The 58,140-nt window shown below is 43.9% G+C and overlaps 1 long non-coding RNA gene and 1 pseudogene across 1 annotated transcript; both read right to left on the bottom strand.

Moving 5' to 3' along the window:
- Positions 1–4,982: 4,982 nt before the first annotated feature.
- LOC123574627 (uncharacterized) lies at positions 4,983–31,956 on the bottom strand. The gene is made up of 3 exons (XR_006699658.2): positions 31,729–31,956; positions 31,149–31,202; positions 4,983–5,193 (listed from the first exon to the last, which is right to left on the bottom strand). It is a non-coding gene; the product is annotated as an uncharacterized lncRNA (long non-coding RNA).
- Positions 23,810–25,227, bottom strand: LOC102123582 (metallophosphoesterase 1-like; annotated as a pseudogene).
- Positions 31,957–58,140: the final 26,184 nt, after the last annotated feature.

Genomic DNA, 58,140 nt, shown 5'->3' on the forward strand with positions numbered 1-58,140 from the left:
CCCTCCCTCCCTCCCTCCCTCCCTCCCTCCCTCCCTCTCTCTCTCTCTCTCTCTCTTTCTTTCTTTCTTTCTTTCTTTCTTTCTTTCTTTCTTTCTCTTTCTCAGGGTCTCACTCTGTCACCAAGGCTGAGTGCAGTAGCATGATCACAGCTTACTGCAGCCTCAACCTTCCGGGCTCATCTACATGATCCTGCCACCTCAGCCTCTCAAGTAGCTGGGACTACAGGTGTGCAACACCATGCTCTGCCAATTTTTTGTATTTTTTGTAGAGGTGAGGTTTTGTCATGTTGGCCAGGCTGGCCTTGAACTCCTGGACTCAGGTGATCTGTCTGCCTTTGCTCGGCCTCCCAAACTGCTGAGATTACAGGAATGAGCCACCCTCCCTGGCCCTTTTATTCTTATAATCTCACCTTTTAACTAAAAGAGAGCAGACTGGGCTCAGCATTTTTCAGCAGGCAATAATACCTGGTATATTGGTTTGTTAAGTCTACCATAATAAAATACAACGGAGTGGCTCGTTTAAACAACAAAAATTTATTTTCTCATAGCTCTGGAGGCTAGAAGTCTGAGATCGAGGTGTCAGCAGGTGTTTTCTGAGTCATCTTTCCTTGGCTTGCAGATGGCTGCCTTCTCTGTGTCCTCACGGGGTCTTTCCTCTGTGCACGTGCATGTCTAGCCTCTCTCTCCTCTCTCTTTCTCCCTATCTGTCCTAATCTCGTTTTCCTATAAGGACACCAGTCTTACTGCATTGGGGCCCACCCACCATATTTTAACATAATTACCTCTTTAAAGCCTTTACATCCAAATACCGTCACCTTCTGAGGTTCTAGGCTTTGGGACTTCAACATATGAATTTTGAGGGAACATAATTCAGCCCATGACACCCAGCTAGAGTTTTAGGACATTATCTTTCACTTGTTTTTGGAGATATAAATGTTGCTTTCTATTAATGCAAGACATGCCAGTTTTCCGTTTATAAATTTGATGCAAATTTTTCATAAATATACATGTATTTAAATAGTAGGAAGCTTGATTTAAAGTAAAACATAAGAATTAATAGTATACCAAAAATTGTGAAGGGAGACGCAAATGGCTGAATTTGGGGAAACATTGCCTGGATGATTTCTAAAGCCTGTTCCAACTCTTAGTTTCTTTCTTATATTATTTTAATTTTATTGCTTATGCATCCATTTAATTGAGTGCCTGCTATGGTTTGAATATGTCCCTCAAAGTTTCTGTGTTGGAAAATTGTCATTGTCACAGTATTCAGAGGTGGGACCTTTAAGAGGTGATTAATAGATTAATGCCATTGTGGAGGGAATAGGTTAGTTATCTGTGGAGTGAGTTCCTGATAAAAGGATGAGTTTGGCCTGATTTTCTCTGTGTCTCCCATACTCACTCTTCCACCACATTATGATGAAGCAAGAAGGTCCTCACCAGATGCTGACACCATCTTTGTGGATTTCTGAACCTCCAAAACTGTAAGAAATACATTTCTTTTATTTATAAATTACCTGGTCTGTAGTATTCTGTTACAGCAACAGAAAATGGACAAAGAGGGTGCATACGAAGTTTCACATTAGTGTTGGACATTAGAGTGATCATAGAGTCAAATGAATGATACCATCAGACCAAAGAAAGAAAGAATTCAATTCTACCTGGGAGAATCAGAAAAGGCTTCCCAGAGGTGGTGACAAGCAGTATATTTTGGACTTTTCAGCCACACACAAACATGGTCTCCTCATTCTTGACTCAATGTTTCCTGAATTTTGAATGTGTACAAAACACTGTGACGATGCACCAAGAAGACACTGTGACTTTAAGAGGAGAAAAGAAGCTAATTAGTAGCAGAGAAGACCAGACATAAAATCATGACTTGCATTTAGGGTTGTACTTCTTCCAGAGATGATTTTAAACATGTTTGGTTTTTTTCCCCTTGATTAGAAACTTTACATTTTCCTAGAATCTAGTTGTCTGATGTGAAATACATATTGGAAAAATTCAGGCATAATTGTGAAAACATATTTCTTAATCAAATGTAACCACAGGAGGAAAACTATTTCATTGAATGAACTCCTCTGAGGAGACAGAGTTTGTTTTCGGAGTAATTCATTAAATGTTTTAACCATTGGTCCCTGTCTTGGTCATTCAGCAAAGCACAAATATTTTTGGAGCTCCTACTAGATGCAGGAACTGTTCTAGATGCTGCAGATACTGTGGAGAGTAAGACCAACAAGGTTCCTTCTCCTGGGGCTTACACTTACACTCTGGCAGGGAAATTGACAATAAGCAAACAAATAGATGAGAGAGGATCAGACAGAAAGCACTCCAACAGAATGAACATAATGTGATGAGATAGGGATGATGGGAGAGCATACCTTGGACTAGGGGAGTTGGGAAAACCTCTCTAAGAGGCTGATCTTAAGATGAGATCTAAGTGATGAGAAGCAGCCAGTGAGAAGAATATTACAGATTAGGGAGGAGCTGGGCATGGGCCTCAAGGTAAGGAGGAGTATGTGAATTTCAGAAACAGAAAGCGGGCCTGATTCTGCAGCCTGTTGGGCAGAGGAGACTGGCAGGAGGCAAGGTCAAGGTCAAGGAGGAAGGTCGGGGTGAGATCACCTAGAACCTCGTAGGCCATGGTGAGGAACTGGGATTTGCTCAGGTGCAAGGAGAGCCACTGGAAGTTTCTGAACAGGAAATGGCATGATCTTGTTCAGCATAACATCTGCCTGTGTGAACATAGAGGCTAAAGAGTCCAACTGCCCAGCTCCAAAGCTTAGCATCCCCACCTATCAGCAGCCAGACAACCTCTCCAAGTTCAATTTCTGTACCTTGGGGTCAAACCCAGCTCAGAAGATGAGAAACAATGCTGTACAATTTCTCCACAGCAGGAGTTGGCAAACTTTTTTCTGTAAAGGATCTGTTGTGGGTTGAGTTGTAGCCCTCTAAAATTCATATGTTGAAGTCCTAACCCTCAGTACCTCAGAATATGACTTAATTTGGGAACAAGGTCATGCTACACTTAACTTGTTAAAATGAGGTCATTCTGGAGTAAGGAGGGTCCCTAAGCCTATATGACTGGTGTCCTGATAAAAGGGGAAATTTGGACAGACAGCACACAGGGAAAACGTCACGTGAAGATGAAGGCAGAGGTCAGGGCCACACTTTTATAAGCCAAGGAATGCCAAAAATTACCAGGAAACCACCAGCAGCTGGGACAGAGGCTTGACGTAGGTTCTCCCTCACAGCCCTCAGAAGGAAGCAACCCTGCCAACACCTTCATCTTGGACTTCCAGCCTCCAGAACTGTGAGAAGATAAATTTCTGTTATTTAACCCACTCAGTCTGTGAGACTTTGTTATGACAGTCCTAGCAAACTAATGCAGTGCTTCCTTAGTAAATATTTCGGGCTTTGCAGGCCAGATGATCTCTGTCATACTACTCAACTCTGCCGTTTTAGCACAAAAGCAGACACAGATAATACAAACAAAGGAATGCAACTGTGTTCTAATAAAGCTATTTACAAATATAGGCAGTGGGCAGGCTGGACTTGGCCTGTGGGTTGCAGTTTGATAACCCCTGTCCTACAAAAATGTCTACTTCATTTTGCCCACCAAAGGCCGGCTATTGGGTAACTTCACTTTTTTTTTCATGGAGACCTTGCCTCTGTTTGCAATTTAGTAATAATAAGAAGAACTAATATTTACAGAGTAATTAATTTGTACCTGGCTCCATGGTAAGTGCTTTATTGAATTTCCTTACTTAATACTCCCAACAACCTAATGGCATAGGAATTGCTGTTTCCAACTCCATTTTACAGATGAGCAAATTGAACACAAGTGAGTTAATTGAGTTGCCTAAAATCCCACAGCAGGATTCAACCCCGGCAGCCCGACCATTACTCTAGCAAAACATACATAGAAGTAACTTTCCACTGCCTCAAAAAAAAAAAAAAACCATTTTCTGGCTCTTTCCTCTCGTGCTCATCTCCTAGCCTTTGGCATTTTTTTCTTTTTCCAGCATAAAAATGTGTTTAAGTCATTTCCCCTCCAATTAAGATGTGCAATCCTTTCCTTCCTAGGGAGCAGTCAGCTACTGCAGATGATTTTGGAAAAATTATTCATTTGTCTTATTTCTGCATGTTGGAGCAATTATTCCTTTTTACTTATGATCATTCTTTTAAAAACAATACCATACCTTTAATAGTCCCATCAGTATTGTTACTTTTGCAAGGATGATGAGCTGATAGAGCCATATGAATAAACTAGTACATGGAAACTCTGAGGTTTGATAAGAGCAGTTGGTGAGCTGTGAACAGTGGTCAAGTTTTGCTGTTTCATTTCTTCAGCCTCGTTTATTCACCTGTTTCTCTTCATTTCTACTGGCGCCATCCCAGACCAGTCCTCTTTATTTCATGGCTGGATTGTTGCAAGTTTGTCCCTATGTCCCTGAGCTATTTTCTTTCTCATTTTTTCCTGTCTGGTATATCAGATTCATCTTCCTAAAATATCTCTTTAGTCCTATCACTGTCCTTCTGGAGAACTCCCAATGGCTCCCCACTGCCTCCCAAATCAGGCTCCTCCACGTGACCCCCCACCCTCACAAACATGGCCTTTTAGATTTATGTGAGTATGGTATTACTTTCAAGCCAAATGTGTTTTGAGTTGCAACAGAGCATGTCTGATTTGTATAAAACATTTCTCATGCCAAAAATGTCAGCATCACCCATAAGAATTCATGAACTTAAAGAAGCAAACAAAATTAAGGGTATATAAAAACAATCCATTCCACCAAATTCACCAATCAGTAGTGATATGTGGCATCCACACAATAAGCATCCTTCCTACCAGATGGGGAGAAAGAAAATTGAACCCAAAATTCAATCCACACAAAGGAAATATTCCACCCAGTTAGAAGGCTTTTGTCCACGTGTGAGCCAAGAAAGCACTGAATCCATTTTTGAAATATATGTTCTATTAATCAGGATAACACAGCTGCCATAACAAATAGGTCTCCAGATTTCAGTAGCTTGACATGCTAGTTTATTTCTTGCCCCCACAGCAATGAATGGGTGTTCCAAGGCAGGCATTTTTGGTTGGTGGACAGCTTTCCTCCACGTGGTCATTCAGGGTTCCGGCCCTCTTCCCTCTCTGGCTCCACAAGAAGAACTCATTGTTGTCAGTTTCACCTGCTGATGGAAGGGAAAACGGTCTGTGTGGAGCAGGCATGCCTGCTTCTTAACAAACCTATCCCAGAAATAATACCCATGACTGGGGCTTGACCCTATTGGCAAGAACAATGGCACCTGGACATAAGGGGGTCTGGGAAATGAGTCCCTGGTTGGACAGCCACTTCTGAACAATGGTCTCATACTATGGGAGGGCAACTGTGGATTGAGGTGGACAGCTAGGTGTTCCAGCTATATAGAGAGGCCGTTAATATCAAGTTCAATGGTAACTTGATCCTCAGGCTAAATATAACTTGTCCAGGTTATGACAGGCAGGCAAAACCTGAAAAATAAAAACAAAGCTATTATTCCTAAAAATTACTTTTTATTACACAATTTTACCTGGTTAACTCCCATTCATTCTCCAATCTCAGCCCAGTCATTACATTCTCAGTAGAGCCTTTCCAGATATTTCTGCCTAAGCTGCATTTCTGTTTTCTATACACTTCTAGCCCCACAAACTCCCCATCTGTAACACAACATGTGTGCAGTTTTACATTTGTGTGTACATGAAAGCCTCTCTGCCTCGTTAGACTCTATGTTTCATGAGAGCAGGTATATAAATTGTTTTTCTGACTACCTTGTTCCCAATGTCTAGCACAGGAGCAGGCACACAGTAGGTTCTCACCACATAATTATTGATTGAATAAATTAAATAACATTTGTTCATTGTAGAAAAAATGGAAATACAAATACACACACAAAAAATGGACCTTTAAAATCATCTATAAGCTCTTATATGGGTCAGCTATTGCTGAGTTAATGCTGTGTAACAAACATCCCCCCAAATCTTGATGACTTGCAACAACAATGTTTATTTCTCACTCAAAGTTTTGTGAGTTGGCTGTGGTGGCTTGACTTTGGGCTTCAGGTCTGGTCCAGACCTGACATAGATCTTTTGCCATGACCTAGGCTAAGAGATCAGTAACTACCTGGGGTGGATTCTTCTCATGGTGCTGGACAGTAGTGCAAATGATCAAGCCAATCCATGTACACGGTTAAAATCTCTATTTGGATTTGGTATATGTTTTCACTGTCCATATTCAATTGGCCAAAAGCAACATGGCCTTGGGAGACAAAAGAAGGACTCTCCTTCAGTGAACCTTGACAAAAATGGAAAGGGGTGGAAGAAAACAGGGCAATCTATTGTGTTCCCATCCTAACTTTGTGCTCCATATGTTTAAATATTGTGTGTGTAGCTGTATACATAGATATATTTTTAATGCTAATCATACTGTCTTCTAATCTTCTAAAGGCAGAATATTTAAAGTTAGAGAGATCCTGAGGAGGAGACACAATGGGAGGCATTATCAATATATGAGCTCGAGTGTATACAGAGTATTTTATTAATTCCTGCAGTGACTTACAAAAAACAAACCTGCAAAAAATCTTTCAATCTAAACTGTGTTGGAACTATGCCCTGGCTTTATTTATAGCTCCTTTTAAAAAATGAATGAATCATGACTCATTAATAAGTGTAGCAGGAATAACAAAACTGGGACTTACTTCTTGTCTTCAAATATTGCCATGCCTAAACCATTCTAGAAAACATACACATATGCAAAAGCATTTCATCACTGCTCAGGCTGGTTCTGGTGCTTAACAATTCTCAGAGACTAGAAGTCCTTTCATCTCTCAGCACTTTAAGTCTTTCTCAGTAGACAAGGAAAACAACAGGTCATCCCTTATGAACATTTCCTTCGAATCACCTTTATGTACCTCATGAGTGACAGGAGCTGATTTCTTCTGTAAACCAACAATAACCAAGTACTTAAAAGTCACTCTCTCTTTCTCTCTCTCTCTCTGCTGTCTCTCTGCAAGCTTTTGGTGTATTCAAATACAACTGATGCCTTAAATCCTGACTTATTAAATAAGAAGGGAACGGTTTACTGTGATCTTATGTGGAAGCTGCTCAGATGTCAGGTGAAATGTGAATGAGAAAATCAAGGAGAAAAGACCTTTTAAGTGCCTCTTGGTGCGTTCATATTTGAAGGGGGAAAATGTACTTGTTCAAACATTTATGTTGCTGTATTTCCATTTCTACCACAAGTAGATTCTTCCACCCTAAGATGTCCTCATATTATTTTTGACATATTTTTTTTGGTCTTGAACTGAAAAGTATTGAAGTTGAAATAAAGTTGAAAAAATGAAATTAAAAAAATCACATATTTCTAATTAAAATGGATATAAAACCAGACTCAAGGCTCAAGCTGATGACTTGAACTAGAACTTAAGGATTTCAAGCAACCAAGAGCCAGCCCAGGTGGTCCAGCCTCTCCCCCGTAGACATGTGCAGGACAGCACCTGGCCCCATGCTCTCCCTCAGTCCCCGCTCCAAAAACTTTAGCCTCCTTCCCTCAGAGGAGGAACTGATGTTAAGGTTGCACAATTCTGTTTTGAGACATCAGACAGCAAAATGATGTTGTAAAGCCGGTAAAACAATCACCCATCTTCCCAGACTCTCCTTGGGTCTATTTGCTTGGAATCTGGCATTTTCATTTCGCCTGCTTGACAGAGTTCAACTCTCACCTTCTTTCCCAGGACTCATCTGTTTCTGCTCTGCCTGCCCACCCCCTGCATTTGACCACCCACCCACACAGGTGGTCTGCAGTCGTTTGGGGGATACGCCACCCAGTTAATCCAAAAAGCCAGCAGTTTTGAAAAAGATGCCCCTCCTCCTGGGCCTTGACTCCTCTTTCACGGCTGCTAATTCCATTACCTGAGAAAAGGCAACACCTGGAAAACCAAGGTGGGTGTGGTCAATATCAGAGCATGCAGCGGGCTGGACAGGGGTTGGAAACCAGCTCTTAGAAAGTGGTATGATTTGGATCTATGTCCCCACCCAAATCTCATGCTGAATTGTAATCCCCAGTGCTGGAGGTGGGGCCTGGTGGGAGGTGATTGGATCATGGGTGTGGTTTCTCACGGTTTAACACTATCTCCCTTGGTGCTGTTGTAGTGATCGTGAGTTCTCATAAGATCTGGTTGTTTAAAAGTGTGTGGCACCAACCCTGCCTCTCTGTCTTCCTCCTGCTGTGGCCATGTGAAGTGCCAGCTCCCCCTTCACCTTCTGCCATGATTGTAAGTTTCCTGAGACCACCTCAAAAGCCAAGCAGATGCCGGCACCCTGTTTCCTATGCAGCCTGCGGAACCATGAGCCAAACAAACATCTTTTCTTTATAAATGACCCAGTTTCAGGTATTTCTTTATATTAGGTTGCTGCAAAAGTAGTTGTGGTTTTTGCCATTGCTTTTAATAGACTTGTGAGAAGAGATTAATACAGAAATTGTGCCCTGTTTCTGCTTGAGCAGTGTTTTGTTTATTTCTTTCTGCATAACAGACCAGCCCAACATTTAGCAGCTTAAAACAATAACACTCATGTTTAGCCCTCTCCATTCTGGAGGTTGACCAGACAGCTTTTCCGCTGGTTGTATTTATAATCTCTTATGTGTTTCTAGCCAGATGGCAGCTGGGGGTAGGGTCGTCTGGGGGCTCAGCACTGAAATGCTGGGAGCCCCTCCCTCTCTACAGAGTGTTGAGTCCTCTCCTTCCCACTGGGCCTCTCCAGCAGGAAAGCTGGACTTTCTACCTGGCATTCAGGGCTCCCAAAAAGCAGAAAGGAGAGCTGCCTGTATGGTCTGAATGTTTGTGTCTCCCCAAAATTCCTATTTTGAAACCTAATCCCCAGTGTGACAGTACTAGGAGACATGGTCCTTGGCAGATGATTAGGGCTGAGTGCGGAACCCTCATGAATGTGATTAGCGTCTTTGTAAAAGAGGCCAGAGGGAACTTGTCTGTAGTTTCCACCATGCGAGGACACAGCAAGAAGGTGTCATCTAGAGCCGGGCACAGTGGCTCATGCCTGTAATCCCAGCACCTTGGGAGGCCAAGGTGGGCAGATCATGAGGTCAGGAGATTGAGACCATCCTGGCTAACACGGTGAAACCCCATCTCTACTAAAAATACACAAAATTAGCCAGGCGTGGTGGCAGGCACCTGTAGTCCCAGCTACTCAGGAGGCTGAAGCAGGAGAATGGCGTGAACCCGGGAGGCGGAGCTTTCAGGGAGCCAAGATGGCACCACTGCACTCCAGCCTGGGCGACAGAGCGAGACTCCGTCTCAAGAAAAAAAAAAGAAAAGAAAAGAAGGTGTCATCTAGGAACTGGAAAGTTCCCACCAGATACCAAATCTGCTGGTGCCTTGATCTTGGATACTAAGCCCCCATAACTATGAGTGATACATTTCTGTTGTTTAAAAGCCACCCAGTTCATAGCATTTTGTTGTAGCATCTGGAACTAAGACACTGCCAGACCCACTGAAGTCTCAGGCTCAGGGTCAGCAATGGTGCACTGCCACTTTACTTGGCTAATGCTATGCCAGGGCCAGTCAGAAGAGGGTCAATAAACTCCATCTCTTTTTTTATGAGACGGAGTCTAGCTCTGTCGCCCAGGCTGGAGTACAGAGGCACCATCTCGGCTCGCTGCAGCCTCCACCTCCCAGGTTCAAACAATTCTCACGCCTCAGACTCCTGGGTATCTGGGATTACAGGTGAATGCCATCATGCCCGGTTAATTTTTATATTTTTAGTAGAGATGGGGTTTCACCATGTTGGCCAGGCTGGTCTTGAACTCCTGACCTCAAGTAATCTTCCTGCTTTGGCCTCCCAAAGTGTTGGGATTACAGGCATGAGCCACTACGCCTGGTCTAAACTCCATCTCTTGTTGGAGGGATGGGAAGAGAGAGACAGACGAAAAATTTCTGGCCCTCTTTGATTTGGAAGGACTTGTTTTCAATGCTCTTCTGCAGTGGATTTCACCTAGTCCTGGTCCTTTGTGCTTGAGCACATTTTTCTTGGGTTGCGTTCTTATTCTTGGCTTTCAGTATGTTATATCACTGAGTCCTTGGCCTGGTAACTGGCTTCACTACTCCATGCTTTCAGTTCATTTGCTGCCATTTCTTTTGCTTGGAAGATGGCACAACATGTACATGGTGTGCATGTGTGTGCTTGCATGTGTGTACATATGTATGCAGGTAGTCACTGGGGAACAAAACAAATGATACAATACATCAGGAAAGAAACGATTCGAGTGCTAGGTGACATTTAGTCTCATCTGACACTGAAAATTCTGGGACTTCAAGCAGTTTTCAGAGTTAATGTTTATTAGATCCATAAGAAAACGTAAACAAAGTGAGAGATATTGGAGCATTTTTAGTCAGTAATTACTGCGTCCTACTGGTTTCAGGGATTGCTTTGAGTGGAGAACATATTGCAAAAGGAAATTCCCATCTCACTATCCTTTTCATCAAGCCTATTAAGCTAATGATTTTATTTTAACAATGCCTTTCCCCACAGCCAGTCTGCCTTGGCTATAGACTGCCAGGCATGGTTACTAAACACCCAGAGACTCAAGCGATTTTAGCAAATTCTATTTTTAAGTTCTCTTGCATAGTCTCCAGGGCCATGAGGTGGCTAACATCAGCTCCATAGATTCCAGAATCTTCTGCTCCCACTAGTCTGAGTCTTGATTTCCTTCAGGTGCCTCTGGAAGTTTCTGCCCAGGACTTCGATCTCTGAGAGCTGGATACCAAGGGGGAGCTGTCCTTCAAGGGGAGAAGAGAGCACTCCTAACCCAAGATGGGACCCTCAGGGAGCTGTGCCAACGTGGGCAGAGTCCTGAGTGCTTCCAAGTGGCCCTGCTTCTCTTTTCCTGGCAGCTGACAGGCTATTTGCCACCATGCCTTTGCCGGCTCGGCTTGTGGTCACAGATACATGTGTACCAGGTTTCTGAGTGTAAAGGTTCCACCTGAGCCAGGTGAAGGCTGATGCCCTCGGGCAAAATTTCAAAATAGTCAAGCTTATTTATTGGTGGAATTATCTCCCTTTGGGGGATCATTTTTCCTCTGAACCTTCTCTCCCAGTGCCCCACTTGTTACTCTCAAAGTCCCCACCTGGCCCACCCTCACTTTCCAAGCCTTTCCTTTTAGTACGAGGTTGCATGGCTCTCAAATGCTCCCTGGTCCATTCCATTACAGCCCCCACCCCATTCCTCTTCCACCCTAAAGCTTTGCTTGCGATTCCTACTTCCATTTGATATTTCAGCTGGGGTTCAAGGCAATGACCGGTGATTGGCAGGCTAAAGAGCTCCAGGGGCAGACATATACGGTGAAAATTCCAAAGGGGTCAACATGGGTGGGAAGGAAGGATGATTCCCCTCTGCTCCCCTACCCTAAGACAGCCCACCTGGCAGCCACTCAGGAAACAATAACCATCATTCCAATGGAGGTAATTACCCCAATCAGCTCCATCTCAGCGACATGTGTGAGAGAAATTCCCCTTAGGAAGAAGCCAGATCTGTCTTCTCTCAGTCCACTGGACTTACAATCAGGAAGAAAACACACAGATACATTCCTGGAATTTATTTCTTACAGAATTTGAACTCTCCACTCTGCCTTGCTCCCACCACCAAACAGGGTGTGTGTCAGGGCAGCTGCTGGTCCAGAAGGTTGTCTTTCTTCCAGCTAGAGGCGTGAGCTTTTCTTTTGGGCAGACCCAGCCCCATGCCCAGGTGCGCGATTGGACCTTAGTGCCCCCACCTCCCCTGAAGTGTCTGTCCGCCTTCCGAGAATATTCTCCCCAGCTGAAATCACATAGCTCCAGTCTGACTGTCATGTGGTTTAAATAAAAGTTTATCATTTTTGCCTACATCAGACCTCATTTCAGAGAGGACTTGAAGCAATTTACAAAAATACACAACATCAAATTGAAAAATTACACATAAGTAAAAATCAGATTCAAGGAAAATGTAAATAAAGTGATATTTTGTTTTATGAACAAGGGAAAGTCAGAATTCAGATATAGTCTGGAGAAGTGGTTCTCAGTCACAGCTGCATATTGGAATTACTCGGGGATCTTTTAAAATGGACATCTCGGTCCCAGTCCTCAGAGATCCTGACTTAGGATGGGGTGTGGCCTGGGCATTGGGATTTTTAAAAAGCTAAGTGATTCTAACTTGCAGCCAAGGATGAGAAACACTGGCCTAAGTGGAGCCTGCTGTTATTACAATGAAAATACAGATTTAGTTGTGAACTTCTCAGCAGGGAAAGCTAAAAGGGAAACTTGATCAGTTTCATAATACACATTGTCCCAAAGACAGGAAAGCTTTCTCTGCCTCTGAAGTCTGCAGGAAATCGCTGAAACATTTTCTGGACAGTTGTGTGTGCATGCACGTATTTCCTGGGTCGTTTATATGCATTTGTATATCCCTTTTATGCAAATGGACTCATACTGTATTTGCTCTTCTGCAACTTGCTTTTTTCTCTTTTTTTTTTAAATTATACTTTTAAGTTCTGGGATATGTGTGCAGAATGTGCAGTTTGTTACATAGGTATACATATGCCATGGTGGTTTGCTGCACCCATCAACCTGTCATCTACATTAGGTATTTCTCCTAATGCTATCCCTCCCCTAGCCACTCCCTGCAACAGGCCCCAGTGTGTGATGTTCCCCTCCCTGTATCCATGTGTTCTCATTGTTCAACTCCCACTTATGAGTGAGAACATGTGGTGTTTGGTTTTCTGTTTCTGTGTTAGTTTGCTGAGAATGATGGTTTCCAGCTTCATCCATGTCCCTGCAAAGGACATACACTCATCCTTTTTTATGGCTGCATAGTATTCTAAGGTGTATATGTGCCACATTTTCTTTATCCAGTCGATCATTTATAGGCATTTGGGTTCGTTCTAATTCTTTGCTATTCTGAACAGTACTGAAATAAACATATGTGTTCGTGTGTCTTTATAGTAGAATGATTTATAATCCTTTGGGTATATATCCAGTAATGGGATTGCTGAGTCAAATGGTATTTCTAGTTCTAGATCCTTGAGGAATGGCCACACTGTCTTTCGCAATGGTTAAACTCATTTACACTCCCACCAACAGTGTAAAAGTGTTCTTATTTCTCCACATCCTATCCAGCATCTGTTGTTTCCCGATTTTTTAATGATTGCCATGCTAACTGGCATGAGATAGTATCTCATTGTGGTTTTGATTTGCATTTCTCTAATGACCAGTGATGATGAGCTTTTTTTCATATGTTTGTTGGCTGCATAAGTGTCTTCTTTTGAGAAGTGTCTGTTCATATCTTTAACCCACTTTTTGATGGGATTGTTTTTTCTTGTAAATTTGTTTAAGTTCTTTGTAGATTCTGGATATTAGCCCTTTGTCAGATGGATAGATTGCAAAAATTTTCTCCCATTCTGTAGGTTGCCTGTTCACTCTGATGATACTTTCTTTTGCTATGCAGAAGCTTTTTAGTTTAATTAGATCGCATTTCTCAATTTTGGCTTTTGTTGCCATTGCTTTTGGTGTTTTATTCATGAAGTCTTTGCCCATGCCTGTGTCCTGAATGGTATTGCCTAGGTTTTCTTCTAGGGTTTTTATGGTTTTAGGTCTTACATTTAAGTCTTTAATCCATCTTGAGTTAATTTTTGTATAAGGTGTAAGAATGGGGTCCAGTTTCAGTTTTCTGCATATGGCTAGCCAGTTTTCCCAACATCATTTATTAAATAGGGAATTCTTTCCCCATTGCTTGTTTTCGTCAGGTTTGTCAAAGATCAGATGATTGTAGATGTGTGATGTTATTTCTGAGGCCTCTGTTCTGTTCCATTGGTCTATATATCTGTTTTGGTACCAGTGCCATGCTGTTTTGGTTACTGTAGCCTTGTACTATAGTTTGAAGTCAGGTAGCATGATGCCTCCAGCTTTGTTCTTTTTGCTTAGGGTTGTCTTGGCTATACAGGCGCTTTTTGGTTACATACGAAATTTAAAGTAGTTTGTTCTAATTCTGTGAAGAAAGTCAATGGTAGCTTTATGAGGATAGCATTGAATCTGTAAATTACTTTGGGCAGTATGACCATTTTAATCATATTGATTCTTCCTATCCGTGAGCATGGAATGTTTTTTCATTTGTTTGTGTCCTCTCTTATTTCCTTGAGCAGTGGTTTGTAGTTCTCCTTGAAAAGGTCCTTCACATCCCTTGTAAGTTGTATTCCTAGGTATTTTATCCTCTTTGTAGAAAATGTGAATGGGAATTCACTCATGATTTGGCTCTCTATTATTGGTATATAGGAATGCTTGTGATTTTTGCACATTAATTTTTTATCCTGAGACTTTGCTGAAGTTGCTTATCAGCTTAAGGAGATTTTGGGCTGAGAAAATGGGGTTTTCTAACTATACAATAATGTCATCTGCAAACAGGGACAATTTGACTTCCTCTCTTCCTATTTGAATACCCTTTATTTCTTTCTCTTGCCTGATTGCCCTGGCCAGAATTTCCAATAATATGTTGAATAGGAGTGGTGAGAGAGGGCATCCTTGTATTGTGCTGGTTTTCAAAGAGAATGCTTCCAGCTTTTGCCCATTCAGTATGATATCAGCTGTGAGTTTGTCATAAATAGCTCTTATTATTTTGAGATACGTTCCATCAATACCTAGTTTATTGAGTGTTTTTAGCATGAAGGGGTATTTAATTTTATTGAAGGCCTTTTCTGTGTCTGTTGAGATAATCATGTTGTTTTTGTCATTGGTTCTGTTTATGTGATGGATTATGATTATTAATTTGGTATGTTGAACCAGCCTTGCATCCCAGGGATGAATCCCACTTGATTGTGGTGGATAAGCTTTTTGATGTGCTGCTGGGTTTGGTTTGCCAGTATTTTATTGAGGATTTTTGCATCGATGTTCATCAGGATATTGGCCTGAAATTTTCTTTTCTTTTTTTGCTATGTCTCTGCCAGATTTTAGTATCAGGATGATGCTGGCCTCATAAAATGAGTTAGGGAAGAGTACCTCTTTTCTATTGTTTGGAATACTTTCAGAAGGAATGGTACCAGCTCCTCTTTGTACCTCTCAGAGAATTCAACTGTGAATCTGTCCAGTCCTGGACTTTTTTTGGTTGCTAGGCTATTAATTGCTGCCTCGACTTCAGAACTTGTTATTGGTCTATTCAGGGATTCTACTTCTTCCTGGTTTAGTCTTGGGAGAGTGTATGTATCCAAGAATTTATCCAGTTCTTCTAGATTTTCTAGTTTATTTGCCTAGAGGTGTTTATAGTATTCTCTGATGGTAGTTTGTATTTCTGTGGGATCAGTGGTGATATTCTCTTTATCTTTTTTTTATTGTATCTATTTTATTCTTCTCTATTTTCTTCTTTATTATTCTGGCTAGTGGTCTATCTATTTTGTTAATCTTTTCAAAACACCAGCCCCCCCAGATTCATTGATTTTTTTGAAGGGTTTTGGGTTTTTCATGTCTCTATCTCCTTCAGTTCTGCTCTGATCTTAGTTATTTCTTGTTCTGTTAGCTTTTGAATTTGTTTGCTCTTGCTTCTCTAGTTCTTTTAATTGTGATGTCAGGGTGTCGATTTTAGATCTTTCCTGCTTTCTCCTGTGGGAACTTAGTGCTATAAACTTCCCTCGAAGCACTGCTTTAGCTGTGTCTCAGAGATTCTGGTACATCGTGTCTTTGTTTTCATTGGTTTCAAAGAACTTATTTATTTCTGCCTTAATTTCTTTATTTACCCAGTAGTCACTCAGGAGCAGGTTGTTCAGTTTTCATGTAGTTGTGTGGTTTTGAGTGAGTTTCTTAATCCTGAGTTCTAATTTGATTGCCCTGTGGTCAGAGAGACTGTTTGTTATGATTTCCATTCTTTTGCATTTGCTGAGGAGTATTTTACTTCCAATTGTATGGTCAATTTTAGAGTAAGTGTTATGTGGTGCTGAGAAGAATGTATATTCTGTTGATTTTGGGTGGAGAGTTCTGTAGATGTCTATTAAGTCTGCTTGGTCCAGAGCTGAGTTCAAGTCCTGAATATCCTTGTTAATTTTCTGTCTCATTCATCTGTCTAATATTGACAGTGAGGTGTTAAAGTCTCCCACTATTATTGTGGGGAAGTCTAAGTCTCTTTATAGGTCTCTAAGAACTTGCTTTATGAATCTGGGTGCTCCTGTTTTGGGTGCATATATATTTAGAATAGTTAGCTCTTCTTGTTGCATGGATCCCTTTACCATTATGTAATGCCCTTCTTTGTCTTTTTTTAATCTTTTTTGGTTTTAAGTCTGTTTTAGAGACTAGGATTGCAACCCCTGCTTTTTTTTTTTTTTCCCCTTCCATTTGCTTGGAAAATATTCCTCCATCCCTTTATTTTGAGCCTATGTGTGTCTTTGCACATGAGATTGGTCTCCTGAATACAGCACACCAATGGATCTTGGCTCTTTATCCAATTTGCCAGCCTGTGTCTTTCAATGGGGACATTTAGCCCATTTACACTTAAGGTTAATATTGTTATGTGTGAATTTGATCTTGTCATTATGATGCTAGCTGGTTATTTTGCCCATTAGTTGATGCAGTTTCTTCATAGTATTGAGGGTCTTTACAAGTTGGTGTGTTTTTGCAGCGACTGGTACTGGTTTTTCCTTTCCATATTTAGTACTTTCTTTTTTTTTTTTTTTTTTTTTTGAGACGGAGTCTCGCTCTGTAGCCCAGGCTGGAGTGCAGTGGCCGGATCTCAGCTCACTGCAAGCTCCGCCTCCCGGGTTCACGCCATTCTCCGGCCTCAGCCTCCCGAGTAGCTGGGACTACAGGCGCTGCCACCTCGCCTGGCTATTTTTTGTATTTCTTAGTAGAGACGGGGTTTCACCGTGTTAGCCAGGATGGTCTCGATCTCCTGACCTCGTGATCCGCCCATCTCGGCCTCCCAAAGTGCTGGGATTACAGGCTTGAGCCACCGCGCCCGGCCATATTTAGTACTTTCTTCAGGAGCTCTTGTAAGGCAGGCCTGGTGGTGACAAAATCTCTCAGCATTTGCTTGTCTGTAAAGGATTTTATTTCTCCTTGGCTTAATGAAGCTTAGTTTGGCTGGATATGAAATTCCAGGTTAAAAATTCTTTTCTTTAAGAATGTTGAATATTGGGCCCCACTCTTTTCTGGCTTGTAGGGTTTCTACACAAAGATCTGCTGTTAGTCTGATGGGCTTCCCTTTGTGGATAACCTGACCTTTTTCTCCGGCTGCCCTTAACATTTTTTCCTTCATTTCAACCTTGGTGAATCCGATGATTATGTGTCTTGGGGTTGCTCTTCTCGAGGAGTATCTTTGTGGTGTTCTCTGTATTTCCTGAATTTGAATGTTGGCCTGTCTTGCTAGGTTGGGGAAGTTCTCCTGGATAATATCCTGAAGAGTGTTTCCTAACTTGGTTCCATTCTCCCCGTCACTTTCAGGTACACCAATCCAACATAGGTTTGGTCTTTTCACATAGTCCCGTATTTCTTGGAGGGTTTGTTCCATTTCATTCTTTTTTCTCTAATCTTGTCTTTGTGCTTTATTTCATTAAGTTGACCTTCAATCTCTGATATCCTTTCTTTCACTTGATCAGTTTGGCTATTGACACTTGTGTATGCTTCATGAAGTTCTTGTGCTGTGTTTTTCAGCTCCATCAGGTCATTTATGTTCTTCTCTAAACTGATTATTCTAGTTAGCAATTCCTTTAACCTTTTTTCAAGGTTCTTAGCTTCCTTGCATTGGGTTAGACCATGCTCCTTTAGCTCAGAGGGGCTTGTTATTGCCCACCTTCTGAAGACTACTTCTGTCAATTCATCAACTCATTCTCCATCCAGTTTTGTTCCCTTGCTGGCAAGGAGTTGTGATCCTTTGGAGGAGAAGAGGCTTTCTGGGTTTTGGAATTTTCAGCCTTTTTGGACTGGTTTTTCCTCATCTTCATGGATTTATCTACCTTTGGTCTTTGATGCTGGTGACCTTTGGATGGGGTTTCTATGTGGACATCCTTTTTGTTGATGTTGATGCTATTCCTTTCTGTTTGTTAGTTTTCCTTCTAACAGTCAGGATCCTCTTCTGCAAGTCTGCTGGAGTTTGCTGGAGGTCCACTCCAGACCCTGTTTGCCTGGGTATCACCAGTGGAGGCTGCAGAACAGCAAAGATTGCTGCCTGTTTATTCCTCTGGAAGCTTCATCCCAGAGGGGCACCCACAAGATGCCAGCCGGAGCTCTCCTGTATGACATGTCTGTCAACCCCTGCTGGGAGGTGTCTCCCCATCAGGTGGCACAGGGATCAGGGACCCACTCAAAGAGGCAGTCTGTCCCTTAGCAGAGTTCAAGTGCTGTGCTGGGAGATCTGCTGCTCTCCTCAGAGCCGGCAGGCAGGAATGTTTAAGTCTGCTGAAGCTGTGCCCACAGCCGCCCCTTCCCTCAGCTGCTCTGTCCCAGGGAGATGGGAGTCTGATCTATGAGCCCGACTGGGACTGCTGCCTTTCTTTCAGAGATGCCCTTACCAGAGAGGAGGATTCTAGAGAGGCAGTCTGGCTACAGCAGCTTTGCCCAGCTGAATTGGGCTCAGCCCAGTTTGAACTTCCCAGTGGCTTTGTTTATACTGTGAGGGGAAAACCACCTAGTCAAGCCTCAGTAATGGCAAACACCCCTCCCCCCACCAAGCTCTAGTATCCCAGGTCAACTTCAGACTGCTGTGCTGGCAGAGAGAATTTTAAGCCAGCGGATCGTAGCTTGCTGAGCTCCGTGGTGTGGGATCTGCTGAGCTAGACCACTTGGCTCCCTGGCTTTAGTCCCCTTTCCAGGGGAGTGAACTGTTCTGTCTCACTGGCATTCCAGGCACCACTGGGCTATGAAAAAAACAAAACAAAACAAAACAAAACAAAACAAAACAAAATTCCTGCAGCTAGCTTGGTGTCTGCCCAACTGGCTGCCCAGTTTTGTGCTTGAAACCCAGGGCCCTGGTGGCATAGGCACCCCAGGGAATCTCCTGGTATACGGGTTGTGAAGACTGTGGGAAAAGTGTAGTATCTGGGCCGGAAGGCATTGTGCCTCACGGCACATTTCCTCACGGCTCCCCTTGGCTAGGGGAGGGAGTTCCTGACCCTTTGCACTTCCCAGGTGAGGCAACACCCCACCCTGCTTTGACTCTCCATCTGTGGGCTACACTCACTGTCTAACCAGTCTCAATGATACGAGCCAGTACCTCAGTTGGAAATGCAGAAATCACCCACTTTCTGCATGGATCTCGCTGGGAGCTACAGGCTGGAGCTGTTCTTATTTGGTGGTCTTGCCCACAGCTCCCTTGCTTTCCTCTTTACTAGCATGTTGTCACACACAGATTTTAAGAACACTTCTGGTAGATTTGATCCAAGAGTAACTCAGAAGAACATCAGTGGCATCCATTCTCCCCTTTGGTAATTTTTAAGAAAAATAATGCTGCTGCCTCTCTCTTTATAAATGGTCACTGTTTTCTCCACTCCATCCCGTATTTTCTCCACATTTTTGCCTTCTTGGTAGCATTAGCAATTCTCAGAACAGAGAATAACCTAGAAATCCAGGTTTGATTAGCAAGTGATACCTCTAAAAAGTGCTTGCAAACCTCCTTTCATGGACCAGGGATGTTAACAGAAACTGTTTGACAGTTCTTCCTTTCCAGGGACAAAACTGATCTCATAATCTGTGACCATTATTCCGAAGTGAGAATCCATCAGGCTCTGCGTGTGGCTGTGAGAATGAACTTCCTATCCAGGGAGAGATCCGTCAGGGAAAGCCAGCCCCTCTATGGGGCAGATGATGTCAGGAAGTGGTGGTGGGGTATCATCATAGCCGTCATTTTGCCTCGCTAAAGAAGGTATCAAAAGGGGACAGAACACATCTCCCTTTGGGGGCATTTGTCCCGGGTCCCTTATATGTGGGCAAACCCCTCTTCACTCATTCCTCTGGGAGTGGGAGCGAGCATGCTTGTGACAGCTGTCTAGACAAAACCTCTAAGCCGAAAGGGTGCAGACACTGTTAAATGTCACACAGCCTTGCCGTAAATGAAGATCAAAAGTTGCTCCAAACCACCTCTGTGCCTGATAGCCTGAAACCTGTGTCTCATCATTTTTCAAACAACCTACATAGGCCTAGCACAGAAAATGGAGCTTTTCCTATTTTTCGGTAAGACTTTAAAAGCATCCCTACGACAAGGATGGAAAATAAAAAGCTGACCACTTCTCCATGCTCGTAAGAAGGTAAACTCCATAGGGGAGACATGGCATGTTTTGTTCAGTTGGCACATGTCAGTATGACTACGACAACTGGTAAAATGCTGAAATACTTCCAGACCAATTAACACTCACTGTGCTAAGCAAGGCCTCAGAAATCTCCAGCCACTAACAGAGAGGGTTAGTGACTGGCTCACTGGGGGCCAGCGGAACCTGTTTCAGCCCCTTGACTTACATCTGTTCTGGTTGGCCGTTGCTGGAGCCCTCGTAACTACTGATATTCTGCAGACCGTCCCTATTGCAGCCCAAGCATCTAGCTGTGCCTGGTAAAGGCCCTGATATGGTTTGGCTGTGTCCCCACCCAAATCTCATCTTGAATTGTAGCTCCTATAATCCCCACGTGTTGTGGGAGAGACGTGGTGGGAGGTAATTGAATCATGGGGATGGTTACCCCCATGATGCTCTTCTCGTGATAGTGAGTTCTCATAAGATCTGATGGTTTTATAAGGGGTTACCCCCACCTTTTTAAAAAAATTAGACAGAGTCTCACTCTGTCACCAGGCTGGAGTGCAGTGGCGCAATCTCAACTCACTGCAATCTCCACCTCCTAGGTTCCAGCAATTCCCCTGCCTCAGCCTCCCGAGTAGCTGGGACCATAGGCGCGCTCCGCCACACCCGGCTAATTTTTTGTATTTTAGTAGAGACGAGGTTTCACCATGTTGGCCAGGATGGTTTCGATCTCCTGACCTCAGGATCCGCCCTCGTCCTCCCAAAGTGCTGGGATTACAGGCGTGGGTCACTGTGCCCGGCCGGTTTTCCTCTCCTTTGCTTGGCACTTCTCTCTTGCCTGCCGTGATGTAAGACGTGCCTTTGCTCTTCCTTTGCCTTCCACCATGATTGTGAGGCCTCCCCAGCCATGTGGAACTATGAGTCCATTAAATCTCTTTTTCCTTTATAAATTACCTAGTCTTGGGTATGTCTTTACTAGCAGTGTGAATGGACTAATACAGACCCCCCCAATATATATTTGCTGAGTGAGTGGATAGGGACACCCATATATTCCAGCCACCATTTTGGTAAGTGGTTTATGGGGGTGGGCACAGGCCCTGACTAAAGAACTGGATGTTTTGCCAAGGAAGGGACCTGAGCTGAGAAGACTCATTTACTCTCGAAGACTTAAGACAACATCCCTCTTGGACCAGAGAATGCTGGTGAGCAGCCCAGGCACAAATCGCCCCAGTGGGTGCCGGACTCTGCCGATACTTGGGCAGGACTGACAGCACACTCATAGCAGCCAACACACTGATATTAAAATCCCATCTGATTAGTTAAAGCTCACCCTGTGAGTGCTGATATTTTTCAGGAAATAGGAAGGATGTCTGCCCCCCTCCACACCCACCCCCTGCCCTTTTCTCTTGGTTTTCTTTTTTAATAACACATTCAGAAGTGGTTTAATGGCTGTTGAAGGAAATTATTGCCACAGCAATCAGGGCTCTCTGTGTGAAACACCTTCAATAGTCCGTGGCCTCCCTCGTGAGGCAGGGGGACATTTGGATATTAAAATGCCACGGAGCTACATCTGCCGACAAGCAGCCACTAATCATCTCTTAAGGCAGCAGGGGACGTACCCCAGGTCCTCAATTCACCAATACTTTCCTTAGGCGGGTTGCAGCCAGATGGTGGTTTCCTAGGCAAGGACAGCAGAGAACGAGGAATAAAGAAGTGGAAAAGGATCTGGCAAGAGGCCAGCACAGAGAGAACCGTTTGCTCATCCTCTCTGCTCCAGGTGAGAACAGACCTGCATGCCTCGCATTCGCAAGGTCCAATTTTCAGTTAAGTGGTGCCTCAGAGGAAGCATGTGACCTTACTTGCAGTTACATCCAGACTATAAATTCTTTTTAAGTGCTCCTGTAAGTTGAGCAGCTTCTATATGCTGGGTTGGGAGGATGAAGTCATTGGCCTTCCTGGATTCTCCTTCCTGCTTCTCCGTCCTCTTCTGAGCCTGGGACGCTGGCCTGCCTGAAAGGCCCCCTTATCCTCTGCCTTCCACTGGAGTTTGGACAGCAGGAAGAAGCAGCCAGAGTTAGGAGGGTGGGAAGAGAGTAAAATCAGGTTTATTCTCCAGTTCATACCCTGTAGAGATACCACCAGGGGTTGGCAGTGTATTTCCTGGCATCAACCTCCACTCCTATTGGATGACCCTCTCCGTCATGCTACCTGTATGGAGCGAGGGTTCTGGATTCTGACAACTGTTTTCTCCTTTGCCCTTCAGGCTAACAGCTATAACAGCTACCCCCACTCCTCCGCCCCTACGCACCATTGCCAGCCAGGTACTACGCTGTGTCTTGTGAGTCTCCCCATCCCTGCTGCACCTTTGTAAGTGGTCTCCTAATTTCTCTCTCCTCCAGTCACCCAGTTTGAATGTGCCATCTGTTCCTTGCTGGGCCCTGGCTGCCACCCAGTTGCATGCAGGTCTTTCTGTACCTTCTTGGAGACCTTCATACCACTCCTGCAATGTCATCATTACAGTCTTCCTTTACAGAGAAGACACCACGTGACTCACCCAAAGGCACTCAGCTGGAATTTGTGACTCTAGGCATCAGAAGCACATCAGTCTAATTTCCAAGTGTAGGCCCTGCTCACTGCCCCCCTAGGATCTCTTAGACCTTACAGGGGTCCTCAAATCCTTACTTCAATCTTCTCTCAGCACCAGCTGTTTTATGAACTAAACTTTGCTTACTAGCCTTCAGATCAAAGCACTTCAACACCTTTGATTTTCTTTGAGCCTCAGAACATGAATTTACTTGGATCCAAATCATTCCCACACATACCAAGAATCTACAGATGAAAAGGAATCCAGCGAGGGATCCGTTGGCAGGGGATCGGTGGCCTTGCGTCATCCTTCAGTGTATGGCACACCATGAGCACCCAGGAATGTCCTGGGGAGGCGTGGCATTGTCCCAGCAAGTAGAGCCAATGTGTCTACAGCTTGGGCTACAGCAAGGGTCATTCTGCCTGGTTCAAAAGTCCACTCTTTCTTTTAATACATGGCATGACCCATCTATATTAGGGTAAAGCATACCTCCTGGAGAAAGCAATATTAAGATACAGTAAAGAATATGGTTTTTCGTTTCTTTTTCTCAGATGTAAGCATCTGATTTGAACATTCTAGGCTGGCAGATCACTCTGCCCCACGCAGCCATCAGGAACCCTGGTACCTTTCAGCTTGTCTCTGCATGTCTGGGAGCAGTGCTGCTTAAGTGTGGACCATAGGCAAGTACCAGTCCACAAACTGCTTGGTAGAAGTCCACCATGAATTGAGTTGTGACATGGATAATACGCTTTCGGAAACTTTTACCACGATTTGACGTTGTCATGACATCCAGGCACATGACCAGTGGACTCGGCTCATTGAACAGGTTATAGACCAAAATTTGGTCCATGATAGATGGGAATTGGAGTTGGGTGGAAATCATGTTCTTCAACACAGGTAGTTTGAGGAGTCTTACTTTAGAGTCTGCTAATCTATCTGATCATTTCTGTAGCCAGCAAGAAGGGGAGAAGGAGCATGGCAGAACCACTCTGTGTCTTTTGTTGTTGTTGTTTTTGTTGTTGTAGAGTACCTGTTCCATTTTTATAGCATGAGAACAGTACAATCTACTATTTATTCTGCAGTAACCCGTTTCAGTATTTGAGAATGTCTGTGATGTGCAGAGAGATGGCCTATATTTAGTCTCATCATCCACTTGATTCTAACATGATCTCTGTCCAAAGTTCCATTTCTTGGGCTTTGATATTTATTACTAAGTGCAAATGCTGCCTGCTTTTCACCTTGTCTTATGCTTTCTAAGCAGGTTCAAACCAGAAAGAAAAGGTGAGGCTAAAAGCTCAAAGTGAGTAAGTGTGAGAACCACAAGGAAGCCCACCGCTCCACAGTAGATGATCAAAACCACGTCCTCACGTGGTAGGTGGCACCTGGAGAGGGCATAGTCTGTGGGTGTGATGCTACCCATAGTGAAACTGGGGTTGTTTCTGTTCCTCCAACTGAAAGACGGGAAGCTGAGCTCGGGGATTTGTCCCCCGTGGTGCACCTCGCAGGTGCTGTGCATGTGGCCGCTGAGATCCAGCTGTAGCTGGAACCAACACAGCAGCTTTTGTGATGACTCCCAAGAAAGCACATCATAGTTCTCCTTTAATGGGATGTTCTTTTCCTCCGGAGGAGCAACATCTTCCCCAGAACAGTTAGCGTCGCTTCTCCAATACAGAGGATAACGCTCTCGGGAGCAATTCAGTCTGTAAGAAACTTCAATAAGCTCTGCTTCTGCTTCAGAACAGATGCCACAGCTGTCCTCCTTCAGTGCCATGCTGTTGACCATCACAAAGTGAATGCCTTTCAGAGGCATTCAGCGAAAACAGCCTTTCAGAGATGAGCACTTTCTCAATCTGTTCTATCTCGTATGTGTTCATCTCACAGTGGAAGCCAGTGTCATGGTTTCCAGCAACTACCTTCAGTTGCACATGACTTGGGTGTCTGAACATTTTCTGAAACTGCTCCACATCATCTGCCCAGGCCTCAGGGGTGCTCCACTTCCCTTCATCAAAGGCATCCTCCAGGATGAAGACGACTTCTGGCTGCAGCAACCACAGAGCTGTCTGGAAGACTCTCTCCACCTGCCATTTCCTTCGTAATTTGTCCAACCAGTGACCTAGGAATTCCCCAAGCAAGTAGGTGTCAGCCAAAGACATGACTTTGAGCACAGGCTCATGCATGGCCTGTTCACCATCATAGGCTGTGGTTTTCACTTCAGGCCAATTACACCAGAAGATCACTAAGTAGTAGATTAAAAATTCACAAAACAGAAGCACAGCAAAGACGATGAGTTTCAACAGCAATCAGCTCTTCCTCTTTAACCGATGAAAATTCTGTCTTCCTAACCTCAATCTGCTCATAGCCATTTCTCAAGCAACTAACAAATCCATCAAGGGTTCACCACGAGAAAACTGCAGAGCCCTGGGTAGGGTGATGGCATTCAGATCTTAGCTGGATACCTGTAATTTTTCAGGAAAATCACCGATTCACCTCACCTTTTAAAGAGAGAGACTGATATGAAGGTAGTTGGCTGCTGCTCCCCCAAATCAGGATGCATTTGTAACAGCCACGCTTTCCTGCTCTGCGCACAATGCCAGGCAGGTGGGGAGCACAGGGCACGGTGCAGGAGCCCTTTCACCTGCACCTGGCGACAGCTTCAGCAGACTGAACTCGGCTGTGCACCCACCACACTCTGTGTCTTAAGATGTCATCCTGGGGATGGTTCATCCTCTTCTCACAATATGCAAGTGAGAACTTTTCAATATGGCCGCTGCCCCGACACAAGGAATGTTGGGAAACCTGGTCCTCCACTGTTCAGCATGCATCCGCCACTGAACCCTCACCATGGACAATGAGAAGAATGGATTTTGGTGAATGACTACTTTTTTTTTTTTTTAATCACGTCACTCTTCCTTATCACATTTTTTTAAAAAATCACATCACCCTTCCTTATCACCCATTCCTGAATACAGCCCACTCAAAATCAAAGCCACCATTTCTACCAAAAAGTGTGATCAGTAGTCTTTCCTGTACACTCTCAACTCTCAGTTGGGACATGCAGGAATAGGAAAATGCTGGACCAGCATCTAAGACCTGCTTACTATTCCTCCCTCTGCAGCAAAATGACTCTGTGACCTGGAGGACATTGTCTCATCTCTGTCCTTCAGTTTCCTCCCTTGATGATCAGGGATCATAATATTTATCAAGCAAAATCATTTTTGGCCATGTATACCATACGTTAATAGTGATAGCTAACATTTATTGAGTGTTTGCTAGGTGCCAGGTGCTGTTCTAAGTATATTGCATGTATTAATTCATTTAACCTTCACACCAACCCTATAAGAAGGGTTCTATTATTGTCTTCATTCTACGGCTGAAAAAAAAGTGAGGTACAGAGCAAGTAAGGAACTCGCCCAGGGTCACCAGAGTCCAAGTTCATAATCACTGCCTTGCTACTTCCTTAAGAGAGAGGTAAAAGATTTTCAGAGTATTTTATCCTGTTTTCTTTGAATTTCCTGAACTTCCACTTTAATTTATGGGCCATCTGGTCTGTCTCCCTGTGAGATGAAGGATTCTTTCTAGGAAGGGACCATTGATTTTCCGTCCTCATACCCCCAACCACAACCTGTTCAGCCTGGTGCTTTCATGTAAGAGTTTAGTGAATGTGTGTGGGTGAATCTTGGTAAATACAGCAAAGCAATTTTTATTGGATTCATGATGCCATCACAGAAATGGCATAAATTTACCATCACCACACCTGAATTCAATCCCTCTTCTCCTGGATCCTAGCTGTGCTAGACTGAGCAAATTACTTATCCACCTAACCTCATGAAGCATTCTTTTTCTCCCCGTTAACATGGATGTAATATAGAGAAAAAGTTTAGTTCTTAAAGCCAAGGTTTCCTGTGGCAACTTCTGCCACTTACGGAATCATTCATAACACTGAGGAATATATCACTAATGCACACCTTCCCCAGCAGAGATTGGTATGGCTGGAACAAGGGAAGGACCAAAGTGGAAAGCCGTGCTGGCTCCTCTGTGCTGTTCAAAAGAGGGACTTGGAGAGAATGTGCCCCTGATGAGCAGACATGCTAATGAGCTTCCAGGTAAGCCTAGAGGTGAGTAGGGCTGGAGAACTCACATTTTTATCTTGCAAAAGTGACTGGGAATCAAATGGGAAAGAGGAGATGAAAAGCTGGGAAAGAAAGGGGACCCAGAAAAGTGAAGGGTGAGGGCTTAACTGGGAGGAGAAAGGCCACACGGGAGAGAGTCCTCTTGTTGGAAATGGCCAACTAAATGCCAACAGAGGGATGTGTGATATTCAATTTCTTTTCTTGTTTTGCGGTGAAGCATCCCCATTCAACATTCTAAACCTTCAGTATAGTTTTCTACATACAAATGCTTTGAGTTAATAATATGTGTTGTGTAGTGGTGAGGAGGGGAGGGAGCACTCCATACCTGGGTGATGTGATCAGAAACAGGCTGCAACATGAGAGGAACAGCAAGAGAATTTGCAAGAAGCCAGAGGAGCTTGAAGCCAGAGATCAATGGGAAAACATAAGCTCCCACCCCCCACATATCTCCTAGGAGATTAGAGGAAACATGGCTGGCTGTGATTGCACACACAGCAGCATTGGAATCAACTTAATTTGTTTGTTTGCTTGTTTTTGAGACAGAGTCTCAGTCTGTCACCCAGACTGGAGTGCAGTGGCACAATCTCAGCTCACTGCAACCTTCACCTCCCGGGTTTGTGTGATTCTCGTGTCTCAGTCACCTGAGGCACAGACCACCACGCCTGGCAAATTTTTGTATTTTTTGTAGAGACAGGGTTTCACCATGTTGGCCAGGCTGGTCTTGAACTCCTGACCTCAAGTGATCTGCCCACCTCAGCCTCCCAAAGTGCTGGGATTACAGGCCTGAATCAATTTAATTTAAAGCTCAAAGGGCAGGGGACCTCTGCTGGCATCTAGGGTACAAAGGTATACTAATATCCAAAAGTCATTTCTAAAAATGTAAGCAGCCTGTATGGCATGGCTACCAACATAAGAATGAGATGCCAGCCATATACCATCATGGCAATATGATAAACATCAACGCTGCCAATACCTACCTCCTAGAGCTGCAAAATGGTAAAAATACAATGACATACATAAAAACTCAACATATGTAAAATCCAGCACACCAGTACTCTCTCTTCTTCAGGTAGGAAAGGGCCAACAGGATCCAACGATCTGGGGGAGATGGAGTGGGAGACAGAAAAATGGAATTTGAGAAGGAGTTCAGAGTTCTGCCATCCTCCATCCCTGCCATCAGGTGCATTTTAGAGGCAGAGGGAGAGGGAGGACCCCCCCCCCCCGACTCCTAAGGTGAGAGGAGAGCCAGCCTGGGGCCTCCAGCATGACACAGACAGCAAGCGGATGCTGGGGGGGTATGTTTCACCTGTGAACTTAGTGTCAAGAGGTGGGACTTTTGAGGTCTGAAGATTTATTTAGAAAAAAATTCAAAATAGGGAAAAAAGAGGATTTACTGGCTCCCAGAAATTGAAAATGCCAAGGAATGTAAAGTTTTCAGGCTCAGTAGGATTCAGGAGCTCAGTCCACGACACCCATCCCTCAGCGACCCTGTCCTCCATTTTGACTTTCTCCTCAGGTTCCATGTGGTGACAAGATGGCTGCCCATCACCCAGCCCATATCTCCCTCATGGTTCATGTCACTGGCCCATCCCTGAACCATCACTGTGGCCAAGGAAACAAAATACACCAGTTAACCTTGGCCATTGTCTGGTGCTTACATGCTCTCTGGCTTCACGTCATCCTATTCTCCCTCTTGCCTACTCTGCCTCAGCCACATGGGCCTCCTTCTTGTTCCTCAAACAGCCCAGGCATGCTTCGCCTCAGGGCCGTGGCCATTGCTCTTCCGTCTACCCAGAGTATCTTCCCTCAGAGGTCTGTGTGGCTCCTTCCCACTTCTTTGGATGTCTGCACAAATGTCACCTTCCCAACGAGGACCCCTGGATTTGAACTCACACTGATACCACCTGCTGCGCACACTCACATATTCCCTATTCCTATCTCCTGTCTTATTTTTCTCTAGAGCAGATACCATCATCAGACTGTAACTAAACAAATAAGTAAAATAGGCAGTGTGTTAGTCTTCCTCCACCCCACGCCGGTAGAAAATAAATTCCATGAGGCCAAGGACTTTTGTCTATCTTGTTCACCACTCTATTCCCAGAACCTAGAATAATGCCTGGCACAGGCTGGGAGTGGTGGTGCACACGTGTAATCCCAACACATTTGAGAGGCCAAAGTGGTAGGATTCCTTGAGCCCAGGAGTTTGAGACCAGCTTGGACAACATAGCTAGACCCTGTGTCTACAAAAAATAATAATAATAAAAAATTAGCCAGGCATGATGGTTTGTGCCTGTAGTCCCAGCTATTCAGAAGGCTGAAGTGGGAGGATCGCTTGAGCCCAGGAGGTCAAGTTTGCGGGGAGCTATGTTCACACCACTGCAGTCCAGCCTGGGAGACAGAGCAAGACCCTGTCTCAAAGCAATAATAATAATGTGTGGCACATAGAAAGTTCTCAATAAATTGTTTAATAAATAAATAATAAGGTCACAAGCTCCAGATGTGGAATGTTGGTAGGGGCTGCACTCAAAAGCCAGGGATTGAGGTCAAGGAGATGTGATTGCCTGAGTAAATGTGGGGAGAGGTAGCTACCAGTGGGAGAGTGAATGGCAACTTGGCCTCTGAAACAGATGTCCAATTTCCCTCCCTATCCACAATCCACACACAAGCCATTCCCTGGCTTCCACCTCAGAGTCACAGCTGGAGCTTCCTAAAGCAATTCCCCCTCTTAATGTAGCACCTCAGAGTGCAGACCCAACCTCCTTCCAATCCCATTCCCCAAACTAGCACTGGGCGCCTGGCCCCACGTGGACAGGGACACTTCAGTCTTGTTCTATCCACCCCAATCCCTTTATTCCCCTTCCCTCCACCCCACTCCCCTTTGTGGCTTTTTACATGACAATCAATAGCAGCCGGGCTTTGGGGATATTATCAGAGCCCTGATTGCAACCTCTAACATTATAATTCACAGGGTTGTGGGGAGCATTAGTACATCCAGGATAAATTAATTCAGTGTAAGTAAGCGCTTTGAAGCCGGGCACATCGCTCGGCTTTTGAAGCTTAAGCCCTGTTTAGATTACTTGATTAAAGTGGGTTCAAAGCTTCGGCGATCAATATATTTTGCTTAAGAGCAGTGTTGCTACAGAAGCAGATTTAATTGCATCCCGGTGCCCTGCCTTGCAGATAGCTCTTTAGAATATAATGAGATATCACAGAGCCAAAAATTGAGGGTGGGAGGGAAAGAGGAGGGACAGTCATTCAAGTTACCACCCTGGAAAAGCAGGCGACACATAGTTGGATGATGTGAGCATAAATAATCCCCCAAAATGAGAAGTTGGGGAAAACTAAAGATGGCAATCTCTGCTTATAAAATCTTGACACACAAGACACCAGAGGACAATCTCAGTTATCTGGCTGTTTTGAGGATGGATTCCTGGGTTGCGACTGGGGGAAACAATTAGTCCTCAATAATGTGACATTTTTAGGATTACAGGCTGGCACTTAATCAAAGTCAATGTGGTTAATGAGGGGGCTGACCGGACGGACCCCACGAGGCAGGGGACAGGTGGCATCACTAATATCAGGACAGTCATCTGAGTCTGCAGCAGGAGCCTGGACTAGGAGTCCAGGATGGATGGGAAGAGAGGAAGTAACATGTGTCACATGCCTACTGTGTGCTAGCTAGTGCTCTGGGAGTTTAACGCTTTTATTAGGTTGGTGCAAAAGTGATGGCAATGATTACTTTTGCGCCAACCTAATATTTTATTTAATTGTTAAAGTAAATTAAATAAATACAACTGTGCCCATTTTCCAGGGGTGGGTTGGTTGGGAAGGGAGTAAAGGCAGAATTTGAGCCCCTGTTTCCCTGATTCTCAAAGCCATACTCTGCATCAGTTCTGGTCTCCATTCAGGCACTACCTACCTGTGGGAACATCTGCAAGTCATTTAACCAACTGGGCTATAGTTATCTCTATTGTAAAATGGGAGGGAGCCTAAGCCTCCCCTGACTCAAAATCTTTGGTTTAGAATAAGTCTGGCCTGGGAGTCAAGACAGCCTGGGTTTCTGTCTTTGCAATATCAACCAGCCGTGTGATAGGATCATCGTTTCACCTCTCTGCTGCATTTACCCATTTACGATGCCAAGTCGTGGTGCTTACCTGGCCATGTGGTAGCAGTCAATGGGACGTCAGATGAGGGAGGCCTCTGACAAGCTGTAAATAGCACACAAGTGAATCTATTTAAAATCTTTAAATGAGGTGGGCCACAAACTCATCTCCTTTAAAGAGCAGAAAATTCTCTATGCCATCACGCCCTGACGTAGTCCAAAGACCAGCTGACCATGTGTATTAGTCTGTTCTCATGCTGCTAATAAAAACATACCCGAAACTGGGTAATTTATAAAGGAAAGAGGCTAAGAGGTTTAATTGACTCATGGTTCTGCATAGCTGGGGAGGCCTCAGGAAACTTACAATCATGATAGAAAGCACCTGTTCACAGGGCAGCAGGAGACAGAATAAGTGCCCAGCAAAGGGAGAAGCCCCTTATAAAAGCATTAGATTTCGTAAGAACTCATTCACTACCACGAGAACAGGATAGGGGAAACCACCCTCATTATTCAATCATTTCCACCTGGTCCCTCCCACGACACATGAGGATTATGGGAACTACAATTCAAAATAGATTTAGGTGGGGATACAGCTAAACCATGTCGCCATGGGAGAGGAGCCCTCCACCTACCGACAGTCACACTTTCCTCTGTCCTTGCAGTTCTCTCTTCTCATGGGTTCCAAAAGGTTCACCCCTCAATGCTGAATCTCTGTAGGAAATCCAGGTAGCCTCATGCCTTTTCCTTTCCAAGTCAAGCCCGATTACCTTGGAGGACAGGGCTGGGGTAGGATAAAGGTGTGAGGAGAAGTGGCCTCCTCAGCAAGTGTCCCACGGAGGCGGTCTGCATCTCAAACACATTCTTTCTTTCACAGCCTGAGGGAACTGACAGAGCGTGGGGGCTCTGGAAGCCTCCCTCCCTTAAGTTTCCATGTAAAATATTTTTATTTATGTTACAACAACATGATACAGCACCATATGCCCATGAATCAGACCCAGTATAGAGTCTGCAGATTCGCCTCCCATTGGAGCTGAGCTGAGAACAACAGACTTCAGAAAACTCAGAGGAGGACACATGCCCCAACTCGGGGGAAGCAGGAAAGGGACTGACTGCATTTGTTTTTTTGGCTCCCTGGGTAGAGGTGAAGGTGGGAAAGCGAACTAATATTTCCTGGAACTCTCATTCAGACTTTCAAGAACATTCGTATTGGCCATCAAATCCCCTTTCAGGCTTTGGGAAACTCACCACCTTTTTGAGCATTGGTGGGTGGTATCATTGGTTCTATCTTTAAAAGCAGAAATTGCCAGACACTTGCTTTCCCAGCCTCCCTTGCAGCTAGGACATGGGCACATGAGAGAGGCTCTACCCATCAGATATGCTTAACCAGAGTTTGCATCCAGGGTTAGCAACATAAAGAAGCAAGAATGGTAGAAGATGCAGCAAGATGGAGTTATTGGGGTTGGGGGGGGGGGCAGTGACAGTGACCTGAAGCTAGGAGTAGCATCTGGTGCTGGTGGCAGTATTGTGTATGGTACTCAGTAGTGGTGGAGGGAGTGTCCTGCAGACCAGTTTTGCAGCACGATTGGGGCATTGCTCCTGTGTGCATGATCGCAGCCTGGTTCTCCAGCCAACTGCAGCAATTCTGTGAGCTCTCTTTTCATGCATCCCTTTGGTTAAGTTTTCTGTGGCTTCCTCTTAGAAGCTCTGGTAGATGCAGAACAGAAATCAGAAACCTGGGGCAAAGTCCTGGCTCCACTGGGCCATGGTGAGATGGGGCCCTTGCACTCTACAATTTTTGAGTCCCATCCTACACTGACACACCATGGTGGGAGAGAAAACCTCCAGAACATGCACAGCATCCTCAGGCATGACACGCAGGCTCTTCAGTCAGACTGGAGTTTCAGTCCTCCTACCTCCGCTACCCACTGTGTTCCTTGGAGACTTACATCATAAAGCCTCAGTTTCCTCCTCTAAGAGTAGAACCTAAGAATAGTACCCATCACATAGAGTGAGGTAAAGGCTAAGGTGATAATCCATGTAAGAGACTCAATAAATTCTAAATCTAAGTCAGCACAGGAATTGATTGACATAAAGATGTCCTGAGCACTCTTCCTAAAATGACTTCCCACAAAACAGTTTAAGCTTTCATGCTTACTTAAAACAATAATAATACGCATGCCACTTACTTTGCTTTAAAATTACATTTTAGGGCTGTTAGTAATTTTTCACATTTTTAACTTTGAGCTTTACAGCTACCTGTCTTAGTCCATTCCAGCTGCTGTAACAAAATACCATAGAATGGGTAGCTTCTAAACTACAGAAATTTATTTCTCATGGTTCTGAAGGCTGGGAAGTGCAAGACCAAAGTACCAGCACGTTTGGTGTTTGGTGAGGGCTGGCTTCCTGGTTCATAGACAGCATCTTCTCACTGTATCCCCACATGGTAGAAGGAGCAAACAAGCTCTCAGAGGTGCATTTTATAAGGGCACTAATCCCATTCCTAAGGGCTCTGCCCTCATGGCTTAATCACCTCCCAAATGCCCTACCTCCTAATATCATCCCCTTGGGGGTGGAGATTTTGACATATGAATTCTGGGGGGACATGAACATTCAAACCATAGCATAACCTACACAAAGCAAATATTCTTATCCCTGTCTTAGAGCGGTAAGAGCCAGGGCTTAGAAAATAAAAATAATAAAATAAATAAATAAATAAAAGCTCACCCAAGTTCTATTACCTTGGAAGAGCAGGGCAGGATTAAAAACCAAGGTGTCTTTATGTGAATGTAGTTCCTAACTGTCCCTGAAGAGGTATGCACTTCAAACAAGAAAATTATTTTTTGGCTCCAATGATTTGTGCCCTTGTAGTTTCCCAGAGTCCCTGGAATCTAGCCATGGCTGAGAGCAGTTCTGCCGCTGGACTTCCCAACCATGTGAATTTGAAGCTCCCTGTGTTCACTTTAGTTAGTTTGAGTTGGTTCTTCTCACTTGCCACCCAGAGCTCCAACTGGTTCAGAAGCTTCACCCTTCATGTTGTCTGCTTTTATCCATTCTATTTGACAACCATTCACTGAATTTTTGCGATGTGCCAGGGACCATGTCAGGCCCTGGGGATGCAATGATGAATGGGGTACAGTCCCTGCCTTCAGAATGCAGCCACCCCATGAGCTAGGGGTTGCCAGATGCTCCTGCTTCTGTTTTCTAGGCTAGGAAACCTAGGCTCAGAGAGATTGAAGGACTTCACTCAGGGTCATAGCTTTCTAGTGGCAGAGCCAAGAAAAGAACCCCAGCAGAGAATTTTCTACAGAGAACATTACTTCACCATTGGAGTCCACAGCTGATGGATGAGGGCACAACTCAACCACAAGTCTCAGGGGTTGCTTCTATCCTTTGGAATCCAATAAAGACTGAAAGAATAAATAAGTTCCAGAAGGGCTTAGAGGAGCTCACATGAATGATGGAGCCAGAATGAGTTATTACGGGGCAAGTCAAAGAGGCTCACATCCCTAACCTTTAGAAATTGACTTCACCGAAGGCAACTACTGTGTTCTTCCCATAAAGAATCTCTTGCTACTACTGTCAGAGACAGAACAAAGGGACAGACCAAACTTTATTCTGTGCTCATTTAGTGGGTCTCATATTTCAAAGGTTTTGGTCTCTGCCTCCCTCAAGAAATAGGATCCAAGTGCCTCAGAACTTATAATCAGGAAACTGAATCCCTTGCAGGGTAGAAGCAATGGTAGGGGAGAAAGGGATTTGCTCCTGAGGTGAGTCAAATAAGCACAGAAATTCCCTACTTGGGCCCTTTCTTATAGCTCCAGAGGTAGTGCCTATAGTTCGAATGAGAACAAAGAAGGAGGTGGTCACAGCACAAAGCCACACATCACACTGCCTAGCCATCACCATGGCAACAGCAATGTCCCTGGGAAGCCGGGAAGAGGAAGCTGCTCCTGCCGCCATTTTCTGCCTAACAATCTGAGTGGCAGCCTCTAGGTGATGGGGAAACTGGGGAGAGAGCCGGCCAAGTGTCCAGGCTCACTTCTGTCCAGAGGCCCCCTTGTGTCCCTAAGTGCCACCAGACCTCCTCTGTTCCTTGTCCATACCCTCTTGAACACTATTCCTTCAATAGCGGTCTCCTTTCTTCTCCCTCCCAGCAGCCAGTTAGTGACCTACTTTTCAAACTTAACACTTCTCAGAATATCTGAACTAAATGAAGCCTCAGGTGTCATCTATTTCTACTGCTCCCCCGTTTTCTCCCCCATTTTTCAGAGGAGGATAGGAAAGCCAGGCACATGGTGTGATTTGTCCTGTGTCTTTTCTAAGAGGCGCCATGACCAGAACACATTACTGTGACTCAGACAATCTGTAACCTACAGCACCTCATTTTTCACTCCCCTAATAAAGTCCCATGTGCCAGGTTGAACTTCCCTCCTTCCCCCACCAGGTCTCCTCAATGGCCAAGGTGGAGGAGCCGCAGCCAGAGACCTGCCCCGCCACCCCCCGCCAATATGCTGCCTGTGTTCCTCCCCACGAGTTTGCCATGGCAGTGGTTTTAGAAAAGAAGTCAGCTGGAGAGCCAGCTTGGATGACAGCACAGACTTACATTTCAGAGTCTCTAAAAGAACTCCCTAAAAGGAAGGGCAATGGTGGATATTTACATTGTAATGTATTAGAATCAGCTTTAGATGGTTTCAAAATGTTAAAACTCTCCCTATATTCTCAGCCTTTTAAGAGAACAACTATTTCCATTTTTTCCATCCAGTTTTCATTATTCATAGAAGGCTCTGTGAGCGAAGTGATGTAGCAACCATGTGCCCAAACGGTCTCAGTCATGTGACGAGTTCTTCTCTGTAGAGGGACTCTAGGAATCCATGCAACACAGACAGATGGGCCACACAGACCACTTTCAAAATAAGAGTCCCTTCCTCACTTACCTTCTATGATGACAAACATCTGCCTGAGCCTGAGGCTGAGCCTGAGAGTGGCCGAGGTGCCTGCGACCAGTGGTTCGCAGCCTTGACTGCGCATTCGAGTCACCTGGACATTAGTATTTTTATAAACTCCCCGGGTGCTTCCCATGTGTGCTAAGGTTGAGCCCACTGCTCCAGGGGTTAGAAATGGTTCCACCAATTTTCAGTTAGCGAGTGATAGGGAGGCACTTGGGGGCCAACTCTTACTTGTCGGAAACCCCTTCTACTCCCTACAACCTTTGCAGTGACTCGACCTACAGTGAGAATAACGCTGATGAATACAAACTGTCCAGTGGGAAGATCACAATGTGACAGAAGTTTTTATTTGCTTTTTAGTATATGTTATTTCTTATAAAATATAATACATTTATTAATATTATATAAAATAGAACAAATTATAGAAATAAATAATTGTATTTTATTTTAAATTATATTTTTATTTTACCTTCTTTTGACAGGTGCACCTACAAATAAGTCCCAATTTGTAAACTAATGAGGAAGTGAAACATGTTCTTTTTTTTTTTTTTTTTTTTTTTTTTGATACGGAGTCTCGCTCTGCCGCCCAGGCTGGAGTGCAGTGGCCAGATCTCGGCTCACTGCAAGCTCCACATCCCAGGTTCACGCCATTCTCCTGCCTCAGCCTCCCGAGTATCTGGGACTACAGGCGCCCGCCACCTCGCCCGGCTAGTTTTTTGTATTTTTTTTTAGTAGAGACGGGGTTTCACCGTGTCAGCCAGGATGGTCTCGATCTCCTGACCTCATGATCCGCCCGTCTCGGCCTCCCAAAGTGCTGGGATTACAGGCTTGAGCCACCGCGCCCGGCCGAAACATGTTCTTAAGTTAGGACTGAGCCAAAGGACTTGACCACACAACGCTATGACACTAAAACCTCTTGAGGCCAGGGGTCTGAAGTACTGGGACAGGGTCCAGGAAATCCCATAAGGCAAAGAGACTATAACGTCTGGCCTGGGGCATTGGTACCTTTCTCCTGCACTAGCCTTGAGGCTCCACTGTCTGCACCCTGGGGTCTGGCAGATTAAATCCTTAGACACCTTGTTTCAGAGGATGAGTCTGGGCAGAAAGATCCAAGCTCATCATCCACATGGGAGAGACTGTCTCATGGTGAAAGGAAAGTCATTTCTGAAATTTGACATCCCTCCAATTGTATATAACCTATTTTCTCCCTACCCTATAATTTACTTTTTAAAATTTTTATTTGTTGTTGAAGTGAAATTCACATAGCATAAAATGAATGATTTTAACATGAACAATCTAGTGGCCTTTAGTATATTCACAATGTTTTGTGACCACCACCTCTATCAAGTTCCAAAACACTTCTATCACCCAAGAGAAAACTCTATCCCAGTAAGCAGTTAGTCCCCATTCCTTTCTCCCCCAGCCTATGGCAACCACCAACACACTTTTTGTCTTTATGAACTTATCTATTCTGGACATTTCATATAATTGGAATCATGTACCATGTGACCTATGCTTCTTTCATTTAGCATAATCTTTTTGGGGTCCATCCAGGTTGTAGCATGCATCAATACTTCATTGCTTTCAATACCTGTATAATACTCAATTGCAAGAAAATACCACAATTTCCTTATCCATTTGTCCACTGAGGGATGTTTGGGTTGTTTCTACTTTTTGGCTGTTGGGAATAGTGGTGCTATGAACATGCATGTATATATGTTTGTTTAAGTATCAGTTTTCAATTCTTTTGTGTATATCCCTAGGAGTGGAATTGCTAGGTCATATGGTAATTTTATATTTACTTTTGGAAGAACAACTATACTTTTTCCCCAACTTACTTTTACAGAGGAAAAAAACAGAAGCATAAAGAGGTCCTTCTGTTCATGGGGAGCTGAGATTAGGAGTCTTGACTTCTTGTCTCCTCTTCTTCCCGCCCCCTACAAGCCCTGCTATTGAAAATGTTAACATCATGCTCGGTCCAGAAGTTTGTGTTGTTGGCTGAGGTTCCTGCATATCCTCTAAATTATGATGCTCTCCACAGAACTGTTGCCTTAAAAGAGACAAGATTAGGTGAAGTTCTACTGATTTTGGCAGTCCATAGGAAGTTTCCTCTCGTTTCCAAATCCCACACATCTGCACATTTTATTGCTCATGTCTTTCTCCCAAAAGAGGAAGGCGGAGAAAATGCTTGTAGCTGAAAGTTCTGGCACAATGTATGTTTGGCTGCTAGAGTCACAAAGATGAATCATGGTATACACACTTTGTCTAGAGGGAGACATAGACCTATTCATTCAACATTCAAGGAATAAGTATTGAGTATGTATTAGCTCATTTAATACTCATACAAACCCTAGGAGGTTAAGTAATCATATTATTCCCACTTAACAAATGAGGAAATGAGGCAAAGAGACTTATTAATTTGCCCACGATCACATGGATATTAAGTGGAGATGCTGGGATTGGAGCCTGGGCAGGCTTTTGATAGCTCTTGTCCCTGAGTCAGTGCTCTATGCTCTTTGGGATGAGGGCAGTCTAACTCAACACCACTCGTTGCACAGTGACAGGATCCTGTGACCACCACCAACCTACCCAGTTTCCACCTCCCAACTGTCTGCCTTCCTCATTTGTCTAATACTAGCAAAGACCCGCAAGGTGGCAAATGCTCATCCTGACGCACAACCAGCTCCCTGCTGCCCAGCCCTGAGGGATCCCATGCAGGTGACTGGAGACAGATGAGGCAGAACTGGGCTGCCTGCAAGGATGAGTTCAGGGCCAGTCAGACTCTCCTCTCCCTCCTCTGCACAGTGGCTTTTCTTTCCAAGGCACCTGCTCCCTGCATCCCTGTCCTTTTCCTTCAGACGAGCCCCGTAGCCATCACTAGGCTGAGCCTCCTTTACAATCCAAGAAAATCTTCTGGTGAAATGCTGCTCTGGATTCCCTACTTCAGCACCTCCAAAATTTGGGGTTCCTCGGGAGCAAGGACCAAATACTAATTACCTTTACATTTCCTAGAGCAAATATTTATTGAACCAAATTACATTTCTGGCCAGATGCAGTGGCTCATGCTTGTAATCCCAACATTCTGGGAGGCCAAGGCGGGAGGACTGCTTGAGCCCACGAGTTTGAGACCAGCCTGGGCAACAAGGTGAGACCCCCATCTCTACAAAAAATAAAAAAGTTGGCTGGGCGTGGTGGTGCACACCTGTGGTCCCAGCTCCTTGGGAGGCTGAGGCAGGAGGATCACTTGGGCCCAGGAGGTTATGCCACTGCACTCCAGTCTGGGCAGCAGCAGAAGACCCTGTCTCAAAAAAAAAAAAAAAAAAAAAAAAATCTGATAACCTTTAAGAAGTGAGGCAGTTAGAAAGAGGAAAATGAAATATGGAAAGGCAAGATAAATGAGGAGGCAGAAGAAAGTCGAATTTAAGACTGGAAAGGGATATTAGAGATGGCTGAGGACGGCACCGCAGCTATGTTGCATAGGACTGGAAGATTTCTGCTCCTATTCCTGTGACAGACATTAGTAGTCAATCATAGATGTCTCTCCAACTTTCCGTTTTCAGTTTTGGACTATTCTCAACACAGCACACCACTACAGCAGAGATGATACTTGAGCTGAAACCCAATGCCATCCCTAATTTCTTATTTCAAAGATTAGGAAACTGGAGCCCAGAGATTTGCTTCAGATGGCTAATTACAGGCTGGTCCCAGTATCTGGGTCCTCTAATGACTGAGCCCCAAATTCCCCACACTGGTTTCCAAACCTGAGGGCCATGTAGGGTAGGAAAGGGGACAGAAGAGATGAACAATAGCAGGTGTTAAGCTACTACCTAGAACACCAGTATGAATTTTGTTTAGAAAACAAAAATCTCATTTATTGTTTGAGCGCATATATTTTCAAAAATAAGAGATGGTCATTGTAGAAAATTTGAAAACATCAAAAAGTAAAAGGAAAGCAATAAAAAAAATGTAACCAAAGATAATTGATGTGAATATTTTGGTTATGGTTTTTATATATTTTGGGGGTAGGTGAGTATGAGTGTATGTACATAAAAATACATATTTTAACAAAATCTAAATATATATGTGTATTCATATCACATATATTTGTTATCTATCTTTTTTTTTTGCTGTTTTTCCAGAATTGCTGCTGCTCAGACAGTGATACAGTGAGATGTAGGGTGAGGAGCAGCTTCAAGCATCAGGGAGTGAGATTGTCAGGTGAGAGTGCCTCATACTTTGATAGTATTATAATTTCTTGTCTAGGCCTGTGAAGTCAGAAGCACATCTTAACATATTAATGTTTTAGCCCATTAACCAAAGACACTTTTAAGCATTAGCATACTCAATGCTGTGGTATATGTGTAGGGGAAACCAGTGCTCTTTTATTTGGCTTCAAGAAGTGTACATCAGTACAAATTTTCTGGAAGAATACATGTCAATATGTAACAAAAACTTTGGAAAAACACATGTCCTTTGTTTAAGCAATTCTACTTCAGGAAATTATTTTAAGGAAATGAGGAATATAAAACAAAAAAATGCACACTGAAGCTTTCATTATGATAGCAAAGAATTAGAAATAATTTAAACATCCAACAATATGATGGAACACAGTGCAGCCATTAAAAATGTATTAAATAAGAATATCTAAAGATGTATGTTTGTACCACATTGCTAAGTAACAACATGCAGATTACAAAGTCGTGTGCCCAGCACAATCCGATTGTTGTATATATGTAATTTGTCTGGGTACATGCATTTGCATGTCTGTATGTGTATATGTGTAGGACTGTGTGTGTGTGTGTATTAGGCTGGAGGTACATATCTCAAATGAGCAGCTTTCTCATGAACAGCAGGGTGAGATTATAGATGAGTGTTTTTCTTTGGTCTCTTCTGCATTTATCATATTTTCATCAATGAATATGTATTACTTTGGTAATTTGAAATTTTAAAAAATGTTTTAAAAAAGCACCAGCCCATTTGCCACCTGACAGATGGGAAACTGCTCAAGCACGGAGAAAAACAATTGCTTTAAAGTTTTAAAATTAATATTTTTTAAAAAATGAGATTTGAGTCCACAGAGTGAACTTTAGACAAGTTAATCAAGGTGCCCCTGGGGGATCAGACTCTAGCGTAGTTTTAAATAAATATCACTAATTTCCAGTCACTATCTGATAAAATGAATCTGAAGGGTTTAAAATAAACCCTTCAGATTCCAAATCACATCGTTCTAAATGGACACCTTGGCTCTTCAATCCTGTTCTTTTAATCGGCCTCTTCTCTGTGATTAGGCAGGCCCCATCTGCCATTTTGCATCAGGCCAGCTTATGAACAATTGTCTAGAAAATGTGTAAAATACATAATAAAGCACGATTAACTGAAAACCTTAATTAATCAGACATTTTTGGCTTTGCTTTTTAGGAGAAAGATCAAGGGAAGAGAAAATGTGACAGGTTTAAAAATGACAAAAAGCACTAAGGCTCAACTTCACTTGCGTGCTTCTGCCTGCTCCACTTTCAAACTAATCCTAAAATGCAAGCAAAAAGAAGCTCCGAAAAGCAAATAGAAGAAAATTAACATTGCCCACGATCTCATCCCGGTGATTTAGCCACCGGGTATGTTTTTGTGCACATGCTACCAGTCTTTAATGCATCCAAAACACATGCACATATATGCACACACACACACACACACGTACATCTGGTAGGGTGACTGCAAGGGTTGATCCTTTCCACACAGAAGTTTGTAACTGGAGTAATAATATTTCAAATATGTCGACAATATTTAGTTTCTGGAGGTACAGGCATCATTTCTCTTTTGAGGCAGACTTCTATTGTTTTCAGGGAAAGCCTCAGTCTGGGTTCTTTTAATTGCACAAATGTGAATGACTTACCTACAATACCAAGAGAAAATGGCAAAGTCACCTTAAATATGACCACAGCTGTTTAGTCTGACACAGTTACTAACAGAAACGGGGCTGTTCTTTAGTCTGACTGTGCTCTTCATGCGTTAGAGAAACAGTTTTTATCTAAACAAAAATTTGGGTTGGACTGTTGATGTTCCTTATGTTGTGTTATTTACAACTGGATTCGGGAATTGGGCTGACAACTGCTGTGTTTGCTTGTTCTAGGTTAGAGATGGCAGACTAAATCCTGAGTGCCTGAATGCACGTGGTAGGTGGGTAGGTGGGGAAGTTTTTCCCTAAAGGAAATAGATCCTTCCTCTTTCAGTCATCCAGAGCAGGCGTGAGGGTCACTTCTTGGACCAGGGAAGGGCTACCTTATCTCATGGGGTCTGGAGGAGGGCTGGTGAGGTCCCTGCCCTGTGGAGGCTTCTCAGGCGCCAAGCACAGAACCTGAGGAAGGATAGTTTTGGGCAGGTGAGTACCAAAGGGATGTTAAGTCCTTAGACGCAAAATTGTTCGCTGTACTTGAGTGTGTGTTATTCCCCCAAGCATTCAGCAAAAATTTGCTACACATTTGAGCTGGGATTCAGGCGCGTTTAGGGCAGCTAAGTAGCAAGTGGCCTAGAAAAGAAAGCTACTCTCCAAGACAGCCGGAGGTGACCTGCAGGCCTTCAGAACTGTACTGCAGCCAAGCTAGAACTGCTAGAGGAAGTGACAGCAAGCAGGTTGGGTTTGCGAAATGGTCAAACATTCCCCAGCGCTTCCCAGAATGACCTTGGGTGGAAACTGGAAGAAGAATGGATTTTCTGTCATCTTTGAGGAGGGGAGTTTGGAAGAATTATAATTTGGATATTTAAAAAGTGCAAGCTTATTTTGCACTCCAGCTGGGAAATAGGTGGTATATACTACATATATATATACACACACACACACACATATATCTGTGTGTATGTATTTTATATATATGTGTGTGTGTATGTATTTTATATATGTGTGTGTGTGTATATATATTTAAAAATATATATATATTTTAAAAGGGGGTCATATGACATTGTATTTTGTAACCTGTTTTGCTTAAGAACATATTATAAATTTTTCATAACATTAAATCCTCTTTTTTTTTTTTTTGAGCCAGAATCTTGCTCTGCCTAGCCTCCAGAGTAGCTGGGATTACAGGCACGCATCACCATGCCCAGCTAATTTTTGTATTTTTAGTAGAGACAGAGTTTCACCATGTTGATCAGGATGGTCTCCAGCTCCTGACCTCATGATCTGTCCGCCTTGGCCTCCTAAGGTCCTGGGATTACAGGCGTGAGCCACCATGCCCGGCTGCATTAAATAAACAACATTGTTTCATATGACTGTTACATATTCTAATGCATGGATGTACCATAATTTATTTCCACTTTTCATTATGATAAGTGATACTACGGTGAATAGCTTGCTAAATCTTTGAATATACCTACGTCTATTTAGACTAAAATCCTTGAAGCAAAATTCCTAAGTCAAAAGACATGCACTTTCAACATTCTGCCACATTGTCCTACCCAAAGACTGCATTTCTACCAGCAACCTTAAAATCTTAGCAATCCAGGCTAGCATTACTATTAAAAATAATGTGTGACTTTTGATGGCAAAATAAAAAGAGTATCTACTGGCAGTGGTATACATCTGCCTGCATGCCAGCAATCAGAGAGTACATTCTCTGTGAAGAACTTAAAAACAAGAACAAAACCTACTGAATTTAGTTTGTCTGTTTTTTATTAGCACCATATGTGAGCAATAGTAAACATCGTTGGTGATAAACACTCCTCAAAAACATATTTTTTTGGTTTAAGTTCTGAACAGTTTCTGTGGTTATTGTTGAACTTTAATAAGATAGATGTAACCTTCACATTAGTGCATTTTTATGACATTCTTTAATATAAATCGCATTCTGCATAGGAGTTAATCTGGAAACTCCCAGTGAATGTGGTTGCCCCCAGTACGGGACACTGGTGAGGCAGCTGCTCAGGTGATTTTCAAGGTTAAGTTCATGATGGCTTGAAATCATTTGAGTATACTTGGGGCACAATCATATCCCCACCCTCTGTGGTATCACAGATGGTTGTGTTTAAACAGAAATTTAAAGTAAACAATGATTTGAAATAAATGATGACAGCATGGTGATTGCAATGACAAAGAAAGAGAATGACCTCATCCCATGTGACCACCTGAAGTTTTAATTTATGTCCAAATTTAAAATGAAACAACATGCAAACTGGGAGGTGTCGTAAGTTTTGTTTTGAAAATACAAATTTTAGTTTGTGCTTGAAATATTTTGTTGAATTTAAATATGATCTCTAGTCGGGCACGGTGGCTCACGCCTGTAATCCCAGCACTTTGGGAGGCCAAGGCAGGCAGGTCACGAGGTCAGGAAGTACGAGACTAGCCTGGCCAACATGGTGAAACCCCATCTCTACTAAAAATATAAGAATTAGCTGGGCGTGGTGGCGCACAGCTGTAATCTCAGCTACTCAGGAGGCTGAGGCAGGAAAATTGCTTGAGCCGGGAGGCGGAGGTTGCAGTGAGCTGAGATCACACCACTGCATTCCAGCCTGGGTGACAGAGCGAAACTCTGACTCAAAAAAAAAAAAAAAAAAACTCTAAGGCCAGGTGTGGTGGCTCATGCCTGTAATCCCAGCACTTTGGGAGACCAAGGCGTGCAGATAACTTGAGGCCAGGAGTTCAAGACCAGCCTGAACAATAGCAAACAGCCTGAACGTCTCTACTAAAAATGCAAAAATTAGCCAGGCGTGAGTTACTCAGGAGGCTGAGGCAGGAGAATCGCTTGAACCCAGGAGGTGGAGATTGCAGCAAGCTGAGATTGTGCCACTGCACTTTGGCTTGGGCAACAGAGTGAGACTCTGTCTCAAAAAAACAGATATATGATCTCTAAGGTTGAAATTTGTTCTTCTTTTAAAATGATTGATAAAGACTAAAGAACTAGTCAAGAAAATGAAACATCACTGAACGGTTATTAATTACTGAATAATTATTTTCATGAAATACTATTATATCACTACCATGATCTGAAAGTCTCCCTAAAATTCATATGTTGAGATTCTTACTCCCAAGGTGATGGTATTAGGAGGTAGAGCCTTTGGGAGGTGATTAGGTCAGGAGACTGGAGCCCTCGTGGGGGACTGGTGCCCTTATTAGAGAAACCCCAGAGAGCTGCCTTGACCCTTCCATTGGTGAGGACACAGTGGGAAGACAGCCTCTTTGAGTGATGAAGAAGGCCCTCATCAGACACCAAATTTGCCAGCACTTTGATTTTGGTATTCCCAGCCTCCAGACCTTCAGAAATAAATATCTGTTCTTCATAAAGAATCCTTTGGTTTTTTCTTTGTTTTTGTTTTTTGTTTTTTGTGTTTTTGAGACGGAGTCCTGGTGTGTCGCCCAGGCTGGAGTCCAGTGGCATGATCTTGGCTCACTGCAACCTCTGCCTTCTGCGTTCAAGCGATTCTCTTGCCTCAGCCTCCCAAGTAGCAGGGATTACAGGCACGCACCACCATGCCCAGCTAATTTTTTTTTGTATTTTTAATAGAGACGGAGTTTTGCCACGTTGGTCAGGCTGGTCTCGAACTCCTGACCTCAGGTGATCTGCCTGCCTTCGCCTCCCAAAGTGCTGGGATTACAGGCTTGAGCCACCGTGCTCAGCCCTAGTCTATGGTATTTTGTCATAGCAGTTCCAAACAGACTAAGCCAATGAGACTATAAACAGCTGTTGACTATATAGTTGAGCTTTTTTTATGTGTCCCATAACCATTAATTTATTTTTAAAATCTTTAAACCTATATATTCTATATACAAAGTTTAATAAAGAATGTTTTCAATGACCACATTTCTGGCCATTGTTATTATTTGTTTCATTTCATGATTGTTACAGAAAATACAATATATTGTTGCCATATAGAGAGGAGGGCGGTAGTTAATGAATGATCTGTTCCAGGCAGGACTGGCTATATAATTTCAAGGGCCTCTTGTAAAAAATGATGAAGAATTTCAAGATGGCAACAGTCGAGCATTCAACCAAGTAGGGGTGCCTTTGAGCATGGGCCCTCTGCAATCCACAGATCACACACCCAGAGAGCTGGCCTTGACTCTGAGTGCTCAGTATTCGGGGAATGCCATTGTCCCCTGGTTGGTTTCCTTTCTTGGCTCGAGGTGAGGCTGTCATATCAGCAGCCCTTCCACCCTAACTGTCAGCAAAGAGCCGTTGCTCAGCATGATGGCTCCAAAGCCCCTTAGATTCTCCATCACCCCAACAGGTAAAATCAGATCCAATTCCCCAAGCCACACCAAAGCACCAAGGCAACCATGAACCCAGAAAAGTTTGTCTCCCAGAACTGCCCCCTCCTAGATCTTTTTTTTAAAAAATCATTTTACCAAATGAGTGGTTTTAACTGTACCCTGAAAGAACGAACTCTTGTTCTCTTGTCTGGGGTCTCTCTGGGGCTGAGTTTTATGCTGAATCTGTACTGAATACTGGGAGGTAAAGTTGGCCTACTTACCTCCTCCCACACCACTGCAGGAACATCTTTGAGATGGCTTGGGAATCACAAAACTGCAACTATTTGAAGATAAAGGGATGGTGATCAGGGTTGCTTATCTTTTCTCAAGTGCATATTAGGCTCCGTGTCCCAGACAAAGGAGAAAAGCAAGGACCAAGAAGCCCTCTCCAGCCCTGCAGGGTAAAAGGGCTCCTTACACAGTGGGCAGAGCAGCCCAGCCCAGGAGCAAGCCCTGATTTGGTGAGTGGGAGAGGCTGTGAGAGAGTGAGCATCCCATGGCCTTGATCATCCCATCTATAATAAAATGCTCCATGCTTGATAGGTTGCTAGTAAGAAATAACTAATACAAACCCACTTGGGGTGCTTAAAGTGCATTCGACACAAATTCAAACCATACAAAGGAATGTGCTTCTAGGGTTTTCCTGTGGAGGCTGGGAGTAAATGACCCACGCCTTTGCAAAGAGGCTGCCAGAATATTTGAGACAAGAGTCTTGTTTTTATTCACTGACAAAAAGGGATCCAATCCTTAAAGCGAAGAATCCCTGATGTGCTGGATCAATGGCTGCTAACGTGCCTGTTTGGAGCTGGTAGGAAGTTTAAAAGGGATTTCAAAGATTTGTAATTGTAATTTAAGATAAGCCAGTGATGCAAATGAAGCTGACATTTAACTCCGAGTGGCTGACTGCGAACTGTGGTCTCCGGGTCCGCTAGTACCACATGCACACAGACCCCTAGCACACTCCTTCTCTGCACGACACAGTGAGGGTGGAGATCCTCTCTGGATCTGTGCATCAGGCCTGGGCTAGCTGTGTCCTGCCTCACAGGTGGCAGAGACTGCCACTCAGATATGGGCCTGGCCCTAAGCCTGGTGTTCCTCTGGTATTTGGATGAATTTGCTCCTGCAAAGGAGGAAATCGGGGTGCTGATTTCTGGAATGTCTGCTCCGGGTCGAGAAGTAGCCTTGCAGTGGAAGTCCTTACAGACAAGTGAAGGTGCTGTGATTTGGTGTGATTTCAGGATCCTTTCTCAATGAAGTTCATAGCATGGTTCAGTAGGACTAAATTCTGACCGTATCAACAACACTAAGACCTTGGGCAAGTTCCCTTCTGGGCTTCATGTTCCCTGTCTGTAAGACGAGTGTAATCACTATCTACCTCAACACTTGGTACTAAGTGCTTAATAATGGTTAGAAGAAAAATGACACTTTTTTTTTACTTTAAGGCAGAGGGAATGTAATGAATGCCACTGAACTGTACACTTAAAAATGATCAAAATGGTAAATTTTATGTACGTTACTACAATAGAACATTTTTTAACTAAAAGAAGTATAAGGACTTATATTTGAGCCATGATGAAGTAATAGGGATTGGATTTACTCTCCTGCCTTAAACAACTAGACAAAACATATGAAACAATACTTTTCAGATATTAGAAAATAGGTAATACAGAAAGTAATCCCCAGGGGAAGGGAAACAGGGGAAGTAATTTCCAGGTTACAGAACAAGAAGGGAGAACCCAACGAGAGCCTGATGGTCTTCCCGAGTTGAGGAGACAGAGTTGAGAATTTGAGAAGGCCAAGGAAGCTAGAATTTACAAGGCAGCATGCCTTAGAGAAGAGCACTGCGCAGAGAGGAGAGAGCTGCACACAGAGAAAGTCCTGAAGGTCTGCAGAGGGTTTCCCTCGATTGGCTACTGACCAGTGCATGCAGGTGAGAAAATTACCTGAGCCGGAAAAAAAGCCAACAAAAAGGAGCAGGATGAATAATCCCTGAGACTCACTCAGGGCTAGGAATAGCCCATGTTCCCACCAGCCAGAATAGAAAAACATCATAATATACAGAGGAGTATTGTTTCAATAACAAGAAAAATTTATCCCTAAAGTCTGCTCTGGTGCCACCTAACAAAGCTCAAAAGCAAACCTCAAAAGGATTGAAGAAATGTAACTGCCTGCCAGAACAAAGGTCAAGAATATTTGAAGGAAAACAAAAATATCCAGCATCCAACAATACAGCATCTAGTATTCAGTAAAAAAAATTACCAGGCATGCAAAGAAGCAGGAAAATATGCCCCAAATGAAGAGAAAAATTGATCAATAGAAGCAGACTCAGACATGACACAGATACTATAATTAGTAGAAAAGGACATTAAGCCAGTTATTGTAATTATTTTCCATATGCTCAAGAAAGTGGGTAAAAGCATGAGCGTGCTAAAGAGAGACACAGAAGACATTAAAACAAGAACCAAATAGAACAACTAGAGGTGAAAAATATAATGTCTGCAATAAAAATACACTCCATAGGATTAACAACAGATTAAACATTGCAGAAAAATACGAATAAACTTAAAGGCGGCAATTGAAACTATCCAAAGTGAAACAGATAGAAAAATGACCCCCTAAAATGAGCAAAGTGAACAGTGAGCTATGGTACAACTTCAAGCAGCCTAATGTATATGTAACTGGAGTCCCTGAAGAAGAATGAGTAGGAACAGAAAAAATATTTGCAGAAGTAATGGCCAAAACTTTTGCAAATTTGAAGAAAACTATAAATTCAGGCTTAAGAAGCCTAAGGAATTCCAGGCACAAAAAACAGGAAGAAAATGATACCAAGGCACATGAGAAATTGACTTGCCTACAACTAGTAGTAAAGAGAAAATCTTAAAAGCAGTCGGGGTGTGGGGAGGAAGTACACTTTACATACAGAGGGGCAAAAGAAAGGATCACAGCAGATTTCTCACCAGAAATAGTGTTAAGTTAGAAGACAAGAGAGACGTATCTTTAAAATCCTGAAATAAAAAAAGCTGTCAACCTAGAATTCTATACCTAGCAGAAATATCTTTCAAAAATGAAAGCTGGCAAACTAAAAGCTGAATGAATTCATCTCCAGCAAACCTGCACTACAAGAAATATTAAAGTCCTTTGCACTGAAGAAAAATGATACTAAAGGGAAACACCAAGAAATGAAGAGCATTAGAAATGGTATCTGTCTGAGCAAATATAAAAGACCTTTTCCTTTACTTTAAAAATACATTTAAACACTAAAGCAGAGGATCTCTTTCTCCTGCCATTTAAATTGTCTGTTTTCTGGAGTAGAGAATTCACAGAACTATGAATCCATGATGTGAAATTTCAGCTTCTAGCAAATGATTGAAGCCAATTATTTACCTCTCTAGGACTCAGTTCCCCTCACTTGTCAACAGGGGACAAGATGATTAAAAAAGCTAATAAATAACACAATCCTTTGCAAAATTAAAAGCAGCATACAAACATCGCTGGTCTTCCTTTAATTTTGCAGTCCCTTCCAAGAAAACAGCTTCTCATGGTGATGTTGAGGCCCGCCCCGCTGGTGCTGATGCTGAGATCTGCTTCCCAGGCAGAGGCCTGTGTCTCCACTTACCCTCAAAGGAGAATCTCCCTCCCTCCTTAGGGGTGGGGGAGAAGCCCCAAGAACACACTTTCCCTTCCAATATAATCCCTTATTCTGGTACCTCTCACCCAATACTCCGGCAAAACCTAGCAGTGCCCCAGTGGTTCTTGCTAGCCTTGCCCAGTGAGGGATTTGGGCTCATGGAATAACAGTCTTTTCTGGCTGGGCATGAAGCAAGAAGTTGAGCCTCATTCAGAGTGGCAGCAGGCCAGACCTTCCTGCCTGTTGGCTCTTCCTGTTTGCTCAGGCCAAGGCAGCACTGGGTTGACCCACACCGAGGGCCGCACCAGTGGGCAGAGGGCCAGGCCCAAGTTTGAGGTTTAGGAGTGGTGAGTCATGCTGGGGTCACGGCCTGGGCTGGGAGAGGCGCCACCACTCCAGCAGACTGCTCAGAACTCTGTCCCTCCGGCTTTCCTTTCAACAAATGTTTGCTGGGCACCCACTTGTATACCCAACTCACAGTCAGGTGCTTTCTATACATTGTTGAATTTCTTCTTTACCATGGCCTGTGAGGTTGGTCTTTATATTCCCATTTCACAGGTGTGGAAACTGAGGCTCAGAAAGGTGAAATTGTAGGTCCAAGTGCACACAGCCAACTGGAGACACAGCTGGATTCAAGCCCTTTCTGAATCTGTATGTCACTCTTCCCGCACGACCTGGATGTTTGGATACTCACAGGGCACAGGCGACCAAGGTGGCTTTGGAAGCAGAAGCAGGAGAGTAACAACAGCTAACATTTATAGAGGGGCTACTATGTGCCAGCCACTGTGCAAACTCCTCACAAGAATGGTCTCATTTCATCCTTGAAGGGACCCTGAGAACTAAAGACTAGTATTTTCCTCATTTCACTTGTGCAGCATTGCATAGTATGGAAGGGGTGACTGGGCTGTGCAGTAGATCCAATACTTTGTCCCAAAGAGACCGTGGATTGTACGTTGGTCCCCCCAGGAATGAACCTGGAGACGATGTAGTTTAATTGGGAGGGGATCCCAGGAAGCACTGAGTTGGGGAAAGTGGGTAGGTGGAGAAATAGGAAAGAGCAGGAAGCATGTAAAAGGTATGATGTGGAGCAGGTTGCTACTATGGAAAATGGGGACTTTATTCCTCCTGGGACCTTTGGGAAACAGCATGGGGCAGTGCTTCTCAAAGCTGAACATGCACTCGAAGCTCTCTGGGATCCTGTTAACATCAGACTCTGATCCAGAAGCTCAGGGTGGGGCCCAAGACTCCGCATTTCTAACAAACTCTTAGTGAAGTCAGTCCTGCTGGTCCCTGGACCACACTTTGAGTAGCAGGGCTGTAGCACACATCTCAGAAGTGTTTTGCCAGGAGGTGGAGGAGGCTGGGATTGTGAAACTCCAGCTTCCATCTATCCTTGGCTGAAGGCTGCCGGGAGTGGGGCTCCTCTGCTCTCCCGGCCTGCCTGACCCACCTGGGAAAGGCCTTTAGGTAACCTGCTGTGTGGTGGGCAGTCCTTTGGCAGGTATTGCAATGTGAACGCCAGGGGGCCTGGGAGGGCCCTGACAGCTTCGACTCCACCGTGGGATTGCCCTGGGCGCACTGGCCTTCCAGCTCACAGGACCCCCGCCCGCCCCTCGGTAGGAGGGAAGCCTAGGTGTGCATGTGCTGAGAGCAGCTGAGCCGGTGAGGAAGAGCCGCTGCTCAGCAGGGGTCCCAGGAAATACCTACAAAAAACCCTCTGCGCTGCTCCTAGAGCTAGTCTGGACCTTCGGATGCCTGAGTGGGGTTCCTCCCCACTCCTACAACCACTCTTGAACACAGAAGTTGGGGGCGGCAGCTTTAAAAACCCTCCAGGCATCAGTGGGGGTCTTGGCAGGGACTCAGCCAGAATCGCCGGATAATAGTCCTGTGGGCTTTGTGTTCATCCTGGGCCTGGCCTGGTGGGATCCAGGGAATGCGCCAAAGAGGCTCTTCCCCACGGCGTGGGACTCCTGAGGAGGGTGGCAAAACATATTCCTGGCTTGAGACCTGCCCATTGGTCAGGGCGCAGTCCTGGTCTCTTGGCAGACATCAAGCATCTCCCAGGCCCAGGGAGTGATGGCATGTAGTCTCCACAAATGAAGGGGCTTGGGCAGCAGAACAGAGGCTGCCTCAGCCAGCCCTGGGCAGTAGGTGGGGCAGGGCTAAGCGTGCAGGTGAGAGAGAGCCTGGCACCTGCGTGGAGAGCCACCCAGGGACAGGCCAGGAGGCAGGGATGACAGCTGGGGTGGAGCCTCCCTCACTGCCTCCTGGCCCTTAAAAGATGACTCAGCAGCTTTTCTTTAGCTGTGCCCCCAAACACCTGGGTTCAAGTCTTAGCTCTGTCGCTTAATAGCTGCGAAGCCTCAGGCAAATTACTTCACCTGTTACATCTCAACGTCATCACCTGTAAAATGGGAATAGTCATCCTCCCATCACAGGTCATGAATGCGACAACACTGGCAAAGCACTTCATGCAGGCTGCGCTTTGTGGTAAATGCTCAACAAGTGGGCATTATCATGGAATAATAGGATATTCTTTTTCTTTCCATTGTATTTACTTTTCAACTCAGGGGACAGGGCTCTTTAGTAAAGTGGATAAAGTGCCAGACTGCTAGCTTACTAAGGCATAGGAGCTCTGCTCTGAGAAGAGGTCAATATTAACAGAAGAATGATGTGTTTGTCATGTAAACGCGCTACCGGGAAGAAGCTAGGACACCTAATAAAGCCAGAGTAGGATGTGGGAATTCTGGAATGGAGCCTGTGTCCTGGGGCTCAGCTTTGAAGCAGGGAAAGAAAAGAGCAAGAGGAGACCACAGAGAACGGGGCGGGGGGGCGGGGGTGGGGGGGGGTGGGGGGGAGGTTCCAGGATGCCCACTGGAGGGGCCTCTGTGTGACCAGCAAGGTGTGTTGACAGCAAAGGTAAACAGTGTTTAGCACTCTCCTGGCTCTGTGCACATAGGTGCCCTGATCAGGAGCCAAGCCACTGGGGTTCAAACCCTGGTTCCTCCCTTAACATCTGTGTTTTCTTCAGCAAATTACTGAGACTCTCTGAGCCTCAGTCTACTCATCTGTAAAATGAGAATAATAAAATTAGCTGCCTCGCAAGTTTGAAGAGAGATGACGCACATTCATATCTGTAAAGTGCTTGCCACAAGCTCTGGCATTCAGCCAATGCTCAACATATGAGGGAACCTCAAAAAGTCTGTGGGAAAAATGGAGTTAAAAAATAAAAATTTAAAATATAAATTTTATTTTTCAACATGAGCTCCATCAAGCTCAAGGCACTTTTGTAAATGATAACACCAGCCATTTAGTACATCCCTAAGAACAGAGGGTCTTGGGAACCTAACCATGTCAGTGCAGTCTTTTTTACATTATTACCTGAAGAAAAATGAGTGCCCTTTACAGATTTTATAAGATTAGGAAACAAAACAATATCAGGAGGGGCCAAATCAGGACTGTAAGGTGGATGCTTAGTTATTTCCCATTGAAACTCCCACAAAATCGTCATTGTCTGATGAGAAGAAGCAGCAGGAACATTGTGGTGGAGAAGGACTCTCTGATGAAGCTTTCCCAGGCGTTTTTCTGACAAAGCTTTGGGTAACTTCCTCAGAAAGCTCTCATATTAAGCAGATGCTGTCATTCTTCAGCCCTCCAGAAAGTTAACCAGCAAAATGCCTCATGCATCCCAAGAAACTGTCACCAGGACTTCTGCTCTTGACTAGTCTGCTTTTGCCTTGGCTAGACCACTTCCCCCTTTTGGTAGCCATTGCTTTGGTTGTGCTTTGTCTTTAGGATGGTACCAGTAAAGCCATGTTTCAGTTCCTGTTAGAATAATTCTTCTTCTTCTTCTTCTTCTTCTTCTTCTTCTTCTTCTTCTTCTTCTTCTTCTTCTTCTTCTTCTTCTTCTTCTTCCTCCTCTTCTTCTTCTTCTTCTCTTTCTTCTTCCTTCTTTCTCCTCCTCCTTGTCCTTCTTCTTCTTCTTCTTCTTCTTCCTCTTCTTCTTCCTCTTTTCTTCTTCTTCTTCTCCTTTCTTCTTTTCTTCTTCTTTTTTTTTTTTTTTTTTTTTTTGAGATAGAATCTTATTCTGTTGCCCAGGCTGGAATGCAGTGGTGCAATCTCAGCTCACTAAAAGTTCCACCTCCTGGGTTCAAGTGATTCTCATGCCTCAGCCTCCTAAGTAGCTGGGATTACAGGTGCATACCAGGCTGGTCTTGAACTCTTGGCCTCAAGTGATCCACCCACCTCAGCCTCCTAAAGTGTTGGGATTACAGGCATGAGCCACCATGCCTGGCCTCCTATTACAATTATTTAATGAAATGCTTCAGGTTCTTGATCCCACATGTTTAAAATTTCCATTGAAAGCTCTGCTTTTGTCTTCAGCTGATCTGGGTGCAGTGGTTTGGGCACCCATTGAGTGGAAAGTTTGCTCAACTTTAATTTTTCAGTCAGAATTGTGTAAACTGAACCAAGTGAGATGTGTATGGTGTTGGTTACTGTTTCTGCTGTTAATTATCAGTCCTCTTAAATCAGGGCATAAAGTAGAATTATTTATCCATTTATTTTAATTAATTAATTAATTAATTTTTGAGATGGAGTCTCACACTGTCGCCCAGGCTGGAGTGCAGTGGCATGATCCAGGCTCACTGCAAGCTCTGCCTCCCGGGTTCACACCATTCTCCTGCCTCAGCCTCCCTAGTAGCTAGGACTAAAGGCATCCACTACCACACCTGGCTAATTTTTTGTATTTTTAGTAGAGACAGGGTTTCACCGTGTTAGCCAGGATGGTCTCAATCTCCTGACCTTGTGATCCGCCTGCCTTGGCCTCCCAAAGTGCTGGGATTACAGGCGTGAGCCACCGCGCCCAGATGATTTATTTATTTTTAATCAGAAATTGATGTGGATGGTCTGCCGCTGCAGGCACCATCTTCAACATCCTCTTGTCCATTTTTAAAACAGATTATTCATTTGTAAACTGCTGATTTCTTTGGGGCATTGTCCCCATAAACTTTATTTAAGGCATCAATGAATTCACCCAAGTTTTACCATAAATTTGATGTTTGTTCTTGCTTCAATGTTGGCAGAATTCATGTTGCTGTGAAACGGGCTGTTTTCAAACTGATGTCTTATTCTTCTAAGTGCCTCAAACTAGATCCTTTTCAGACATGTTATAACAAGTCAGTAAGAATTTATTTTGGTGCAAAAAGTTTTTGAAATCCACGCATAGTTTTTTCATAATAAGCATTTTCCATGAGCTTCTTGAAGACCCTTGTAGGTATACTCTGTGACTGATTTTTCTTGACAGCCTTTGAAACCTTGGATGATCTCTGTTCCTCTTGTGCCTCAAATCTTTCATCGGCCACAAATGCCCCCTATCCAGGTGAGGGAGAGTTCAGCAAACAAGAAGTATCATTGCTTACCATCTTTTACTCCAGGACCTGTGATTTCCTTGTCCCTGTGTTTGTAAAAAGAGGGCTCCTACCAAAGGCAGGAACACTAGGTGCAGAATGGAGAGTCCAGCAGATGGAGTTGGGCCCTTCAATAACCCCCTTTCTCTGCTCCCACTGGAGGAATTCCACAGCAACAGGAGGGAGACTCGGTCACCCTGTGACCCCACTCCACATAGGAACCCATGAATAGTCCCAGATGGGAGCAACACATGATGTTAATCAAGAAGCTGGGAGTGAAACTGAGTTATCTGCAAAGCGCCTGGAGTAGTCCCGTATTGACTACAGATGCAGAAAGGAGTGATGTAAGATGACTAGCTTGGGTTCCTGCAGAACTGTCTGCTTCCCCATGTAGCAGAGACGTGAAACGATTGTAGAGAAGATGCAGGCTAACGTGCTCCTGTACCCACTCTCAGCTCTTAATCAGTTAAGGGGAATGTCTCTGCCTTTTTAAATTTATCCCACCTTCCCCCACATGCCTGAAACACATGTCAGGTGGCCAGGGATTATACTTATTTTGAGTTTGTCTGTTTGTTTGTTTGTTTGTTAAAGACAAGGCTTCTGTTATAATTATCCCTCCCTCCCATCTCCCAAAACGTTCTTGCTTTGGGTCTTTTATGTTCATTTCAATATGTTGATTCAGACCTTGCTTGCTTTCAAAAGAGATGTGAGGTATCTCACTGTCGCACCAACATTGATGAAGCAAAAGAGAAGAACAAAATGTAAAGAAAGGAAAGGAGGAAAAAAGCTCCCAAGAACTCTTGGCTGAGAAATGTGATAGTAATGACATACCCCAAACTTCCTAGCATTGTGAGAAAAATGGGAAGCCTGCTATTCCACCTCTCTGTCAATGTAGACCAAAACCCAAACTGATTGTTGGCTCTGAGCTTTGAGAAGATTTTGTCACGTGTCACGGGGACTTTGGCTCAGGGTCCTTGAGTAACATCATAAACAATATCCTCAAATGTACTTATCAAACGCAGAAGGGCTTTTTATTGACTATTTCCTATGTCAATTCTCAAAACAAGCCAACTGCGTACTAAAGCAGGTTTCCTTAAGGGAATTTAGGAGTCTACCTTATAATAAATAAAGCCAAAAATTAAATACATGTTATATAAAAAGTTTGTTCATAATATAATATTGTGATTAGTACTTATGGATGATAGGTTACCCCAAAACTTTAAGATAAAGTTTCTTTTCAGGAGTAAAATTAGGAAGAGTTTGCCTGTAACGGCAGCAAGATTAGCCACCCATTAGCCTGAGTTGACACCCATAAGACAGTCCAAGAGTTACCGGTGGTTGAATTAGTTTGCTAGAGCTTTTATAAGTAAGTACCACGAAAGGAGTGGCTTAAACAATGGAAAGCTATTGTCTCGCAGTTCTGGAGGTCAGAGGTCCAAGGTCAAGGTGACTGCAGGGCCATGCTCACTCTGACGGGGTTATGGAAGGATCTATTCCAGGCCTCTCCCCTAGTTTCTGGTAGTTCCTTAGCTTCTGGCAACATAACTCCAATCTCCACATGGTATCCTCCCTGTGAGTCTGTGTCCAAATATCTCCTTTTAATAAAGACACCAGTCATATTGGATGAGGGCCCGAACTACTCCAGTATGACCTCATCTTAACTAATTACATCTGCAACAATCGTATTCCCAAATAAGGTCGCATTCGGGGCACTGGGGGCTAGGATTTTAACATATAAATTGTTGGAAAAGGGACACAATTCAATCCGAAACAGTGGCCAAAGATATGGGTGAAGCCGAAAATGAAGTCATAGGGACCAGGCAGTACTCTCGGGTGGGGGGAAAAATTGACATGTTACTGAGCCAAAACCCAAGCACATGTCTTGTGTCCAGGCTGAAGGAAAACCTTATAATCAGAACAGCAAGCGTGCCCCTGCCAAGAGGGAGTCCACACACCAGGGGAATCCGGACACTCTGTCCTCCGGGGTACTCAGCTGCCAGGCAGGGAGCTTCCATGGCTTTGATACAATCTCTCTGGACATCTTCCAGTTCCAAATTTGGAACTCACCAAACTCATTAATTCACCTTCTCAAGGACCCTAATGCTCAGAACCACCATGTTGCACATTTCACATCATAGTATTCCTACTGCTGTTAGAATAAAATCCGAACCCCTTCTCATGGAGTCTGGAAGGTCCTACATAATCCACTCTCCAATTTCATCTCCTAGGACTTTTTCTCTTCTCTTCTGAGCTCCAATCCCATTATTCTTCCTCTAAGTTAATTCTTACCTTAAAGCCTTTGCACTTGCTAAGTCCTGTGTCCACAATTCTCCACCCCGAGATAGTCATAAAGCTGACACTTTTTGTTTCTAATTTTGAACTCACTAAACTCATTAATTCATCTGCTTGGTGACCCTAATACTGAGAACCACCGTGTTGCACATGGCACATCACAGTAGGTTCGGTATAGATGCTGTCCCTGGCATTGCACAATGTACACCCTGCATGACCTACAACGTGGACCTAGGGTCAGAGTTCCTTGGACTGCATAAGGAGCACATTATTCCTGAAAAGGATTTTCCTGTTTTAAATGAACCCTTTGGCAATCTGGTTTATTCATCAGTCTTTTATGCCTTTGGTTAATGGTAATCTGCTCTGCCTCACTCAACCTTTGAGAGGAACTGCCAAATCTAGAGACCAGTTCCTTGGAGACACTAATTCAGAGAATAGATGGGAAAAAGCAAGCAGGAGAGGAAGACTCTAGAAAGGGGATACAGCAGTGGAACTGGTGGAACAGGTGGAGAGGAGAGAAATGTGGCATGAGC

This window comes from Macaca fascicularis, chromosome 7 (genome assembly GCF_037993035.2).
Source record: "Macaca fascicularis isolate 582-1 chromosome 7, T2T-MFA8v1.1".
NCBI lineage: Eukaryota > Metazoa > Chordata > Mammalia > Primates > Cercopithecidae > Macaca > Macaca fascicularis.